The following is a 72089-nucleotide window of genomic DNA, read 5'->3' on the forward strand; positions in this document are numbered from 1 at the left end:
GCTGTCACACTGGAAGCAGCGGCGTGAGGCGGTTTTTGTTTTGCAGCTCGTAGTGCATGCACACAGAAAGACTTGTAGAGGGGGGTGAGAGAATATAACTTTTTGTATCATACACGCGATTCTGATTTGGAGGTAGAATACATTTCTCCTCGATATACTCTTGATAGAAAGCTGAATAGTGTTGTCACTGTGACGTCCATAACTTCCAATATCAACTACTGTAAACTCGGTAGTATGGATCAACGATCACCAGGAGAACTAGCGAAAAGAACTGTTTGTAACAGAAGACCTGGGATCCACTATCCTTCGTGCATTTTAACCTGATAGCCTTTCCGTCTATGCTTCCAAAGCAGTTCGGAAACCCCCAGTTCTATAAATCCTTCTTCAGATTTCTTCCACATCTCTGTTGTAGGAGTAGGAAAATACTTGGGCTGTAGAACAGTCCTTATTGGCTGGCACACTTGTTTCACAATATCTGAGACTGTTGAACGTCCTAACCGAAAAGAAAAAGCTATGGTCTGGTCACTGTCGCCTGTACTCAAGTATCTGGAAAAGATTAAAATCAATTATGCCGATAGAACGCATAGATAAGTTAAAGACCAAAGATATGTTTGTTTAAATTCAATGACAATGTTATGAATACAATGAAACAAAACAATCTAATAAGTAGAAAGTTCTCTCTAGCGGGACATACGGAACTAGATGTTACTATCGTTTGCTGTATTCGTAAACACTGCAGATAAATTTATCACTCCACTCGTAACTACGTTGTGGGATAGCACTTTCTTCCGCCGAACCTTTCATATGATACAGCAAAAAAGAAATGGAATAAATTATATGACTTCTGTTTGAAGCATAAAGAGGCCACAAACGGTAAAACGTACCTCAAACAAACGGCTTGTCTGTGCCTTGTATCAATTGGCTTTCCCCAGTTCGTTGTGCACTTCTCGGTGCTACCTTTTTATCAGGCGATGCATTTCCTCGAAACATTCTCGCGACATACGAAAATATTTGAAGAACCTATCTTCGTCAGACTCTAGATCAATAAACAGACGATGGTATTCTCCTAAGCTTTCTCTCTTGATATCAATGTCGTGCACCCAACATCTCTTCTTGGTGCCATTTCGTGGCATCGCCAGTGCAAGCTACTCATTTCTGCAATTAAAAAACAAAACAAAAAAAAAGAACTCGCACAAAGATAACGTGTCCCGCGTGAAGATTCCAAATCGCCTTAACGCAAGACAATCGAACTACGCATGCAAGCTTAATAATGGGTTTCGGCCCCTTCCACAGTGTAACAGCTGACGCATCAAGAGTCGCAGCGGCCGGCCGGCCGGCCGTTGCCTCTGTGGCGTCCGTGGCCGCTGACAGATCCGGCCCACCGCTGCGCCGTCCGTCGCAGCGGCAGGCCGGATTCTGTCTGGCCAGGCCTTTATTTTGAACTGTATAAAAAAAAAAGTGGTGAAACCGTTGCGGTGCTCTCCGACATTGTAGGTGTCATATGCAACAAGCTGTCGCTGCTCACCCGACGTTTTGGCTTGCTGGCCCGTAGAACGTTGAGACCAACTCTGCTTGGGTGTAAAGGGCGAATCCCCTGGACTCACGTGGATGTTTGCTGTGAACCCTCCGTTATTAAGTGTGCTTCTACTGCCCCTACCCCTCGTTTTATGCAACCCGAAACGTCTTCTGATACCATGCACAAGATTTTCACATTCTCTCGCTCACTACACGCAAACTATTAGTCCTGTAGAAAATTTAACAATATCCTTTTGTGCTCCGTCTTCAGGCCACGAGTGGCCTACTGGGACCATCCGACCGCCGTGTCATCTTCAAGGAGGATGCAGGTAGGAGGGGCGAGGGGTCAGTCCACCGCTCTCCCGATCGTTATAATGGTATTCTTGACCGAAGCCGCTACTATTCGGTCGAATAGCTCCTCAGTTGGCATCACGAGGCTGAGTGCACCCCGAAAAATGGCAACAACGCATGGTGGTCTGGATGGTCACCCATCCAAGTGCCTATCACGCCCGTCAGCGCTTGTAAACTTCGGTGATCTCACGGGAACCGGTGTATCCACTGCGGCAAGGCCGTTGCTGGATCCTTTTATAGGAAATTTAATATAGTTAAATTTTGTACTGGGATACATTTTTGCTAGTGACCATAGTTTTCGAATTATTCACAAAAAATGTACAAAGATGACCTCCGAAAGTGTTTTTTTCCCCTTTTTGTTTTGAATATCTCGAAAACTGTGGCCTACAGCGAAAACATAATGCCAACACAAAATTTAACGCATTAAATTTCGCTGTTAAGGGGAGACACGGGCAACCTTTGTTGACAAGCGGGCCTGATTCGCATCCTCTCTTAATCTCCTAGGCCACCTCATCAGCTGACGGTACAGCACCGCTCCTAGTGCATGAAGTCAAAACTGAAGCGTTAATGCTTATGGGGTAACCGTAGAGTATAAATATCTATGGAGTGAGCATTCGAGTGCGCAGAACGAGAATTATCTCCGCAACATCTGTTGCAGATTAAGTCACTTGATTTTGGGATGGCGCTTTTTAGCCTGTATAGCGCTTATCGTATTTTGAGTGTTATTACTTAGTTCCTACAGATAGATCGCCTTCAGAAGTACCTTCAAACTTGGTATACGTGTTTTACAGACAGCTTAAAAATTTGATACCAGTAACTGATGTTGGCTTAAAGATGTGGAAAGCAAAAGTATTCTCCTTTTTCTCCGTAGTATCACAGCTCAGATTATACTTTATTTACGTTTTTCCGGTATCGATAGAAGAAGTGATAACCAACAACATTCTTTTACGTTTTCTACTGCACTTATTCATATTGTAGAATCTCTGTTTTAATTAACTATGTGACAGTGACACTGTGGCCGGCGCCATGAAATTGTTACGGGAAATACAGTGATTTGCACCACCTGCTTCCCTATCATTTTTTTCATTTTTCCTTACTTATCCTTCTGCTTTTTATAAAGTAAAATAACTGTACCATTTTTGCGCCACCTCATGAGAAAAGTAAAACTGTACACAAAAAATGAAAAGTACGAGTTCAGTTTTTTTCTTTTTTTTCTATTGCAGTGGTTATATTGTTGAATCTGTTCTTTGCGCTACAACGACACTGTATTGGAAACTGTCTCATGCAGAAATACTTAAACACACACACGGATTTGAGAACCTGCATAAATCAGAGGAAGTTAATCAGAATGTCATGCATAAATTTTATGTCCATATGAACATAGCCCCAATATGTACACACTGACTGGCTGTTCACTCGAGCACACTTGCAAATTTATCTAGCACTTGTCTCGTAAACGCCGGCCGTTGTGGCCGAGCGGTTCTAGGCGCTTCAGCCCGGAACTGCGCTGCTGCTACGGTCGGAGGTTCGAATTCTGCCTCGGGCATGGATGTGTGATGTTCTTAGGTTAGTTAGGTTTATTTAGTTCTAAGTCTAGGGGACTGATGATCTCAGATGTTAAGTCCCATAGTGCTCACAAGGGAACCTCCCCATCGCACCCCCCTCAGATTTAGTTATAATTTGGCACAGTGGATAGGCCTTGAAAAACTGAACACAGATCGGTCGAGAAAACAGGAAGAAGTTGTGTGGAACTATGAAAAAATAAGCAAAATATACAAACTGAGTAGTCCTTGGGCAACATAGGCAACATCAAGGATAGTCTGGGCACAGCACCACCATGGTCTCGTGGATAGTGTGAGCAGCTGCGGAGCGAGAGGGCGTTGGTTCAAGTCTACCCTCGAGCGAAAAGTTTACTTACTTTATTTTTGCAAAGTTATGATCTATCCATTCGTTCATTGACGTCTCTGTTCACTGTAATAAGTTTAGTGTCTGTGTTTTGCGACCGCACCGCAAAATCGTGCGATTAGTTGACGAAAGGACGTGCCTCTCCAATGGGAACCGAAAATATTTGATCCAGGAAAACACGTCTGATATATTCTATACGACACTGGTGACGGCATGTCCGTCACATGACAGGAATATGTTGTCGACCCACCTAACTTGTACACTTGGCGATATTCTATACGACACTGGTGACGGCATGTCCGTCACATGACAGGAATATGTTGTCGACCCACCTAACTTGTACACTTGGCGAATGGGTAAAAAGATTCTTCTACCTTGCCCGATTTAGGTTTTCTTGTGGATGTGATAATCACTCCCAAAAAAGTGATGAAAACATAAGTGTGTGTCACATAAACTGCAACAAATGAATGCAAGAGTTTCACAGTCGCACAGTTTCCTCTGTTCTCTGTCAAAACATATGTTTTTAACGTTTTCAAATTTTTCCGTGTGTAGATCGTCAAATCCTGCATATGTCCAAGCAAATCTGCATATGTCCTGGAATTTTGGAGAGCGAAATTGATTATGTGTGAGCGCCTGAACTCTGATAATTGTCTGAAAATAACAATTTAAAATTTTTACTGTAGGGGAGACTTGAACCAAGGACCTCGTGGTCCACAGCTGCTCACGCTAACCACGGGACCACGGCGCTCCTGAGGCCAGAGCGTCCTTGATGTTGCCTATGTTGCCCATGGACAACTAAGTTTGTATATTTTGCTTATTTTTTCGTAGTTCCACACAACTTCTTCCTGTTTTCTCGATTGATCTGTGTTCAGTTTTTCAAGGCCTATCCACTGTGCCAAATCATAACTAAATCTGAGGGGGGTGCGATGGGGAGGTTCCCTTGTCAGAGCAATTTGAACAATTGTTTTGTCTGGTAAACACTTGCCATAAAATCGCAGAAATTACGTCTACAATAGAACACTTTATAATGCCATGTCTTGATATTTTTCAACATATGAAGGGCTTCATATCAATAAGACATTTAGAATTACACGTTTGTTGTACGTCCCTATGAAAAGTAACTGGTCCTCCTTTCACACACTTCCCTTTACATCCGTAACTGTTGTGTGATGTCCTTAGGTTAGTTAGGTTTAAGTAGTTCTAAGTTCTAGGGGACCGATGACCATACATGTTAAGTCCCATGGTGCTCAGAGCCATTTGAACCATTTTTTTGAACATCCGTAACAACAACAACGCTGCACCGTAGCTGTTACTTGAACTCAAATGTGCAGAAACGATATAAAACAAGGCGAAGACATGTAATATCCAAGCTACGCTATACAGCAAACAATAGACAAGCAGCGCCGTTCCAAAATCACGTGCCTAAGCCCGTTTTTATACTCTATGGGGGTAACGCACCGATACCAATGGCAGCCCTTCCCCGACACGCCACGCCAGTGAATTATTTCTAAAAAAACGAGTTTTTTGTACTAAATTCATTTTATGTTCACCCGTCCATCAAATGATTATATTTATTTACGCCTCGTGAACATTGTTTCTGCACTTACAACGTTTTACAATAACTATTTAAAAAAATGTTCATAGCAAAAATCTGCAACGCCGAGGTAAAGAAACAATGTTCACTACACGTAAACAACTGTAAACATCTAAAGATGGGATGTCAGGGACAGATAAACTCCCATAAAATCAACTGGTTGCAAATGATTCAGTAAACAAAATACGACAATGGGATAGGCAACCCCACTCAGGCCACAGGCAGGTCATTCGAGGGTTTTAAATTTAGTGTGTTAATATCTAATTTTGCATATTTGCCCAAAAGTACCTTTGATGTCTGATTGCGTAGACGTTGTTTCTGTAACACTAAATAAATTAACATTGGTTGGTGGCAAAGCCTGGTTAACCCATGACGAGGCGCGGGGTCAATTGCATTTAAAGAAACAAAGCTACCCTATTACATAAATGCAATAAATAGAAAATGAGTACCTCAAAAATTTCTTTTACTCGCTTTAGCCCTAGCGAATTCCTCTGTCAAATCCTGGAAGTCAAGAGAACTGGTTACCTGACGTTCAACTGATAGCAAGGTGAGGGTGGAAATGCTTTCTTCTTGCATGTAGCCTGTTATCTTTTCTTAATAAGAGCCAGTTTGGAAAATCCTCTCTTAGTTTCACAATTCGTAATTGGTGTTTAGAGGAAAATTCGGTGGGCCATCATTACATTTGGAAAAAATATCACCAAGATCATTTTCAACCGTTAATTCATATAATTCGACTGACGAAATGTTTATCAGCCTTTTCTTTAAGGGAACGCTTCAGATATTCGGTAAAATTAAGAAATTCACAATGAAAACTTTCTCCAACGAGATCACCCCGGTATTTTTCGCAAAGTTTCTACGTTTCTGTTTAGAGTTCTTGATAGCTCTTGCATTACTATATTATTTGTTAAAGGTAGGAAAACAGCGACTATTTCACAATACTTTTCTTCTCGCTTTTTCAGTTCCGCTTGTAGCTTATCAACTGTAACAAGTGCCACACGATATTTGTCACGTCCACTCAATCCTTCTGATTTTTCTCCGTCACAGAATCTTCTTATTTTTGCCTTTCCTTTCGTCGCTATATTCTTGATATACATGCTCACTTAGCCCTTAGCTTGGTTTTCATATTCATCAAAATTTTCCCTAACACGGCTGAAAAACGGAATCAATGATCACATCGCTGACATCCGCTAAGTCCCGTCCAGGCTTTTGCAAATATTTGTTAGTTTTGTCCATTGGAGACAACATGTCATCCCAGAAAACAACCAATATTGCTGTATTCAGTTTTTTTAGTTATTTCTGAAGCGATTCTGACTCATTGCTTGTCGCTGCCTTTTCTTCTTTGTTCTCGACAATTCCTTCAAGTGACTTGTAAACGGCTTCGAAATTACGTCAAACAGCTGTTATTGCTTCCTTGCGGCACGACCATCTAGTATCGGACAATGTATTAAGCCGCCCATTATTCTTCAAAAGAATGTGCCAACAATGATTAGAAGCTACAAATAAGTCATATAACCGGGAAAAAAGAAAAAAACTGATTCTAACGATTCTTCTGCACCGTTTTGGATGACAAGGCTTAACGAAGGCGTAGCACGGTGCATATAAGAAGTAAATGAGTTCAGTTCCTTTATCTTTGAGCTTAAACCTGAATAATTCCCGCTTCCTAAGACTTTCTCCCGTATGACTTTGTATGGGAACAAAATACAAAAATCTTTCGTGAACTCTTTCCTCGAGACTATACCGTACTATAACGGTTAGTTGATCTTCATATTCAGTGTCTACCGCTGAATCTACAACTAGTCCGTAGTGTTTTGCATAAACTGCAGTTCAGTCTCGGTACGTCCCTCGTTCTTCGACCGCAGAACACGCGCCACTGGATTTTTGCCATGATTAGCGCTGTTTTCGTGAGACTTCGATTTTTCTTCCAGCCAAAAAATCCACATATTGAAAATGGAATACGCATGTCGTCTGAGGCACCGCTGTCACTGAATAATTTACAGAAAATACAAAACACATTTCCAGTATATTCGGAATGCAACAGCCATTTTCTGTCATTTCTCTCTCCATTCAACAGTTTTTTAAGAACAAGTTTTTGGATGCGTACCTTTTTTTGTGATTTGTTGACGCTTTCAAATTTATTTAAATTATATAAATTAGTCTTAAAATAGTCCAAACGTTTCGCTAAACACAGAGCCACGAATTCGTTGTTCACTTTTTTCCGTTTCGCCGGATCTTTCTTCAGTGTTGAGCACTTCACTCATTCACAGTTAGTATTGTCATAGGTTTTGGTTCTATGGTCGCCTAACATTTGCATTCACTACCGACTAACTCACCAAATACTGCTCGACAACAATTTCAGATTCACCAGAACTTGTCAAACATTCTTTAGAAGAAGTAGGTACACATGCAGGAGGTTTTGGTTCAGCACAAACTTCACTAACGTTACCAATGAAGTGATCTTTCTTCGTAAAATACGAAGTCGCTTTTGGCCTATTTTTCACAAATTTAGCTGCTTCTTTCTGTGCTTTTGTTTTGCTGACACCAGTAGAGTCCGGAAAACCAGAAATGAATCTCAAATATGAGTTACTCACTAACTGATTACGATAAGCAATTTTACCCAACGTACCGACAACAACCCGTCCGCAAATTTACTGTACATTACAATGCTGTAAACAGTACTGCCACACGAATTAACAGTTCAGCTCTATAACAATAGACAAGCGATAAAAGCAGCGAACAAAAGAATGAAGGGGCGTGGGGTGAGTGTGTCTCACAGCACACATAAATTTAGAAATAACCAGCCCATTGCCTTGGTCAAAAATTCTGCCCGACTCCACGCGTACGGAGTTCATAAATAGTCGGAACTTCTTGAAATGAAAGGAATCCATCCAACTGTGCGACTACGCAGTGACTTAATTTTTCTCTGGATTGGAACTGGATCTTCTGTAACTACGTGAGACTGCAGAGAACGTGTTCAACGAGAAAATATGAATCACGGTTATCATGCACTATAGGGTGATTTTTTTCTACTGTTTACAAACTCTAGGGATTGGTCGATGAGAGGGTACGGAACAAAAAAGGTCTGATGAGTTTACGTCCGGAAATGCATGGTTTCCGTGCTAGAGACCATTTATTCAATCATACATTGTTACAGAGACTGCGATCTAATACGCGCTGTACCATGCAGCCATTGTTACAGTATGTGTTTAGAATAATTTCCATGTAAGTTTGATGATGTGGTAGGCGCATATTGATTACCGACACAAGTGCTGATGCCTGCTAATATCGGTTGGTGACGACTACCGTAAATTGTTCATTATCATCGACGACTTGTTCATGCGCGAAAATATTTTCCGTGACTGCAAACCAAATTTGTGGTTTGTTCTGTAATAAACGATAGTGTCCGTAACTGGAAACGTCGCGAGGAAGAACCGCATGAGGAACGGACGGTTGGTTCACTGCAAGTGAGTGCAGTCGCTACGCGGAAGAAATCACCGGAACAGTAATTTTCAAAGCTGGGTCATCGTCACCTCCAGGCGCAGCGGAAAGATAAAGCGCACGGTGGTGTGTAAAAGATATGCAACCGACGCGGGACTTTGCTCTGTTTTAGAGCTCTGTTCATTGCATTGCTTTGTTTCTCATTTGGCGTCGCACGAAGAGAGAGCTTCAAAACCTGGATTTCATGTCGAATTTCCTGAATCTCATCGTAGATGGCGTGTAGCTGACTGTGTCTTCCGTTGTCGCGATGTCGTGCTAACTGCCCACAAAATAAACAGTTCACACTTATTCTTGTTTCTTCGTTATCATGATCACAAATTACATGAGTAAGGCTTATGAACCATATAAAATAACGCACGCAGTATTTAAGTCTATAGCATTACTTTCTGTTTCTAACTAAACAAAAAAACCTTTGTCAACGGCATATGATAACCCGACGCTGAAAGTAAATTCGAAGATAGTACACTGGATTAGTGGATCAATTATTCCCACAAATATATCGGACATTGCCTGCCGTGTCTGTGCTCACTAGCAATAGTGTGGAAAAAAAAAACACTTTTTTGTTCTAAGGTTTCAGCGAAAAGCAGCGTCACGAATCGCTAAGATCCCGGTATTGCTGCGTATTCTGTCTGTCTGAGAGGAAGCGCTGAAGGACGCTTGCGAGATCAACTCGCATGCATGATTTCCCTGGTTACGCGTACACACTCGGTGAAACAGTACGCTGAGTCACTAGAAGCGGTGAGACACAGCACATTCCTTGGCGTGCAGATAACATCAAATGGTAGCTTTGGATGCGGAACGAACAAAACTTAATTGTGAGAGTGCCACAAGGATGTGAACCAAACGATCCGATTAATCGTTACCGGACCAAGTGTTAGTCACCCCATTAAAACAGTCACTGATCGCTTTGGAGCTCTTTAGATGGTATACAACTGGAACCAGACGATTATGTGGGCCCCGCTGTGATGTAACTCTCGACAGTGACGTGGTCCGTCCGTGCCTGGCGGTTGTGGGGAAACTTCGTCGTAGGATTTGGAGACAAAAATAGGATATCTTGTATGAGCATGTTGAGGGCTACATTGTGAATGAAAGCCCGGTTTGTTGGTTTTATCAACGCGGCCTGTGCAACGCGTTTACAAGGAGTAGTTTACATTCGCAGCCATGCAACACAGAATATGAACAGTGGTCGTAAAAACATTGTAACCGATAAGAATCTGACACTAGTGTCACGCCTTTTTTGTGACAGTTGGTTTGAAACTCAACAAGAATTGCTGCCCACTATGGCGTGTTAAACCCACAGTGTATGGGCGGTGTAGTTCAGACTGGAGACGGTTCTCTGGTGTTTTTGGAGAGTTTTTCGTACCAAGAATTGGGCCCAGTCATTGAGCTTACCGTCATCATGAATCAGGAAATCTGTATCAACATTCTCGATGACCAAGCGTTGCCTTTTATTGCAAATCTTCATCAAGAGTACACTGTGGACACCTCAGTCATCCAAGATGGCCCGGGTTCCCGGGTTCGATTCCCGGCGGGGTCAGGGATTTTCTCTGCCTCGTGATGACTGGGTGTTGTGTGCTGTCCTTAGGTTAGTTTGGTTCAAGTAGTTCTAAGTTCTAGGAGACTGTTGACCATAGATGTTAAGTCCCATAGTGCTCAGAGCCATTTGAACCAACCATCCAAGATGATAACCGTGTTTACAAGGCTGCACACGTACGTTTTTGGTTTATGAACACTCAGGCACCATTTCGCATCTGCACAGGCCTTCTAAATTACCCTCTCTTAATCCCACAGAAAAGATCTAGTACCTTTTGGAACAGCGAGTGGAACATAGCAATCAACATCTTTACCGTTTGGCAGCTGATATGTTGCTAGAGAAGGCCGAAATGCACGCTATAAGCTCACGCAGGCTGGCGTGAGGTCTGAAACAGGATACGTAATGAATGCTATAAAGAAAAGTACGTAGCTGCTGGAATACTTAACTTTAATCCACAATTGGTGAACATTGGTCTTGTTGATACAGTATTATCATCTCAATATAACTTGGTGATGGCGCCTTGCTAGGTCGTAGCAATTGACTTAGCTGAAGGCTATGCTAACTACCGTCTCGGCAAATGAGAGCGTAATTCGTAGTGAACCTTTCCTAGCAACGTCGGCTGTACAACTGGGGCGAGTGCTAGTAAGTCTCTCTAGACCTGCCGTGTGGCGGCGCTCGGTTTGCAATTACTGACAGTGGCGACACGCGGGTCCGTCGTATACTAGCGGACCGCGGCCGATTTAAAAGGCTACCACCTAGCAAGTGTGGTGTCTGGCGGTGACACAACAGCAGCTCTACGGGATGTAAACATTAATGAGAGGCTCAAGAAACTTGGGCTCTCATCCTCACCAGACCGACGTTTTTATCGAAGTACAGAAGAGGTATTGTCTACGTAGCTCCTGGGAGAGCTCAGTTTTTTGTCCGGTATGTTTAGTTTGACTATACGATCTGTTTATATCACTGGAAAAGGCGGCAACCGGTATACATCTGCCGGGAACTATCTAAATTTGAACGACCACGTGAACATAGCTGTGGGGAAAGGTAGGTGCCAGCCGGATATTAATAAAAAGAATTTCAAGTATATAGTATATCAGATCCTCACAAATGGGATCTATTACAAACTCCACGTCCGAGCGATTTTTAAATTACGCTCGACGCACTTCGACCGTCAAGTCAGATTAACAAAATGAACAGTTGGCCGCTCCATCAAGAGATCGTTTAATGAGCGTCTGAGTGCTTAACAAACTGCATTGGTACGCGCTACGACACCAGAGTTCTATGCCACGGAGAACCTTCCTCACAGAATTTCGATGGATACATCTCGTATACTCACCACGACGGTAGGAAAATTCTGGCTTTTGTGGGGTGATTTTGTTAAATTGGGATAAACTGCAGGAAACGATCCTGACAGAATACGAAACAAATATGGTCATATGAACATACGGCTAGAAATGCTTCCCAAGGGAGATAACCCACTGGAATGTGAAGATAAAGATCTTAGACAGAGATCAGCACCAGACAGGCAGATCAGTAGCGTGAGGTAAACCAGACAACCGTGTGGAACATTCTCCACGATAACCGCCACTATCCGTATCGCTTAAAACGCCTACAGGTGTTATTACCTACGGACTTGCCTCTGCAACGACGATTTTGTCGCTGGTTCTTCGCACAGGCCACCTCGGTGCTGGGATATCTGTCATCCATCGTCTTCACAGATGAGCCTACACTTATGACGAGCAGTATCTTTAAGCTTCGCAACACGCACCTGTGGAATTTGAGGAATTCTTATGGTCGGGCGGCAGCAAACCATCAGCACCGGTTCAGCCTCAATGTATGAGCGGAAAATGTTGGTGACAACCTCTTGTGACCAATCATACAACCATGGTTCCTCACAGGAGAGGCATATTTGCACCCCTTTTGGGTGACTCTGTCTCCCCTGTTGGAAGACGTGCCTTTAGTAGTACGAAAGGCAATCTGGCTACTACATGACGGGGCCACAGCTCACTGCCCTCTTGAATGTGGAGCGAAGACATTCCACGTGCTAGGTGTATCGTATGTGTTATCAGTCATTGAAACTTACAGTTTCAAATATCTAATATATCCAACTTCAAGTGGGTGTAACCTCCCTTAGGTCAAATTTCCAACCTTATATCCAGTTGATCTTTTCTGGTCCTTGTCGTCTCACGTATCGTTTCCTGCCGTTTGTCCCTCTTTAACAAAGTCACATTGTATAGCGGGGTAACGATGAGCTTGACTTCGCAGATGGGTTAAGTATGGGTGGAAATGATTTTAAACGTGCTAACAGTTAAAGTTCCGCAATGATGAAAAAAAAAACACCCAGCTTTAATACGCATTTTGTGGAACTTCTACAATGGCGTCATTTTTAAAAGAATTTGATATTTGAAAAGCAACGTGAAGAGGAAATCAGCTGCGAAAGAAACAGGCAACAATTTGATACATCTAAAACTCAAAAGATCCACTGCTCTGACACTTCCGGTCGGCCGAACCCTTCGCATCGCTTAAACAGGAGGAGGAGGAGATAAGTGTTTAATGTGCCGTCGACAACAAAGTCATTGGAGACTGAGCACAAGGTCGGATTAGGGAAGGATGGGGAAGGAAATTGGCCGTGCCCTTTCAAAGGAACTATCCCGTCATTTGCCGGAAGCGATTTTAGGGAAATCACGGAAAATCTAAATAAAGATGGCCGGACGCGGGTCCGCAGCTCGTGGTCGTGCGGTAGCGTTCTCGCTTCCCGCGCCCGGGTTCCCGGGTTCGATTCCCGGCGGGGTCATGGATTTTCTCTGCCTCGTGATGACTGGGTGTTGTGTGCTGTCCTTAGGTTAGTTAGGTTTAAGTAGTTCTAAGTTTTAGGGGACTGATGACCATAGATGTTAAGTCCCATAGTGCTCATAGCCAATTTTGAACCGGACGCGGGTTTGAACCGTCATCCCCCCGCATGCGAGTCCAGTGTGCTAACTACTGCGCCACCTCGATAGGTTGGCTCAAACAAACGTCTTCCTCGAATTACTTGTACCATTTCACTATGCTGTTGTAAACTCACAAGTTGCCACATTGTCGCGAATGAAACAGTGACACGAATATGGAATAAATTTCCTTTACTTTACGTGTATAGTCGCAAACTTTTTGTCAACAGATTACCGGTTTCGATCTATAATGACCATCTCCAGATCTGTTTTATAAAAACAATGTCCTAATGTACTGCGTCGTCAGTTCTAACATTTGGATGATGGTCATTATAGACCGAAACCGGCAATCTGTTGACAAAAAGTTGGTGACCAAGGAAATTTATTCTGTTGTAAACAGGTGGTGTCTTGTGAAACTTACCTCTGAAAGCACTTTGCACAATCACTGCCCATTGGCACCGGGCAGATTGTAGCACACAAAATGCTTTCTCTGCCTCGTTTGCCACGATTTTCAGCAACGACGATGATGGTGCCCCTGTCGTTGTTTTTCAAATTTAACTTGCGGGCACCACTTAAAAATTTTTTTCCAGAGTTTTTTTTCAAGAACTGAATCGTTTATTATGTTTACTCCTTTCCTTGTAAACCAGTTTTTTACTTGTATCATGTTTCATGGACTTTATAATGTCCCTGGACATCTTTGCCATCCCTCTTGACTGCTGAGATCGACTGTCGCATTATGTATCGTTTGCAAAATCTGACATTTTTGCTCGTGGGATGTGACGTCTGGGGACGTCAGTTCGCCATGTAAAGAGAATTAAATGGGACGTTGCTGAGCAGTTGTTCAAGCGGTGTTAAGAGATTCGGGCACATGACGCATCACGCGGGTAGTCTGCGTGGTATTTCATGGAGGTAATCCGTGGATATCCAGCTCAAACGTCGTGATGGCGACAAATGAAAAATATTTTCTTGTCTAATAGAGCCATGGCTAGCTCCATTGTCCATGAATTCGTGTCAGTTTATTTTTGAATTTACTTGAAAATCACGTCACTTCCTGGCACAATGGTTAATTTTGTGTTCGTGCGCTTCCACCTGCCAGCCAGAGTTACTCCGAGGCTTGCTGATTCAAGTAATTAACACAGTAATTTTTCGCAGAGTGAAAGATTCGTTTATTGGTATTCAGGGGTCAGTGTTCGAGTATTCAAATCCTGTGGTCACTCATTTAGTTTCGCTGCTGTGTTCCCACAATCAGTGATTTGAAATTTCTGTGACTTTTTTTGTTTCTATTCCACAAAATCAAGTAGACACATTAAAAATGTTGATATTTTCTTTTTATGCTAATTTGGGCAACTTTCTATTCGCCATCTCCGCCAAAAATTAAAACAAAAAATTTAAAGACCTAGCGGCCTGCAATTCTTTCGCACGGGTAGCACTAAGAGGAGAACACGGCAAATGCCATAACTCGATTACCCAAAAAACTTCGCTTCGTGGAAGAGGTGTCAAAATAAGCGATCACGTCTCACGACTTATCGTAGACACTCGACAATTTCTGAGGAAACGACAGTCAGAGTTTTCGTATGACTTTGTGTGCCTTTTAGCGAGTAAATGTTTCGCCGAAACAGTGGCTCGGTGGGTAGCAACGTGGCTTCAAAATTTTTTACCCCGAGTTCGAGACTCGATTTGCTTTTATTTACTTTACTTTACTTTCTGCTTTTCATTTTTCTATCCACGGCTGTAGAAGGTTACTACTCGAATGTTTCTTATCAAGTTACGGAATACAAAGGCGTTTTATTAATTGTAAAATTAGATCTGGACTTCACTACAAGTGACATATTTTTATTATATGATATGCATGTATATGGTATTTTCAAGAGTTATTATGTTTTAAATTCCAATATTCTTATATTTCATTCTTAAATCAATTATTGTAATAATCCTTCAGTTTTATTCTTATGTTTATTGCTCAGGAAGGTTTGGTGCATTTCCTTGGTTGGTACCGATAGTGGAAACATTCGAAACAGAGAAGTTTCGAAAACCACGAATGAAGGCATTTTTGGCACAGTGACATTTCTTTATATGAATCTTACTCGGGAAAGAAGCATCGCTAACATCGTTGCAGATCTCATGCGTTGGCAGTAATTTCGCGACAAACCACCCATAAGGGAACGCTTTTCCGAAAACTGGCGCTTGTGGTCGATTATGACTTAAGATACAAACAGAAATTTTACCAACAAGCTTCAAATAATTTTCTCGTCCATTTTTTTTTTTAAATTCATTCACAAGACAAACAATTACTAGACGAATAAGGACTATGTTGTTTCAGTATACACTGGACTAAATTCGAGTAGTGATCTTCCGCATACGTGGATAGATAAACGAAAATGATAATCGGGATTTCGAACATGGTCGCAAAAGTGTGAAGCCACAACACTACACACTGTGCCACTGCATTGGTCGAAACATTTACTCGCTAAATGACACATAAAGTCACTGAAAAGCGTTGACCGTCGTTTCCTCGCGACGTTTCTCGGAGATCAGGTTACGGCTCTTGCCGTGTTCTCCTCTTAAGTATCTACGGCCGGACGACTTCTCTGGCTTAGCGGTAACAGGAGTCCGGCGAAAGTGATAGAAAGAGAGAGCTGGACGAGCATGATACTAAAGGGACTAGAGAACCTACTGTGACTAAAGCACTGAGTTTGGTCTCGCTCAAACACCTGCGGTGCAAAAGTAGAGCACACTGCTTGACGAAAGAAAAACTCATGTGGAAGAAACGACAAAGACGCAGGCAGACTGAATGTAATGGAATGTATATACACTTTCATAATTGTTTGTATTGATATTTTTGCCATAAAATTTACTTTGACAAAATAGTTGTGGTTTTCAGTCCGAAGACTGGTTTGCTGAAGCTCACTACGTTAGACTGTCTTGGGCGACACTCTTCAAAACACCACTGCAACCCACATCCATCTGAACCTGCTTACTGTATTCATCCCTTGGTCTCCCTCTACAATTTTTACCGACCCAACCCCCCCCCCCTCCTCCTCCGGACATTCACACACTTACCTCCAACATCAAACTGGCAGTATTTTGATATCTCGGGACACATCCTGTCAAATGAGGCCTTTCTTAAATCAAGTTGTGCCATAAATTTCTTTTCTCCGTACGTCCTCATTAGTCAGTTCAGCTCGCTACCAATAAACATGTGTTTGTCAAACGTAACTTGAGCTGCGATTCACCCCCTCCACTGGCTGAGATGCGACTCTTATGTTGTATCAATGAAACTAAATGTTGTATTTATCCCTATATTTCCAGTACATAGTTCACTCAACATTGTCAGAACTTTCTCTAAATACACAAATGCTACAAATGTAGATTTGCCTTTCTTCTCCATATCTTCTAACACAACGTGTATGATCAGAATAGCCTCAAGTGTTCCTAGATTACTCTGGAACCCAAATTGAGCTCCCCCGAGATTGCCTTCTACCAGTTTTTCCACTCTTTCTAAATATTTCGTGTCAATGTTTTGTAATAGTAACTTGCTAAAATGATGGTTCTATGGTTTTCACGCCTGCCAGCACCTACCTTCTTTGCAAATGGAATTATATTCTTCTTGATCTTTTAAGGCATTTCCACTGTCTCGCGTACCTTACATATCAGGTGTGTTAGTTTTGTTGTGGCTGGCTCTCCCAAGGATCTCTATAATTCTGCGGGAAAGTCGTCTACTCCAGGAGCCTTGTTTCCACTTAGGTCTTTCAAAACTTTCCATTCTCTTTTTGTAATACTGTTCTCATATTCCTTACACCTTCAGCTTTCCCTTCTTCGCTTAGTACTAGCCTGTCACCTGCGCTCCTAACGTTCATACAGCTGCTTCTCTAATCTCCAAAGGCTTCTTTAATTTTCTTATAGGCGGCATGTGTCTTTCCCCTAGCCATGCATATATTTACAACCTCTACTTATTCCTGCTGAGTCCTTTTGCATTTCGTGTCAATATCATTTTTAGATGCCTGCAATTCCTTTCGCATGCTTCATTAACTGCATTTTTTTTTAGTTTCTCCTTCCATCATATAAATTAAATAGTCCTTTTTTTATCCAGGGATTTCTACTAGACCTTGTCTTTCCACGTGTGTGGTCCTCTGCTGCGTCTCTCAAAACCATCCATTCGTCTTCCATTGAATTCCTTCCCCCTGGTTCAGTAAAACGTTGCGTAACGCTCCATCTGAAACTCTCAACAACCTCTGGTTCCATCAATTTCTTCAGGTCTCATTACGGCGTATTCTCCCGTTCCCCAGGGTGTGGGCAATGCACGGCCATTAACTTTGAGCGTGGCTCGCTGACATCAAATACGGGGCGGCCGTGCACCGTTGCTCTTTAGCCCAACAACACAACATAATAATTTTAATGCCAAAGCCTTATATTAGCAGTGAGACATTAGCGACTTATTTAATAAAACATGTACTGAGGCTGGATCTGTTGGTCGAAATCCCGATGGAGAATAACATCGCTCTAAACAGATTAATTTTAAGTTTTATATAAATCCGTTTTAATTATTTTTTAGAGAAGCACAACGTATGCAAATGGTGGCCACAAACAAGTAACTCATCGAATAAAAAAACAGTGTCTATTACCAGTGAAAATTTTGGTATTACGTTGTGGAGACGTAACATTATACCCAGCGGTATACGCTAAATCACAATGTGCAAGTCCCGGTACACGAAAATAACATTGGCGGCATGCACACAGCCCATAGCACTGCCGGCTCCAGACAAAATACCTCACCAACCCTCCAGACGCAAGACGACGGGTGAAAGACCGCGAGTCCTGCTCCGCACGCTTGTTTAAAGGTTCGGTCACATGACCCTCATTGATTCATTGGAGATACTTCCGTGCTGATCACCATTCGTAATTTTCATAACGATTTCATATAATTACTTAGGATAAAACGTATGATAATCATTGCAGTCATTTTTCCAATCTCTTAACAAAGTCATTTTCTTTCTTTCTTTCACTGGTGCCATGTCCCGCGCTGCCGCAGAGTCGGCATTGTTAGGAACGGATTTGGCAAGGTTATTGGAAAGGGGTGGCCGGATGCCCTTCCTGCCGCTACCACGTACCCCCCGGAAGGAATTAATGACCCCAACTGTCGGCGAGTAATATAATCCGTGGAATAGTACGAAAGTGTTCAAATGTCTGCGAGTCGTGTAACGGAGGCGGAACTTGGGGACCAGCCTGGTATTCACCTAGCGGGATGAGGAAAACGGCCTAAAAACCACATCCAGGCTGGCCGGCACACCGACCGACGTCGGTAATCCGCCGGGCGGATTCGATCCGGGGCTGGTGCGCCTACGCGAGTCCAGAAAGCAGCGCATTAGCCCTCTCGGCTAACCTGGTGGGTCTAACAAATCATTTATACATTATTTTAACGATTTTAAACAAATCTCAAACACACAAATCGTAATATTGAGCACTGTAGCCAAAACACTAACTTGGCCTATTTTATGAATCACAACAACAACAACTCAATCAATACACGTCGAAAGTTATGGGAATAGTAAGGAAAGAAATTGATGCTGATAAGATCATTTGTGTCTCTGTGTAGGAGTTTATAGTTATGACATTATTTACACAAATAAACTATATCATTCATAACATTTTTAGTTGTTTGATTACAAAAATAATTGCTCATTATATTGCAGGGATTAACCTCTCGTCTGGTGTAACATGAGTGCCACTTTTGTGATGAATTCGGTTGCTACCATCTACTGTAAACAGTGATGGTAGTAATGCTTTTTAACTATTAAAGCTTCAAACATGGATTTATGTTCAATGAACTCTTCCCACCACTGCGGGTCCAAAACGGCCATTGGTTTTTCTGTAGCATGCTGGAAACGCTTTTCAATGTATTTTCTTTACAATCACGTTAGTGACGACATTTGAAGTCACAAGTCCCTTCGTATTAGCTCGTCCTGCGACCTTGTCGCCGAAACATGCCCCACTTCCTGCCTGGAACAACCCCGATGGCCTCTAGGCTTCGTTGACTACCCTTCTTCACTTCTGCTTAGCTCATCTTGCCTGTCAAGAGCCGCAACAAACATGCACACCGGCTCAAAGCCGACCTGTCAGATTCAGTCCGTCCTGCAGCAGTCAAACCAGCTGCTTGCAACGTCACGCCATCTCCTTACATTCCTGCATTTTTGCAATTTCTTCAATTTTAATATGCATTTCTTAACCAGTAAATTGCGCTCAGATTCCGCGTCTACCCCTGGAACCGTCTTACAGGTTAAAATATCTGTCTTACCATTAAATAATTGTTCTGAAATCATCCAGTTTCTCCAGGTCTCTCCCACGTATACAACCTTCTTTCCTGATTCTTAAACCAAGTGTTAGCGATTATTGAATTATGCTCTGCGCAAAATTCTGTAAGGCAGCACTCTTCTTTCATTCCTTTTCTCCCTCCATGTTCTACTACGTTTTCTTCTCTTCCTTACCCTACTATCTAATCCCAGTGACGCGTCATAATTTTTAGTCTCCCTTAACTACCTGAATAGTTTCCTTTATCTTATCATACATTCGTTCACCCTCTTCATCATCTGCGTAGTTACTTGACGTATAAACTTGTACTAGTGTAGTGGGTGTTGTCTTCGTATCTGTATTGGCTACGATAACGCGTTCACTACGGTGTTCATAGTAACTTACCCCTTTGACTTTGTAATGATAACCCTGTACTTACTTGATCAGAAGTTAGAAGTCCTTGCTGCCACCACACGTCACTAGTTCGCACTATATCAAACTTCGACCTATCCATTTCCCTTTCTAAATTCTCTAACCTACCTACGCAATTAAGAGATCGAACATTCCACTCTCCACCCCGTGGAATGTCAGCATTGCTTTTCCTGGTGACAGCATCATCATGAGATCTAAGTTAAATACGTCTTTTTTATCCAGGAATTTCTGCGTGGCCTTGTCTTTCTACATGTGTGTTCCTCTGCTGCCTCTCTAAGAGCCACTCATTCGTCTTCCATTAATTCATTTCCACTGTTTCAGTCCGGCGTTGCCTCTGAAACTCTCAACAACCTCTGGTTCCTTCAGTTTATCCAGATCCCATCTCTCTAAGTTGCTGCCTTTTTGCAATTTCTTCATCTTAAATGTGCGTTTCCGGAATATTTTACCCAAGAGAAGAGCTGTATGTTCTCGGAATATATAAAGATTGAAGTTTCGCCATGCTTTTTATCCTGCCTCAGTACTAACATAAGAAGGCCATGTTTGCTAATGTTACAAGGCCAGATCAGTGAATCATCCAAACTGTTGCCCCTCCAAACTGTTGCCCCTGCAACTACTGAAAAGGCTGATGTCTTTCTTAAGGGACCGCAGTTTAGTCTGTCCCCTCCATAGATATCCCTTCGTTATGCGACCATGAAAACAGATGATGGTGTTAGTCCTTGTCTGCATATTCACCCATCTATGCTACGCATTTTTCCCCAAGAAGGGTGACGTGAAGGCATACTTAGTTGTAGAAGTATGCATTTTGCCTGTTCAGGAAACGTTCCATCTCGAAGGTTACCTCGTCAGCTTACTGGAAGTCCCTGCCGCGCAATGGTTCCTTTTCCGAGCAAAGACGAGTTGGTTGGTTGATGTGGGGAGGGGACCAAACAGCGAGGTTAGGAAAATATGGGAAAGGGAGTTGGCCGTGCCCTTTCAAAGGAAACAACCTGGAATTTGCCTGAAGTGATTTAGGGAAATCACAGAAAACCGAAATGAGGATGACCGGACGTGGGTATGAACCGACGTCTTCCCGATTGCGAGTCTATTGTGCTAACCACTGCGCCACCTCGCTCGGTATGAAAGACCAAGAAGTCACTGAATGCCATGTCAGGAGAATAAGTTAATATTTCGGGGGGAGGGAATTTGTAGCGCAAGAAAGATGCCTGTGTGACTGTCATGTGCAGAATGAGCTATGCAGTGGAGTGGATCAAAAACACCCCCTAGGACAGCTTCCTGCGACGCAAGTAGTATGCTCTAGTGCAGGTTTGCTCCTTACGAACGTAATCTGTTAGCACCTCACAACGGCAATCCCAAAATAAACTCATCTTCACCATGCCCGATGACGGTGGGGTCTTTATCTACGGTGGTGAATCCACGAGTGTCCATTGCTTCCTTTGCTCCTTTACCTGGGGACCATTGTAATATACACAGCACTCGTCTATGGTGATTAGACGGATAAAGATTCATCTGCATTGGCCTGACAGTGCTGCAACTTTCCGATGTTGCCTCTGCTCAGCGAGCATTCCGAACGGGTGTGAGTCGTCACGGAACGCAGCGGCGCCGACCTTCGCCAAGATGCATGACTGACTTTCACTTTTTCCACTATAGTCTCAATAATGATACGCTGGTCGCAGAGCATCGGCGCCTTCACGCCTCTCCTGTGAACCCCGGTTCTTCGCACTTCGTTCTTCGTTATGCGTATTTCTTCGACCACACTGGAATCAGACATCTAGCCACTGTGTCATATGACTTCCACCTATTCAGCATGACTGTTGCAGCGTTGCTTCCCTTCAAACGCAAAAAACGAATTACCCTACTATTTTTTGCCAGCGGTTTGCGCCATATTGTTTTGGCTCGTCTTGCGGCATGCTGCGGTACGGGAGAGTGTTGTGTCTTAGTACACTCTTCAGACATTTGTCTCTAGCCAGCTCTGTAGTTTAAGTTTAATGTATTTTCTTATTCCGCTTTTAAAAAGTGGCATTCACTTTTTATGTGTTGCAGTCTTTTTGTGAGATTTTTCAAACGTAAAGACATGTTCTAAGGTACAATTTGGTCATGCACCTAGGAACAAAATTTCTATTGAAAATATAAAAATTTTGCAATCGAGAAAATCTTGTCAATACTGTGCTTGGTCATCTATCTATTACATTATAACTGTACTACAGACCAGTTATCAGTAAGCGAAATCAAATTACGGAAAACTGTTTTTAGTACCCAGATACAAGTTAAATACATTTTGAAACTAAAGCTGTTGGAAACCAACAGGAATTCCCAAATCAAGACAGGTAAAACTGTTAAGACCTTAACGAAATTCAACTAACGTGCAAATATATCATGCCCCTTGGTAAAAGACCCTCTCTTTCAAGGTTGAGTATGGCACACGGCTGAGTGAGTATGACTTAACTTCCGATGTCTTATACGAGGCATGGAACGTCAATACTGACAACTACTTATTTACAGCTCGTACAAAATAGATACGTGTTTTAAAGTTCTGCTGACATCCAGAGTAGTCACCAGCATTGTGTATAACGCGTTGCCAGCGATGTGGAAGTCGTAGGATACTCTTAGCAGTGCCAGTTGTGTTGACAGTTAGACCGGCGCGGTATATTGCCCGACGAATTGGTAGCAGTTCTGGTGCGAATGCCGTGAAGTGTTTCCTTCGGTTTAGAAATCGAGTTAACTCACGAGGGCTTAAGTCAGGGGAGTGCAGTAGGTGGTATAGCACTTAGCAGACCCATCAGTCAAACAAATCAGTAACAGCTTGTACTGTACATGCTTGAGCATTGTCCTAGAAAATGATGGTCAGCTCCTGCAGAAAGTGTCATCACTTCTGTCTCTACGCTGGTCGTAGGTTGTGTTCTAAAAGTGAACAGCATAGAGAGAGAAATTATGACACTTTCTGCAGGACCTGACCGTCATTTTGCGGGACAATGCTCAAGCACGTACAGTACAAGCTGTTACTGAATTGTTTGACTGATGGGATTGCTAAGTCATTCGCTTCATAACTGCTACAAATTCATCGGGCAATAGACTGCGCCGCCCGAACTGACAACACAACTGGCACTGCTAAGAGTATCCTGCGACTTGCATATCGCTGGCAACGGGTTATACTCAATGCTGGTGACTACTTTGAAGGTAAAAAAAAAAAAAACTGTTCAAATGGCTCTGAGCACTATGGGACTTAACTGCTGTAGTCATCAGTTCCCTAGAACTTAGAATTACTTAAACCTAACTAACCTGAGGACATCACACACATCCATGCCCGAGGCAGGATTCGAACGTGCGACCGTAGCGGTCGCGCGGTTCCAGACTGTAGCGCCTAGAACCGCTCGGCCACTCCGGCCGGCTTTCAAGGTAAGTGAGACTTTGAAACACGTATCTATTTTGTACGAGATGTAAATAAATAGTTCCCACTATTAAAGTTCCAACTCTTGTATAAACAGTTCTAAATATATGTAACATTTTACTTGCCATAAAATGCTGTTACCGAAGAATTAACAATATATTCTGAATGGCTTTTAATACGAGGCCTGTTCAGAAAGTAAGCTCCGATTGATTGCCAAATTGAAACCACAGTGAACATCAGAAATGTTTTACTTGCGCCAGTGCTTTCCGCCAATTCTCCACGCTGGCCTACACCTCGTTGTCTGTGTCAAAATGTTGTCTTCAAAGACAGCGGTTCATGTGACCAGAGATGAAACTCAGGGGGAGACAATTGCGGACTGTATTGTGGGTAATCTCACATTTCCATTTGAAAACGATGCAGGAGCATCTTCATTGCCCCTGCAGAATGCGGCTGAGAATTGTCTTGAAGAAGAAACAGCACGACAGTTATGTAATGTTAGCTGCATAGCTTCAGGCGAAATTTCTCACCAGGCCCTCGTACTTGGCGGCAGACACTATTTTCTAGACATCTTTACGCACTCACTGCGAGCTCAGAAATGAGAAGAGCGACGTGATGCTAACTGTGGTTATACTAGAGACACTACCCAACACATCTGTGCAAAGCTTTATCGGATTTTCATAGTCGTTTCCATTTCGCGACCGATCGGAGCTTACTTTCTGAACGCCCCTCGTATATTATACAGCACTTAAAAAATGGTTCAAACTGCTCTAAGCACTATGGGACTAAACATCTGAGGTCATCACCCCCTAGACTTAGAACTACTTAAACCTGACTAACCTAAGGACATCACACACATCCATGCCCGAGGCAGGATTCGAACCTGCGACAGTAGCAACAGCACGGTTCCGGACTTAAGCGCCTAGAACAGTTCGACCACAGCGGCCGGCTACAGCACTTAAAAATGTGTAACATCGAAATATTTACAAACGCTGTACAAAAACCGACATCATATATACTAACTACTAGAAAATGACAGAAACTGCTTGTGGCGGTCTGTAGTGCGCTTTCTTTCATGTGATTCTAAAATTAGCCACTAGACTGAAGTACCGATCAGAAAACGTCATGTGCTCCTAGGTACTCTGTCCTCTTTGTGAAACACTGCCGCCCCCTAAAATGTGGTGTAAGAATTTCAATGTGTACTGGTTTGGTGCTTAAGTTCGTAGCGTTTTTCTATAAATTTAATAAACACGACAGATACACATAACAGAGATTTTGTGTTTTCCTCAACTATTAACAGTAATCCTTCAATGTTGGTGTAACTTTTCGACTCCGCGAATGTAGAAATCACATGGTTTTGAAGCGAAGAACTCGTCTAGACCCGTTCGGAGCGCCTTTTCATATGGAAAGGAAGTTCCTCGAAGGTTGTTCGATAGAGAGCGGGAAAGGTGAAAATCTGAGAGCACAAGAGCAAGTGAATAAGGCGGGAGTGGAATGACTACACAACCCAACTCCCGTATAATGATTTTTGTCAATCCAGCAGAATGCTGACGGGCATCAACGTGTAGTAGCGTCACTTCACGCTTTCTTCCTGGTCGTTGTTCTTGGATTATGTTTATTACAAGACGCTGGCCGTTAGTGTCAGGAGTGGTGGTTACACTCAGGGAAACAATTAGTAGTACATCACACCGTCGCTCTTCCACCAGATGCATAACATTATCTTTTGCGGATGCGAAGAGGTCTTTGTACAGGGAGTTGCTGCTTTGTTTGGGCTCAACCATTTCTTTATTTTCCCTATGTTAGCCTAAAGATACCATTTCTCGTCAGCAGTAACGATACAGAATAGGAATGGTCGGTGTTGTTCGCGATCCAGTTGATGAAGAGCAAAGCAGAGATGCACGTATGACCCACCCGCTGATCTGTGCGAATTTGGCTTACAGCATACGGTATCAATACGAGGTGTGGCTAGAAAAAAACCGGACTAGTACTGGTGAAACAATAAAACGAATGCAATAAGGCTGAAAGTCGCGTGGCCTGTCACGTGACTCTCGCTCCGCCTACTGCTCGAGTTTCATCTGCCTCCTGCACTCAGTCTGCCCGTGGCGTCTGTTTTAAGTAGTTGACGTTTTGTCTGTGCGTCAGAAAATGTTGAGTGTACAGAAAGAACAGCGTGATAACATCAAATTTTGTTTCAAACTAGGAAAATCTGCAAGTGAAACGTTTGTAATGTTACAACAAGTGTACGGCGATGATTGTTTATCGCGAACACAAGTGTTCGAGTGGTTTAAACGATTTAAAGATGGCCGCGAAGACACCAGTGATGACACTCGCACTGGCAGACCATTGTCAGCAAAAACTGATGCAAACATTGAAAAAATCGGTAAACTTGTTCGACAAGATCGCCGTTTAACAATCAGAGCAGTGTCTGAGTTAACAGGAGTTGACAAGGAAAGTGTCGAACAAGTTTACCGATTTTTTCAATGTTTGCATCAGTTTTTGCTGACAATGGTCTGCCAGTGCGAGTGTCATCACTGGCGTCTTCGCGGCCATCTTTAAATCGTTTAAACCACTCAAACACTTGTGTTCGCGATAAACAATCATCGCCGTACACTTGTTGTAACATTACAAACGTTTCACTTGCAGATTTTCCTAGTTTGAAACAAAATTTGATGTTATCACGCTGTTCTTTCTGTACACTCAACATTTTCCGACGCACAGACAAAACGTCAACTACTTAAAACAGACGCCACGGGCAGGCTGAGTGCAGGAGGCAGATGAAATTCGAGCAGTAGGCGGAGCGAGAGTCACGTGACAGGCCACGTGACTTTCAGCCTTATTGCATTCGTTTTATTGTTTCAGCAGTACTAGTCCGTTTTTTTTTTCTAGCCACACCTCGTACACTCGATTTTTTAACCTTCCACATTGCAAGCAAATGTCACACGATGGTGGACTGCTCACAGTTCATCACATTTGACGCTCTCGAGTACAAAAATGGTTCAAATGGCTCTGAGCATTGTGGGACTTAACATCTGAGGTCATCAGTGCCCTAGAACTTCCAACTACTTAAACCTAACAAACCTAAGGACATCACACACATCCATGCCCGAGGCAGGATTCGAACCTGCAACCGCAGCGGTCGCGCGGTTGCAGACTGCAGCGCCTAGAACCGCTCGGCCAAACAGTCTCGAGTACACTGAGGTGATCAGTGTGGATTAATGCGTTTAAAGTTCTTCCGCAAATTCCGGAGGTCTTCCTGAACATGGAGAGTCTCTAATCTCAAAACTGTCCTCCTTAAAAAGAAAAAAACATTTTCTTGACGTGCTTTGTCCAATAGCATTATTCCCATACATGGCGCAGATATTTCTGGCTGCCTCCAATGCTGTCACCCCGCAACTGAACTCAAGCACAAGAATACTGTCGGAAACGCTCCAATTTGTCCACTTCGCACTCCATTTTCTAGCGTCTGTAACTTCACTCCCTCTCTGCAAATGACAGAATGACAACATGTAAACTGAAGTAGCAAAGAGTGAACTACAAATAAAAACGGCAATGAATAAATAAACTCTTAGTAGCTGGAATAAAAACATGCATAACAAAAACGCTACGAACTTATGCACTAACCTTATATAAGGACTGGCGACACGTACCTGCAAACAAATTACGTAACTAATCCCCCGGGTATACACGTTATCTTCTTCGTCATTTCACGATGGTTTTGTCGTAGCATCGTTAATATTGTGCATATGATCCACTCGTATTGGTCCACATACTGTTACACGTGTTCTGTCTATTTTTCTTGATACTACAGCAGGCGGTAATTATTTGAAAAACAGAGTTCAGCGTTTTATGGTTACAGCGATAAAATATTGCGAGATAATTATGTGTACATTGCCTGAAAAAACGAACTTTGCCACTTGTTTCACAGTCTCTGAGGCTTTACTGCCAATCGTTTCACAGTCTCTGAGGCTTTACTGCCAATCGCAGTCATAAACGTTTCTCTTCATCCACGTTGTAGTATTATTTAGTCCATTAAAATCACCATAATGGACGTCATAAATATTCTCGATTGTTTTGTTTCTTGCTCCTTCGCCATACGCACCGTACACACAAATTATCATCCATAAATGTTTTCAGCTGATGTTCGTTTCTTTCCTTTTTTTTACCGACGACTGCTAATTTTTCTTCGCCCATTAAAGTACCTACGTGATTTGAGTGGCCCTAAAAGGGCTATTTTTAATATACGTCCGCTACTCTTTCTCTCTTCGTTAACGTTGTGTGGTCAAGACAAATTGCTCCTTGGAAGGTAGTTAAGACTGTGTTTCCGAGTTGGACGTTAGAAAGCCGTTGACCACAAATTCGTCAGAAGATGATCCTCCAGATCAATCGTGTCCGTAAGAACGAAAGTAACTGCCTTCTGTGTGACTGGTGGTAATTTTAGTGAATATCTTTAATAGTACGATTAGCATACTAATAGGACTGTAATTTTTTACTTGTCTAATTCGCCTCTTGTAAAGTATTACAAACACGTCACTGATCTAGTTTTGGAGAACTGTCTTCTTTTGCAGACATTCTGTAAACATTTACTCAAGTTCCTTCTATATTATTTTGCCTTCAGCTTTCAATACTTCTACTGAACGAACGTCATCTCCATCAACATAATATTAAAGCGCACATTATCGTAAATAAAATAATATTACTGTAACTACGAGAAGATCCAGCTATAGGCCTACTGCGCCGCTAGGACATCCCTGTTTTATCTTTGCTCTTAAACGATGTAGTTCTAATCTACACGTTTATTCAGATTTTGTTCACTTGTCCCTCTGTCAGTGTGAGAAGGTCGTAGAACATATTCACGGAAAAGGTTTTTGAATATAGCTTAAATCTGTGCGCGCAACGTAAAAATCATTCCTTTGTCTTTTGTGCACTGTATAAAAGCCTATGAGAGCGACGAAAAAGCGAAGAGGCAACACACGCCGGCAAGAACTGTAACACAACTCAAAAATTCTACGCTTGAGAAAAATCGACGTAAATAATTCTATAAAAATCATCGTCAAATAGTGTAAGCGTCCTTTAAATTTCAGGTAAGTGTATTTGGCAGTAAATTCCATTACATTCTACACAACAGTAATCTGGACATGCAATTCTGTTCTCATCAAATGTGAGGTGTTCTGAGGCAGTTTTTAATTAGTTCTTTGATTGTGTCTCTTTTCTTGCTTTTCTGGAAACTTTATTTTTGTTATAATCCCCCCCTTTAATTTTTTCCACTTTTCCACGACAAATAATATGTTTTTACTTACTGCAATGTAATACGACACTCGACCCTCCATCAGGCAAATTAGCTCTTTAGTTAGAATAGAAAATGGAAAACAAGTTTAAATTGCTTATAAGAAAAAAACAAAATGCAGAATTTTAATTTATGAAAATTAATACAATTTAGTAAGAATATAAATTAGATACAAGTTCTGGAACGAAATTTACGAAAACACAGTGTCATAAATGGACTTATACATTGTACAGATACCCTTCACCGAGAATAGGCATTCAGTATGAACTTTTTTACCACAAATTTCCATTTTTTTCTTGTACGCTGCAACACATCAAGTTTCGTATGCATGCATGCATGTCTCTAGGACATTCTAATGTTCAATATACTCTATAAATGCAGACATTGTAACAATCAATGATATAAAAAATTACATCCAACTTATTATAGACATGAGAAGTGTCACAGCTCAGAGTTTAATGCTCTTCTTGAATTATCCAAGCATACCCGTCAGTAGAACGCTAAAGCGACACTGTTCTTGCCGTGGCGAATCGTGAAGTGGCCTACAACAAAACTGATAACCTCCCTGAACTGGACAAATTGCGAGATCAGTATGTGATGTTTTTCTGCATACTGGGGCACTTCGCACGTATTTTTGAGTGACTTAAACTAAAAATTGGCGTTCTTTGACATAAGCCACTTTTCTTGTGGGATGTGTTGGGCGACAGGATTTGTTTAGTGTGTAACACGTTTTGTATTATCGAGAAATAGGGGAGAAAGGATCACGGACATGATACAGGATTAATAATATCAAACTCCAGGATATAACCTGAAGGGAAAGTGTGCAATTTACGAACAGCTTATTGTGCACATACGCCACGCGTTAAATTGCGAATGTCTGTATGCATTACGGGAATAATACACCGCTATTAAAGGTTAACCTGTCGTAAGCCGAATGGGGACGAAGATCGGCGGCCACTTTAATATTTCTAAAGAGCGCTAGATTACGTCCCTCGCTTGCCTTTCTGTCAGTTCACTGTCATCCATAGCTGCTGAAACGCACAATATGACGTACCATATAGAGTACAAGCTGTCATCACAGTAGGGTCATCCATTTGACAACGATTCATTCGTCGTAGATGCAAACGACCTTTAGGTCAAAGGCATCTAACAGATATTTTGCTTGTACCTTTAAAGAACCCCCCCCCCATGAACCATGGACCTTGCCGTTGGTGGGGTGGCTTGTGTGCCTCAGCGATACAGATAGCCGTACCGTATGTGCAACCACAACGGAGGGGTATCTGTTGAGAGGCCAGACAAACGTGTGGTTCCTGAAGAGGGGCAGCAGCTTTTTCAGTAGTTGCAAGGGCAACATTCTGGATGATTGACTGATCTGGCCTTGTAACACTAACCAAAACGGCCTTGCTGTGCTGGTATTGCGAACGGCTGAAAGCAAGGGGAAACTACGGCCGTAATTTTTTTCCCGAGGGCATGCAGCTTTACTGTATGGTTAAATGATGATGGCGTCCTCTTGGGTAAAATGTTCCGGAGGTAAAATAGTCCCCCATTCGGATCTCCGGGCGGGGACTACTCAAGAGGATGTCGTTATCAGGAGAAAGAAAACTGGCGTTCTACGGATCGGAGCGTGGAATGTCAAATCCCTTAATCGGGCAGGTAGGTTAGAAAATTTAAAAATGGAAATGGATAGGTTAAAGTTAGATATAGTGGAAATTAGTGAAGTTCGGTGGAAGGAGGAACAAGGCTACTGGTCAGGTGACTACAGGGTTATAAACACAAAATCAAATAGGGGTAATGCAGGAGTAGGTTTAATAATGAACAGGAAATTAGGAATGCGGGTAAGCTACTACAAACAGCATAGTGAAAGCATTATAGTGGCCAAGATAGTTACAAAGCCCATGCCTACTACAGTAGTGCAAGTTTATATGCCAACTAGCTCTGCAGATGACGAAGAAATTGAAGAAATGTATGATGAAATAAAAGAAATTATTCAGATTGTGAAGGGAGACGAAAATTTAATAGTCATGGGTGAATGGAATACGGCAGTAGGAAAAGGGAGAGAAGGAAACGTAGTAGGTGAATATGGATTGGGAGTAAGAAATGAAAGAGGAAGCCGCCTGGTAGAATTTTGCACAGAGCACAACTTAATCATAGCTAACACTTGGTTCAAGCATCATGAAAGAAGGTTGTATACATGGAAGAACCCTGGAGATACTAAAAGGTATCAGATAGATTATATAATGGTAAGACAGAGATTTAGGAACCAGGTTTTAAATTGTAAGACATTTCCAGGGGCAGATGTGGATTCTGACCACAATTTATTAAAACTGAAGAAACTTCAAAAAGGAGATGGGACCTGGGTAAACTGACTAAACCAGAGGTTGTACAGAGTTTCAGGGAGAGCATAAGGGAACAGTTGACAGGAATGGAGAAAAGAAATACAGTAGAAGAAGAATGGATAGCTTTGAGGGATGAAATAGTGAAGGCAGCAGAGGATCAAGTAGGTAAAAAGACAGGGCTAGTAGAAATCCTTGGGTGACAGAAGAAATACTGAATTTAATTGATGAAAGGAGAAAATATAAAAATGCAGTAAATGAAGCAGGCAAAAAGGAATACAAACGTCTCAAAAATGAGATTGACAAGAAGTGCAAAATGGCTAAGCAGGGATGGCTAGAGGACAAATGTAAGGATGTAGAGGCTTGTCTCACTAGGGGTAAGATAGATACAGCCTACAGGAAAATTAAAGAGACCTTTGGAGAAAGGAGAACCACTTGCATGAATATCAAGAGCTCAGATGGAAACCCAGTCCTAAGCAAAGAAGGGAAAGCAGAAAGGTGGAAGGAGTATATAGAGGGTCTATACAAGGGCGATGTACTTGAGGACAATATTATGGAAATGGAAGAGGATGTAGATGAAGATGAAATGGGAGATATAATACTGCGTGAAGAGTTTGACAGAGCATTGAGAGACCTGAGTCGAAACAAGGCCCCGGGAGTAGACAACATTCCATTAGAACTACTGACAGCCTTAGGAGAGCGATTCCTGACAAAACTCTACCATCTGGTGAACAAGATGTATGAGACAGGCGAAACACCCTCAGACTTCAAGAAGAATATAATAATTCCAATCCCAAAGAAAGCAGGTGTTAACAAATGTGAAAATTACCGAACTATCAGTTTAATAAGTCACGGCTGCAAAATACTAACGCGGATTCTTTACAGACGAATGGAAAAACAAGTGGAAGCCTACCTCGGGGATGATCAGTCTGGATTCCTTAGAAATGTTGGGACACGTGAGGCAATACTGACCCTACAACTTATCTTAGAAGCTAGATTAAGGAAAGGCAAACCTACGTTTCTAGCATTTGTAGAGTTGGAGAAAGCTTTTGACAATGTTGACTGGAATACTCTCTTTCAAATTCTGAAGGTGGCAGAGGTAAAATACAGGGAGCGAAAGGCTATTTACAATTTGTACAGAAACCAGTTGGCAATTATAAGAGTGGAGGGGCATGAAAGGGAAGCAGTGGTTTGGAAGGGAGTGAGACAGGGTTGTAGTCTCTCCCCGATGTTATTCAATCTGTATATTGAGCAAGCAGTGAAGGAAACAAAAGAAAAATTCGGAGTAGGTACTAAAATCCATGGAGAAGAAATAAAAACTTTGAGGTTCGCCGATGACATTGTAGTTCCATCAGAGACAGCAAAGGACATGGAAGAGCAGTTGAATGGAATGGATAGTGTCTTGAAAGGAGGGTATAAGATGAACATCAACAAAGGCAAAACGAGGATAACGGAATGTAGTCGAATTAAGTCAGGTGATGCTGAGGGAATAAGATTAGGAAATGAGACACTTAAAGTAGTAAAGGAGTTTTGCTATTTGGGGAGCAAAATAACTGATGATGGTCGAAGTAGAGAGGATATAAAATGTAGACTGGCAATAGCAAGGAAAGCGTTTCTGAAGAAGAGAAATTTGTTAACATCGAGTATAGATTTAAGTGTCAGGAAGTCATTTTTGAAAGTACTTGTGTGGAGTGTAGCCATGTATGGAAGTGAAACATGGACGATAAATAGTTTGGACAAGAAGAGAATAGAAGCTTTTGAAATGTGGTGCTACAGAAGAATGCTGAAGATTAGATGGGTAGATCACATAACTAAAGAGGAAGTATTGAATAGGATTGGGGAGAAGAGAAGTTTGTGGCACAACTTGACTAGAAGAAGGGATCGGTTGGCAGGACATGTTCTGAGGGATCAAGGGATGACCAATTTAGTATTGGAGGGCAGCGTGGAGGGTAAAAATCGTAGAGGGAGACCAAGAGATCAATACACTAAGCAGATTCAGAAGGATGTAGGTTGCAGTAGGTACTGGGAGATGAAGAAGCTTGCACAGGATAGAGTAACATGGAGAGCTGCATCAAACCAGTCTCAGGAGTGAAGACCACAACAACAACCTTTAAGGAAACGTTTTGAATGTTTTAGTGTCAGGTGCCTTATATGTAAGTGACCTAATATTTGCCCGTATGCTTGTACTTTCTCACAGAGACAGTTATTGTTATGATTAGGTCAACCACCAGCGCTCATGTGCAAGTGTGTTCGTAAATATGTCGAGTTCTGTTCATTTGCTTTCGCGGGATGCTCTCGCTGATCGTACGGACGCCCTCCTACTCGCCACTGCGTCCAGCGACAAGCGCGGTATCTGGCCGCGGCTCTTAACGATGACAGATTCCATGCGAGTTGCACAATCGGCCGCTAGATGTCAGTGGAACTGACTCCGCGAAGTCTCTCATGCAGAAACGGAGAACAATAACAGACAGTTAAGTCTTCCAAAAATGTTTTCACCTTGTTCACTACCAGTAGAAATAAAATGTCACTTGTGTACTCCGTGATTGTGGTTGTTGTTTATCGGTCTACTTTATTAACATAAGTCTGTGAGCTGTGGTATTAATGGCGCCATATGACTCAAATAAAACGAAATTAACAGAAGGCTGAACCTATCATTCGTTTTGTTCCAAAATTCGCTAATCGATTCCCGACTGGTATTTGGATACTTTAAGAGTCTTAACGAGACTTAACCTTTATCACATTTAATACACGCAGGGATGTGAACCTCCCTGAGATTTGCTCAGCTAGGTGGCTGTAAAAATTTATGACATGTGATTAATAGAGCGGAAGACGGAAAATGAAAACGCACTTTTAGTTCAGAATTGCATCGGATATCATTAACATAGCAAACATTTAAACCAGTATACCTATATTCAGCTTATCAGCTACAATTTAGTAATATTTCTCCTTGCAGAAAATATTTATCATGGTTAGTACGATAGCTGGCTCTTACAATTTGAAGTATCGTGTGATTCATTATCAGTGCCTGTAACGCTTTACAGAACTCTGAGTACAAAATATTACTATTACTAACACTCGTACCTACTCAACATACAAACCTTCGTTGATCCTACAGACCTGCGTAGATCATAGATGTTTGTGTTTCACAGGCGCGATGACTCTTAGGACTGATTTTGCTTTATGTTCTGCTTATCTCAGTTCCATTGTTGTGCAGGTACTTGCGGGACAGCGGTGCTTAAGAACACGCCTGATTCTGGACTCCATCAAAGTAAAAAGCAGAAATATGGGAAGTATCAACTGACACACACAAATAATTATAACATCTACATGTGTATGAATACTCTTCAGATCACACTTAAAGAGCCTGGGAAAGGGTTCGCCAAACCTTCTCCACAATAATTCCAAATTATTCCACTCTCTAACTGCGCGCGGAAAAACAAAACCCATATCTTTCCACGCGAGCTCTGATTTCCCTTACTTTGTTGTGACGGTCGTTTCTCCCTATGTAGGTCGGCGTTAACAAAATATATTGGTGATTGAAATTTCATGAGAAGGTCCCACCGCAAGGAGAAACACCTTTGTTTTCATGATTTCCACCCCAAATCCTGTATCATGTCCGTGACCATTTCTCCCCTATTTCTCTATAGTACAAAACGTGCTGCTCTTCTTTGAACCTCCTCGATAAACTCCGTTAATGCTATCTGGTAAGGATTGCACACCGCGCAGCGGTACTCCGAAAGAGGACGAACAAGCATATTGTAGACAGTCTCTTTAGTAGATATTTTGGATCTTCTAAGTGTTCTGCCAATAAAACGCAGTCTTTGGTTCGCCTTTGCCACAACAGTTTCTATTTGTTCTTTCCAATTTAAGTTGTTCGTAATTTTAATCGCTAGGTATTTAGTTGAATTTACAACCTTTAGATCTGATTGATTTATCGTGCAACCGAAGTTTAACGGATTCCTTTTAGGACTTATGTGGATGACCTCACACTTTTCGTTATTTAGGGTCAATTGCCAATTTTTCCGGCATATAGATACCTTATCTAAATCAGTTTGCAATTTGTTTTGATCTTATGATGACTTTACTAGACGCAAAGAACCTAAGACGGCAGCTCAAATTGCCTCCTAAACCGTTTATATAGATAAGTAACATCAAAGGGCGTACAACACTACCTTGGGGAACGCCAGATATCACTTCTGTTTTACTCGATGACCTGTCAATTACTACGAACAGTGGCCTCTCTGACAGGAAATCATGAATGCAGTCACATAACTGAGACGATATTCCATAAGCACGCAATTTGATTATAAGCCGCTTGTGAGATACGGTGTTAAAAGCCTTCTGGAAATGTAGAAATGCGGAATCAATTTGAAATCCCCTGTCGATAGCACTGAACACTTCGTGCGAGTGAAGAACTAGTTGTGTTTAACAAGAACAAAGTTTTCTAAATTCGTGTTGACTGTATCGATAGACGTTCTCTTCGTGGTGATTTTTAATGTTCTGACACAATATATGTACCAAAATCCTGCTGCATATCAACGTTAATGATATGGGCGTGTAATTTAAATGATTACTCCTATTGTCTTTCTTAAATATTGGCGTGACCTGTGGAACTTTCCAGTCTTTCGTCACGGATCTTTCGTCGAGTTAGCGGTTATTTATGATTGTTAAGTATGGAGCTATTGTATCAGCATACTCTGAAAGGAACCTTATTGGTATCTAGTCTGGACCGGCAGACTGGCTTCTATTAAGTAATTTAAACTGCTTCACTACTCCGAGGATATCTACTTCATGTTACTCATGTAGCTGCTCTTGATTCAAATTCTGGAATATACCATCAAGTACATTTAAGTTAAATTAATAAGACTTACTACTGCCCTTGCTCTAATAAAGACAGTTTGTCATATTCTTCATACATTTCCTACGTTACAAGGTTCTCTCCTAATTAATGAATCGGATTTTCTTAAATTTTGAGCGTAACATTTCGGAAGTGTTAGAAAGTATCACGAGTAGTCATATATTGCATATTGTTTAAAGATTGTCATGTAGTTCGTTTATCAAATGCGCGTTAATTCACTATAATCTGGAATCATGTTAACATGCAACTCTTCTCAGTGTAATATGAGTGGTGTTGCATATTTGTCAATATATTCAAGAGGGACGTTCATGGATTCACTGATTTTGTACCGAAGATTACGTGAGTCGTCTATGAGACACAGGCAGTAGTTATACAGTGAGACAAAGATTCCAACAAAAGCCTTAAAGTAGCTTTGTAGTCGCTTTCTCTATTTACGTAAGTGACCTCTGTTGCTGTAAACGAGACGGAAGTGCTCAGACGGAAAGCCGGGAAGAAGGGCACTTCCCCATCGTTAGACGTTGCAGAAGCCAGCAACGCAACTCCGGCTTGGACACTGTTCGTTGTGGCCAACGTCGCGACACTCCGACGCAGTGGGTGACAGTAGTGACTTAAAACAATAATAATGATTATCGATAACACAGACAAACGAGCGAGGTGGCGCAGTGGTTACCAAACTCTAGACTCGCATTTGGGAGGACGGCAGTTCAATCCCGCGTCCGACCACCCAGATTTAGGTTTTCCGTAATTTCCCTAAATCGCTTCAGGCAAATGCCGGGATGGTTCCTTTGAAAGGGTACGGCCGACTTCCTTCCCCATTCTCTCCTAATCCGATGAGACCTATGACCTCGCAATTTGGTCTCCTCCCCCAAATCAACTCAATCAACACAGACAAACAAAAACGGGAAAACTGATACTGTCCTTTTAATCACAGAGTAATTATTATTGGATGTACACTGACCAGCCAGAACATTATGACCTACTTCCCAATAACCCGTATGTCCACCTTTGGGCCGGCCGGTGTGGCCGAGCACTTATAGACGCTTAAGTCTGGAACCGCGCTACCGCTGCGGTCGCAGTTTCGAATCTTGCCTCGTGCATGGATGTGTATGATGTCCTTAGGTTAGTTAGGTTTAAGTAGTTCTAACTTCTAGGGGACTGATGACCTAGGTACTGGATCTCAAGTATTAATATGCACTACTCTGAGAAACCAGTAATAAGGAACAGCATTTTAGAAAGCCTTCTTCAGCAATGGCCAACTGCTGCTTATGTGTATACAGATAGGTCCCAATACGATGACTCTGAGGGCTGTTCCCGTCTAAAAATTTATAAAAGTCATAAAAATGAATATACCCATGTATGAGGCGGGAGTGAAAAAGCAGTGTAGCCCACAACTTAAGACTACCCATACTTATCGATTATTTCAGAATGAGAGTGCTTAGTGGCTAGCGAGAGAATTTACACATAATTTCAAACCTTTGTAAAACTTTATCCTGCTGCCGACCCCCATGAAATTATTTAGGGAAAAAAGTTTATCGCTTACTACATTTTCACTGTTCACGCAGTAGAACTGCCCTATGAAGCACGATGTTTTAATGAATTACTTCTTTACTAACTATATTCGTGAAAAATTTTGCACACAATGTTCATACGAGGTGCATTCAAGTTCTAAGGCCTCCGATTTTTTTCTATTTAACTACTCACCCGAAATCGATGAAACTGGCGTTACTTCTCGACGTAATCGCCCTGCAGACGTACACATTTTTCACAACGTTGACGCCATGATTCCATGGCAGCGGCGAAGGCTTCTTTAGGAGTCTGTTTTGACCACTGGAAAATCGCTGAGGCAATAGCAGCACGGCTGGTGAATGTGCGGCCACGGAGAGTGTCTTTCATTGTTGGAAAAAGCCAAAAGTCACTAGGAGCCAGGCCAGGTGAGTAGGGAGCATGAGGAATCACTTCAAAGTTGTTATCACGAAGAAACTGTTGCGTAACGTTAGCTCGGTGTGCGGGTGCGTTGTCTTGGTGAAACAAAGTTGTTATCACGAAGAAACAGTTGCGTAACGTTAGCTCGGTGTGCGGGTGCGTTGTCTTGGTGAAACAGCACACGCGCAGCCCTTCCCGGACATATTTGTTGCAGTGCAGGAAGGAATTTGTTCTTCAAATCATTTTGGTAGGATGCACCTGTTACCGTAGTGCCCTTTGGAACGCAATGGGTAAGGATTACGCCCTCGCTGTCCCAGAACATGGACACCATAATTTTTTCAGCACTGGTGGTTACCCGAAATTTTTTTGGTGGCGGTGAATCTGTGTGCTTCCATTGAGCTGACTGGCGCTTTGTTTCTGGATTGAAAAATGGCATCCACGTCTCATCCATTGTCACAACCGACGAAAAGAAAGTCCCATGCATGCTGTCGTTGCGCGTCAACATTGCTTGGCAACATGCCACACGGGCAGCCATGTGGTCGTCCGTCAGCATTCGTGGCATTTTCAGGTCGTCATGCAGGATTGTGTGCACAGAACCCACAGAAATGCCAACTCTGGAGGCGATCTGTTCAACAGTCATTCGGCAATCACCCAAAACAATTCTCTCCACTTTCTCGATCATGTCGTCAGACCGGCTTGTGCGAGCCCGAGGTTGTTTCGGTTTGTTGTCACACGATGTTCTGCCTTCATTAAACTGTCGCACCCATGAACGCACTTTCGACACATCCATAACTCCATCACCACATGTCTCTTTCAACTGTCGATGAATTTCAATTGGTTTCACACCACACAAATTCAGAAAACGAATGATTGCACGCTGTTCAAGTAAGGAAAACGTCGCCATTGTAAGTATTTAAAACAGTTCTCATTCTCGCCGCTGGCGGTAAAATTCCATCTGCCGTACGGTGCTGCCATCTCTGGGACGTATTGACAATGAACGCGGCCTCATTTTAAAACAATGCGCATGTTTCTATCTCTTTCCAGTCCGGAGAAAAAAAATCGGAGGCCTTAGAACTTGAATGCACCTCGTATATACCTGTAAATATACCAGAAAAATGACATCATAAGCACTGACATGCGTGAAAAGTACCACATCATGCAAGACGTTTAAATTTGTCACTTCGTTGCTACTAGCTCTATTCGCAGAGAGTAGACACATATACCACTGGATGTACTTTTAAAATTATATCATTGTACACTATACAGTTCAGAAGATACGACGTGATAGAGATGGAGCTGCGTGAAAATGAAACTGCAGCGAGAAATTCGGTCCACATACGGGTAAATATGTGGACAAATACGCGTGAAATGTGTTAAATATGCGTGAAATATATTTCACATGTGCGTATACGGGTAAAACCGTGGGTAGAAAGCTCATCATAAACCCCTGGATGATTTCCATCAATTTTGATATGCGTATTAGTTACAATCTAGGAGGAAGTACTGGAGTAAAGGACCACCAGCCACCGGGAGAAGGTGGATAGAGAGAGGCAGTAGGAGGAGACAGATAGAGATAGGAGGAGAAGAAGATTGACGAATATAGGGGGAGGAGAAAATGATATCATTGGGGGGGGGGGGCAGAAGATGGACAGAGGGGGAAGGAGCAGATGGACATAATTGGAGGGGCACATTAATAGAGAGGGGGGGCAGGAGGAGATGGACAGAGAATGGGGACGGGGGGGGGGGGCTGAAGAAGATGACCAGAGAGACTGGGTGTGGAGATGGACAGAGGAGGGCGGGGGTTGGAGATGGACTAATAGAAGAATGGAATTAATATGTACCCGTGCAACGCCAAATACTTAGCTAATTAAAAATAAAAAGAGTGGACGGAGACGTCAATTACACGGCTGAACTACTACTCATTGACTGGGCACTGAGTTACTGCATGACCATCACAGCTCGCTGCATGGTATTAATTACAGAGTCAGAGACATGACCAAAAGCGAGTGTGTCAAGGCGTAGGAGACCAAAGATCTGCAAAAGGCCGCCTGGTGCAGAGAAGTTCACCTATATTTTCGGAAGGCCCAGTGGTAGTCTGTAAAGCTGGATACAAAATGTAACTCTTCTGTGAGAGGAAAAAAGGGATAGTTGGTAAGGACCAGTGCCAACTTGAAATTGAACGACGGCCGCTACCGTCAACACCTCGATTGAATCCGCGTGACACCATCGAGGATATCTACCACATCTTCTTTGGCTTTCCTAATACAGAAGACAATCAGACTGGCTACTTACGGAACTTATCGAAATGAATCAAGAACTAAATACTAATGACAACAATGAATACTTACGTTTATAAATTGCTTGAGGAATTCGTATTGAAACTTGTGATTAAATAGTAACCGTTTAATTTGGGTTCTGTGTGTGTGTGTGTGTGTTGTATTTAGATTTATTGAAAACGTGTCAGTTAATCCAAGAGGCCACTGCATTTAATAGTGCATTATGACCCACGTCAGTGAAATTTATGTTCAAACACTGCAGAAATTTTAGAAAAGAGAAACTGATGACTTCAAATTATAGACAGTACAGGAAGTTTCGAATGGCAGTATTAAAATACTCACAGGCCAATAAATAAATTTAAAACAGTTCATACAATCATCGTGCTATTTCAGATCAAAAGCGAAGTAGTATATCAGTGTACTACAATCCGGTTCAGATTAATAGATACTTGACACTTCGCGCGTTGCAGCTGCTCTTCTCCTGTCTGTTTCTTCACTTCCAATTTTTCTGACTTTCTTTCTTTATGTGTGCCGCGCTGGATTAGCCGTGCGGTCGGGGGCGCTGCAGGCATGGACTGTGCGGCTGGTCCCGGCGGAGGTTCGAGTCCAGCCTCGCGCATGGGTGTGTGTGTGTTTGTCCTTAGGATAATTTAGGTTAAATAGTGTGTAAGCTTAGGAACTGATGACCTTGGCAGTTAAGTCCCATAACATTTCACACACATTTCAACATTTTTTTCTTTATGTGTTTGAATCCTAAATCCAGGGTCTGGCCCTTTTACGTCGTATTTCATCAAGCACACGAGAAAACTATCCACCCGCCCACACACACACACACACACACACACACACACACATATATATATATATATATATATATATATATATATATATATATATACAACGGTAATAACGAAATAGACGCATTTCACACAGCTCCAACCAAACACTACTAGATCCTTCCGCACAAGATGCGATTCAGCGTGATTCATACAGTTATCATCACCACAGACAGCGGCTTACGTTAGATAAGTTTCGCACGACGTTGGGTGAGACCGAATTTTTGAAGGCTGTCAATTTATTAATCATAATGCGAAGGATAATTAAACAATTTAAAATCAAAGATGGTAAAATAGTCTATATTAAACTACGTGAATGTGCAAACCCGCAAAAGCTGTTTATTGTATTTTTCCCTGTGTGGCGACCGATTTTATACCCTGGAGATGTACCTTCGGGTCATATAAAACTAATACTTCATGTGGCATGACTTCGAAGGTGCAAGGCGCATAAAAACATTCAACCTTAAATTATTGTTATTTTGAAAAGTATCATTCTCTGTAAACGTTGTAGATAAAAGAAAACTGTAAAAAGATAAAAACGAAAATTGTAAGATGTACGACCTGTTTTAGACATTAGGTAACAGTTCTATAATTTGGAAATAAATAAAAATAAAAGCATGTCACTCCTCACTAAAACCATGGATGGACCGGCAGATGGGCATCCGAACCGAACCGTGCATGGTCAGTGAAACATCTCCAAAACTCTGTAAAAAGACGAGCTCTTTAGCTGTGGTTGCACTGCCTATAAGGTCATTTGTAGTAATTTATTAATCGTTGCTACTGGGACACCAGAGTCATAAATACGTTTTACAGCTAATGAAATAGCGTAGTTCAAATGGCACTGAGCACTATGGGACTTAACTTATTAGGTCATCAGTCCCCTAGAACTTAGAACTACATAAACCTAACTAACCTAAGGACATCACACACATCCATGTCCGAGGCAGGATTCGAACCTACGACCGTAGCAGCAGCGCGGTTCCGGACTTAAGCACCTAGAACCGCTTGGTCACAACGGTCCGCCATAGCGTACTATTTAGCGTATAAACGCGAGGCATAGAATGAAATTACAATGAAATCCAGATCATTAGCTGTCATTTCCGAAATAACAGATACCATTGGTGATCTTGCAGCTCTCGAAGAATGAAATTACAATGAAATCCAGACCATTTGCTGCTTACACGCGTTGATAAATATCAACCGGGACAGTTGAAAATGTGTGGAGTTCGAACCAGGGTTCTCCTGCTTACATGGCCGACGCTGTATCTCTTTTTTTCTGTACTATTCGTTGTATTTGTTTGGGGCGGACGTCCCACGACACCCGCTCAGGTTCTTCGTTAATCCGTGCTCTCAGTTCTTCTATTTCAGAGGGTAGCCAACCCTCTAACCGAACACGCTGGGCTACCGTGCCGGCAAAACTGCCCACACACTACATTTGTAGTGCCCCTGGCCACTATACTTATTACTCGAACAGATACGATCTTCATATAGATAAGGCTTACCGGCCGATGATCTTCTTCAGTGCGGATGCACCCACATTGCTCAAACTCTTACGGGAATCGGTAGATTGACTGCCACGAGTAACGAGTATAGTGGGCAGGACAACTACAAATATGGTGTGTGGATAGTAGGTTCGAAATGTGACTCTCACGGGGAGCATCCCACAGATAAGTCCCTGCAGTCGCACTATCCTCTGTGGTCTTGATGGCTCAGTCGGATAGGGCGACTGCCACGTAAGTAGGAGACTCCGGGTTCGAATCACGGTCGGGGAACACAATTTCAACCGTCCCCGTTGATATTTATCAACGCCTGTAAGCAGCTAATGGTCTGAATTTCATTATAATTTCATTCTTCGAGAGCTGCAACATCACCCATGGTATCTGTTCTTTCGGGCATATCGGAAAGAACAGAAACCATCTTCATATGAAGCGTAGATGGTCGAAGGTTGCCCGCACGCTAATTCAGTTTGGTTAGTTAGAGAGCTCTTATAATAAAAAGAAGAAAAGAATTGAGTGAATGGTTCAACGATGAACTTTACTGGGTGTCGTGCGAACGTCATCCACGACCAAATGCAACAGAAAAAATTTCGAATTTCATCAAGTGCAGTGAGTATTTTTATTTTTTTAAGTCTAATGAAAAGACTTTATCCTTTTTATTCAACTAATTTTTTAAATGTATTTTTTATTTGTGATACTTTGCTACGTCATTTTCACCATCGCTTTAACATTTCATTTGCTCTTATCTTTCTTCCTATCAGTCTTCTTTTGTTTGGAATGCGCTTATGTCGCCGTTAATCTGCAGCCAATTGCCAACCAGAGCTGCTTGTCGGTTGGTAACGCGGCATCACGTGTAGCCAGTTTTACGACAGTTTCAGATAGGCAATGACACCGACAAATTAGTTTTCTTTTTTTACCGCTAAAACAGAAATTTTGCTGCGGCAGATGGCTATGCAAACAAACATAGTATGAAATTTTTCTGTCTTGGTTTTGTTAGTAGCGGTTAGCTTTAATCGCCGTGAACAAAGGTGTCGTGATTTTAGTTCTGACGCAGACTGCTGATAGCCTTTTTCTCGCGTACGTTGCAGACTGTGGTTAGGTTAAGACATGAGTTTAAATTCAGGACTACAAAACCCGCCGTCTGCCTCAGTTCAGTGCTGGTTACCTGAAATTAGCTGTCGTCAGAGCATCTCGTATTTCCGTCATACCTCGCGGCGGCTGCTTCCAGCACTGGTCCGTCTTACACTCTGACGGCATTTGTGTACTGATCCGCCGTGTTTGTGTGTCGCCAGCAGCGGACGTGGCAGCACTGTAGTGGCAGCACTGTAGTGGCAAGTGACAGACGCCAACTATCAACTAATTTTGTTTGGAGTACAGTAACAATCAGCGCGCAAAATTCACCTTTTGGATACTTTCGTGTGAAGTTGAGTTGAGTGGTCTGTGTCCTGTGTGTACGACAGTGGTGTTTCTGTCCCTACCCCTACCCTGTTATACGAGTGGACAGACGGGAATGAAGTGTGACAGCTCGCCTGGCGACGGCGCGGCCGTCCGCTTGCGCAGCGGCGACCGAAATTGCGCCGGCCGCAGGTGTCTGCTCACTGCATTTCTCGGCCACGGCGCGGCGCGCGATTCGTCTGCGGGCGCGCTGTGGGCACGTGCGCACATTACTGGCCACCGCCGCTCGCCGCGTCCTTCTGCAGCCCAGCACTTACCTCCGCACGTGACCGAACAGGCGCACACCTCCTCCTCCCCCTTTGTCTCCAGCCATATCACTGGCACCTGCCAGCCGGGCTTAAGTCAGGTGCGGCCGCTACGACTGACAAGGGAAACTTCCTATCGCACTCCACTCACAAGGGGAGGCCACGACGTTTGGAACGCGGATTTACTGCAAACTTCGTACACTCGTAGAACTCCATGAGGACAACAAAACGTGTAAGCAGTAGCGCGTACTTCTCAAGCATTATTGAGAAAATCGAATGATAATTTCGGTCCTCCAATATATATACCTGCGAGTGGCCATTTTTACCAGGAAGCGGCGGCAGTCGAGTGACAGCCGGCACGGTAGCTCAGTGTGTTCGGTCAGAGGGTTACCTGCCCTCTGTAATAAAAAAAAACTGAGTTCACCGATCAACAACGAACTAAAACGGGTGTCTTACGACATCCGCCCCGAGCAGATAAAAAAAAATGGTTAGCGTTCAAGCACCGTAATTGCTGGCTCGATGGATCGAGTCCCGTTCGTCAGCTTCTTTTTTTAAATTTTCAACACAGTCATTTTCTTTACTATTTACATTACAATTGATATAATGGGAAAAATACGTGTAATCGGATGAACTTTTATTAAATTTACAATGTTATTTGGCTATCTACAAATTTTTATTATCACAAATAATATAATATTCATAATTATCGACTAGTAAACGACCAAACACATAAAATGATACTGAAAATGTATGCTTGTCCATGGTTTGAGAAATCCCTTATACCTGGAAGGAGCCCAAAACTACCTGTTACCTGCAAGTTTTGACCCGCACACAAGGCTTTCGAAACATGTACAATTAAGCGTCGCTTTCGACATTACGAGTACAAGTTGCAGGATGGAATTTTTCGTCAAAACATAGAAAACATAAAGTTATGACTATTATTTTATTTGTGATAATAAAAATTTGTAGACTGCCAAATAACATTGTAAATTTAATAAAAGTTCATCCGATTACATGTATTTTTCCCATTATAAATAGTTAAGAAAATGACTGTGTTGAAAATAAAACAAACTGATGATCGGGACTCGATGCAGCGATTAGGATGCTTCAACGCTAACCACTCGGCTGCCGCAGCTTTATGGTAAAAATAGCCGCTCGCAGATATATATTTGACAACCGAAATTATCTTGCGATTTTCTCAATAACGCTTGAGAAGTACGTGCTACTGCTTACACATTTTGTTGTCCTCACGAAGTACTACGAGTTTACGAAGTTTGCAGTAAATCCGCGTTCCAAACGTCGTGGCCTCCGCTGGTCAGATTTAGTGGTAAGAGAGGCCAGTGGACAACCAGTCAGAAACGGAACACATATCAAGCATAAAAAGAGGAAGAAGGTGTACTGAACTTTGACGAAAAAAAAGCGAGATAGAAACAGTGAACGGTCCAAGCTCATCAAGTGCAACACTGAACGAAAGGTTAGCTTGGACTGCTAAGCAGGCGGGCCGTGCTCAAAACTTCCTCACGCCTTCCTTTTATAATTTTTTTCCCTGTTGGCTGTATTCAAATTTGTGTTTGTATCGTTTGCAACAGCGAGGTGTAAGCAAGGTACCTGTAATGAAAGTTGATTCTGCACAACTACTGTATTAGCAACCGAAAGGAAGTGGCTTCCGAATGTGAACCGCAAAGCTTTGCTGCTTTGATGACAAGGCGACAAGCCAACCGAATTCTCCACCAGAAAACACGTCTGGCGTGTCATACACGGCATTGGCTACAATACGTGTGTGTGACCTAAATTGTACGCCTGGTGAGTGAGTGAGATATATGATAAGACCTAAATTATACGCCTGGTTGGGGTTGAGTTGATTTGGGGTAAGAGACCAAACAGCGAGGTCATCGGTTCATCGGATTAGGGAAGGATGGGGAAGGAAGTCGGCCAAGCCCTGTCAGAGGAGCCATCCCGGCATTTGCCTGAAGCGATTTAGGGAAATCACGGAAAACCTAAATAAAGGTGACCAATCGCGGGATTGAACCGTCGTCCTCCGGAACGCGAGTTCAGAATGCTACCCACTGCGTCGCCTCACTCGGTGAGTGAGTGAGATATGCCTCCTCGTCCGATTCAGGTTTTAGTATGAATGTGGTCACTCCCGAGGAAATGATGAGAACAAAATAGTTTGTCATATAAGCTGCAACAAATGAACTCAACAGTTTCAGAATCACACAGTTTCTGTGCTCTGTCGAAAGATTTGTTTTTATCGTTTTTGAACTTGTGTTCTGTTTTGGAAGTTTTGACTCCTGAATTCCTTTGTAGCAACGTAGTTCATATCCGTTTCTTTGTTGTTTTCGTTTCTGTGTGACGTTCATGTCGTATCTCGTCTCCTCTGACTATTGATCAGATTTACTTTCGAAGGTAATTTATTCTTTCCACGTGATTTATATTCTGTAACCAATGTATAGTATGACAGTTGCCAAGACTACAAAAAGTGAACAAACATTTCAGTGATCGGATGGACAGTTCATAAGTTGTGAAAGAAGATAAAAGGCACGATAGGGCTTAGAAGCCAGGTCGCCCGAAAGGCAGTTCAACAACATGATCGCTTTTTTTATCTCTCTTTGTTCTTTGCGCTTTCTTGGGGGAGGATGTCCCGTGACATCCGTTCACGTTCATCGTTGACCCGTTAACTCAGGTTTTTTTTTCTTTTTTTTTACAGAGGGCAGGTAATCCTCTGACCGAGCACGCTGAGTTACCATGCCGGCAATAACTACGACTCGATGGCTGTAGCACTTGACTCAGTTGTTGCACTTGTTACGCTTAGACCGTTCACTGTTTCTATTTTGCTTTTTTCTCATAGTTCAGTACACCATCACCCTCTTTTCGCGCTTGATCTGTCTTCAGTTTTTGTCGGGATATCCACTGGGCTATCTTACCACTAAATCTAAGGGGGATGCGAGGGGAGGTTCCCTTGAGAGAAACTGCCCCAGCTGTCACTACACTCGTGTCTGAAAGAACAGATACGCTCGACGACCCACAGGTGTACGAAACAATTCGAAATTAATTCACTGCCTGCGAATTGCTTCACATCAGCTGTATTAGGTATAGATGCACTACCCAATATTAACATATGAAAATTTGTTCAGGACTGGGACTCGAACCCAGGTCCCCCCCCCCCCCCCCCATATCGCGAGCGGCCCCTTAAACACCTCGGCTATCCGTGCACGCTCCCTGAACTGATCGAAACTTACATCCTTATACTGAAGAGGTCCGGGGAGCGAGCTTGGGTAGCCTGAGTGGTTAAGGCGACCGCCCACGATAAGGGGGAAATACAGGTTCGAGTCCCCATCCGGCACAAATTTTCATATGTCACTTTTGGATAGCAGATCTATACCTAACACACCTGCTGCCAAGCAATTCGCGAATTAGTTTCGGATCAGAACCGCAATTAGATGAACTATTGCCCAATCGTACTGTTGATCACTATTTGTAAGTTCCTAAAAAAATTTCTGTGCAATTGGATTAGTTCAGTTATCTTTCAGAATCTTCTCATTGAGCAAACTGGATTCTCACCAGGACGGACCTGTGCTGATCAGCATCCTGCAGACAGAGCGAGGATCTCGGTCATTTAAAGGTGCATTTCACAGTACTGCTACCAGTCTTATCTTTAACAATATTTATTGAAGCAGGATACCAAATGCAGCAGAAAACATAAGTTGCTTTCGTTGTTCTAAGTGCAGCATATGACACAGTTCGGAGGCATGGATTGCTTTATAAATTGTTACAACTTGTCCCGTGCAGGTCGACAACAAAACTGATTGACAACATGTTAGTTGGGATGACGTTACTGTAACTGCAGGAAAAGATACTAGCTGTCCAAAAGTATTAAATAATGGCCTACCACAGGGATCTATATTTGTTCCTCTCTTGTTTAATTTATATGTATCTGATATTCCTCCAACACAGTCCAGAAGGTTTGGCTACGCAAAACCCTGAGAAACAGCCGCGCAATACCAAACTTTTGAAAGAACTGAAAAAATCCTAACATCTGATCTAGACATCTTAAGGCAGTATTTCTATAAATGGAGGTTGCAACCAAACTCAAATAAAACAAAATTTCTGTGTGTTCAAGTGTCCGGTAGAATGACACACAGAGCCTGTGATATCTATTTTGAGGGTGACAAAACACCAGAGCATGCATCCAAAATACCTTGTAATCACAGGACACTGACTTTTAAGGGGCACTTGACACGAACATTTGCAACGCTCAAAAGCAGAAAGAACATTCTCCATAAACTCTGTGGCACTCGTTGGGGATAGTCAGCAGACACTCTTCGAGTATCAGCACTCGGATTGATATACTCAACAGCAGAGCGCTGTCTGGCTTAATAGCCCACATGTAAAACGAAGCCATGCGCAGTGTTAATGACTCACTGCCATCACCTGTCTTGAGGCACATACTTCCTCCTGATATCAGACGGAAGAGTTCGCTACTGCGTGAATACCAGGAAATTGTTGTAACACAGCTATTAAAATGTTGATTAATATTCCGTGTGGAGCGAGAAAGATTACGATCAACACATTCCAGTCTTATCAAAGCCAGGGCTCTCACGGAAATTGAATTCAATGCCATCGATGAATGGAAATGCTGCGGAAAAGGACCATGGAAGACGTGCAGATCCTCTCCGCAAGTGGGGCAGATTTTCCGTCAACTTCGTGTGACAGTGGTGTGGAAGGAAAGGCAGTTGCTCATGTATCAACATGTCCCCGTGCCTACAACGCTCCTTTCGAAGATTGCCTGAGAGCGACGAATGGTTGTGATAAAATACATAAAAGACCTTGATATACGAATATAGCTGCTGTCATTTGTGTTATTTTAAGCTGGAGAGCTGTGTTCAAATGTTGGCATGTATCAATTGTATAACTGTTGTGTATGTATTGCGATACGATAAGTAAAATAATAATACCTCATTAAATGGCGTAGTAAAAGCGGTGGCTCGTTTTATTTTACCTCTGTGTAGGGGCTGTAATTTTTGATATTTCTTTTTTTTAAACCATCAAGGTTAAACAGAGGCCACGTACTCACACTGAGCCGCGAACACTTCCCAGTTTATCAATGGGGTATAATTGAAAATTATTATTACTATTATCAAATGGTTCTGAGCACTATGGGACTTAACATCTGTGGTCATCAGTCCCCTAGAACTTAGAACTACATAAACCTAACTAACCTAAGGACATCACACACATCCATGCCCGAGGCAGGATTCGAACCTGCGACCGTAGCACTCGCGCGGTTCCGGACAGCGCACCTAGAACCGCCAGACCACCGCGGCCGGCATACTATTATCGGTGCCATGCGTGCAATGGTCGTGCCAGACGCGCGATATTGAATCTTGATCCTATCATTAATGGCGCGAGACCTGCACGACCTTGTAGCAACCGTTATAGTTCTTCATTATTCTACTGTGACAGAATGGTTTCACGCAATGAAAGGGAGAATGTACAGATTAAAGGACTCATTTATTAACAGTTGAATACTGAACAATTATACAATCAAATGGGGGTGGGGGAAGAAGTATTGAGTTCAGAAGCTTGCCCCAACGCTCGTTCATAATAAGCCACGATAGCAGGAGACAAGGAATTTTAGGGACGGTCGCCGTATTATCAAATGGGGTCCAATTTACTAAAGGAAGGGGTTGCAGGCATATCAACGACCACCACCATGAATCAGCCAAAGACTAAGATAGAAGCTACTGTGGGTGAATCGCTAGGTAGCCTCCTGTACTAAAGGAATACGACCAGCAAGACGCGAAACTATTGATATAACTTTGGCTCGCGGTCCGACTACGTAAACGAAACAGGAAGGGGCGCCAGAGACTCACCACGTGGCGTAGGACAAAGGGCACAAGTTTTCAAGCTAGGAAGACATAAATTCTGAGTCGAATTTTAAACAGGAGAACTGAAACTGCTACTGTCGGACGAAGCGGAAAAGTGAGCATGAATGTATGCACATTATGCCCGACTGTATAAGAAAAACCCTACAGTCTGATAACACGGAAAACATTGCATAAACCGTAATTCAAGGAGCGCACATCAGTACAATGACCTATAAGGTTCCCTCTGGGCCGCAGGGCGCGAATCTACACTGCACGTCGGCGCTCAGGCTTACCGAACTGCCTACTGCCCCTTTGTCCACTATCCATCCGCGGAGGGCGGTTGGCGCCCGCCCGCGAAAAACGGGCGCGCAATTGAACTGGCCAATCATAGGGCCAGAATTTCACTGGGAGGCGACCTGACCTCGCGACGTTAAAGTTGAGAAGAAATATCAGTTACAAGGTTGGTAAGGCAGGTTGGGGAACTGAGAGCAGGGAAACTTTGGCCACTATTGAACTTTCAAACGCCACCACGTTCTACCCTGGCGATCGGAAAAATGATAGGAAACGGGGAGCCATCGTGGCTGCTAGGAAGACTGCTGCCCTCGCCCATAAATAAAGAAAGTTCCTGGTGTCAAGCTCCTCTCACAGATCAGTGTGAGACAAGCTGTAAAAATCGTCAAATAAATCAGGCAACCCATAGAAATTATTAATATTACCTGAATTATTAGTTTACCGAATACCAGAATGCGTGGATTAGAAATATGAAATGCGAGCACTGAATGGTGAATGAAGGGCACGTCTTTCAGTAGTTTTATGACACAGAGGTGACGAATGTGTTGCCCGGTACAGATACCACGTTGATACGAGAGCCACATTTTACCTGTTTTTACAAATAATATGAAAGGCAAAAAATCGCTTTACTGTTCCTTAATTGAAGAACAAAAACAAGAAATAACATCGTCCAAAAGCTATGTGATATATAGTCTGGAGAGCATCGTCATCAACCACACTTTCGTCTGCTCTGAGCTGAACCTTGTCTTCTCAATCACTGAATATTGTGTCCCAGTTTGGCTAAACAGCCCACATGCACAAAAAATTAGACGTACAATTGAATAACACCATGAAAATGATTTCAGTTGTTATTAGATCAACACTTACGAAATGACTACCAATACTAACCCACATTCCACGCTCTCAATTGCGTTGCATAAATGTTTCCACGATCCAGTGCAAAAATATCGTGGGTAGTACGAGATCCCTCGAGATATTGATGATGAAAACCATAAAACACTCCGCTCTGGACAACCACAAACTAAGTCATCAAGCGTCGCTGATAAGTTCAACCTTACGAACCACTCAAAATGGACTAGGGAATTGAATAATAATATGCCATTTACCATAAAAAGCTTAAATTTGTTACACCGCCAGAGACCGTAGACCTTAGTGTTTAACATACATTTCATCTTTTTACCTCAACCCGTCTCTGAAAAAAAGAGATCTTAAGAGACAGAATGACAGGCGGGTAACAGAGTGATCCTATGAATGTTGTGTTTTTATTGATTGAGGTACGGAACCATAAATGACGCAAATGCTCTACATTTTCATTTATATCGTTTTATATTATATGTATTTATTATGCTCTACACGTATTTTTTTCATTGTGTAAAAAGCCATACCATAAATAAATAACTGCTTCTTAAAATGTCCACCTTAAAAACTTGGTTTAACTGGATATTAAGAGGACGAAAATCCCTTTTCCTCGCAGTTTTTTGTTTGACATAAGCGAACAAAAATGCGTCGTTAAGTCATGCATCGGAGGAATACGGCTAATGAGTCGTCAGTTCGCTGTTTTTTTTTTTCTCTGTCGAATAATCGATTGCTTGATGTTCTATGCAACATAGCTGGTCTTGTCACGAAGAGAAACTATTCGAAGTTCTTGATTGTTTTTCCTGGTTTTCGGGCTGACTTGTGGAAACAAACAGCTATACGATGATACTAAAATTTTTTTCGTACGTTTCGTTCCAAGTGAAGCCCACTGCGCAGTGAGGGTGGTGCATTGGCAGAAGAGAGTACACATTCTGGGTTTCCTGCAGACACAGTTATCCTGCCGTTCGGATAACGAGTGCATCGCTAGTATGACGGTTGATAAAATATCGATATATCGAAATTTCCTCCAAAGAGTATCAATATATATCGGCGATATTTTTATTTCATATACACAGTTTTCGATACATTCTTGACGTTGTTCTTTTGAAATTGTAGTAGAACATAATTTTTCTTTCATTGTGTGAAGGAGTCTTTCAACTTATTGAACTTTCAGCATGCCCAATCTTCCTCTTTGTCTGTGTGAAGCAGGATTAGGTTATGTGGCACAGAAGAAGTCCGATTGCACTGGGGGAGGGGGAGGGGGAGGGGGGGGGAGTTGGCAGTGTCAGTGGAATAACAAGATTTCCAATGTGGCGAAATAGCAATTTAACGTTGCTAGTGTGCTATTTCTTCACATTGGCATTCTTCAAAAACAGTTGCTGAGAATGATGAACAAAAATCTAAATGTCAAGTTTAGTCTTTCGGTGGGCGGAACATGTGAGGGAAAATGGTGACGTAATCGGCGCTTGGCGCTACCAACGGGAACTGCAACGTTTAGCTTCAGCACGCAGTTTTGCCAGTGCAACCGCTAGGTCGTGGGCGTTGGCAGATGTTGAATGGGGAAAAGCCACAGGAAAATCGATGTGAAGTGTTCCGGATAAATCCGATATGTGACGAAAGCGAACGACGCACCCATCGGACACCATTTATTGTGCAGGGTGTATACGACCCGGGACAACCGGGAAAAACCCGGGAATTTTTTCATCCGGGAGAAAACCGGGAAAAACCCGGGAATTTTTCATTGCTTTAGCTTTCAGTTAAATTTTTGTAATTTTGATTGCAGAATTATATCTTTAGCAAAGAATGTTATTGTATCCTGCTACTGCAGAATTATAATGCAGCAATAAAATATAAACGAGAGGGAAAAAAATAAAACTTAAATGGCAAAAGAAATGTGCAATTTACAACAAAAAACCGTGCACGCACAAGCGTCTGCAAATAGCAAAACATGTCAAAAGGCCGTAGGGCGCAGACTAATTCTTCGTAACAATAAACTGCTTGCTATGAGCATGACGTCACAATTGTTCACATTAGGTTCGTTTGACCAATTTCCAGCGGTCTGTTGCGCATGCGCATTCGATTCGCGTATAAGCAGTACCTTCTCCCGTTACTTGTTTGGCTGTTAGCTGTATCGGTAGTTGCAGCAAGCAGCCAGATACAAACGAGAAAAATTTTTCCTGCGCGCCCTAGCTGCCAGATTCACGCTTGCACAGAGTTGTCGTGGGGAGCGGGTTAACCTCCACGTGACCCGTGTTTACGTTACGTGATTTCGCTGCTTCTCTTCGTGTACAGCTCCCACGTCAAATGAAAACAAAACGGATTTCTGTGGCCGGAAGCCAGCAAGTGAATTAAAATACATTCACATAATTACGGAGGGCAAAAATATATTATTAATTTGAGTTTTCTGATTTTATTTTATTTCCAAGTTAGTAGCAGTCAAGCATTAATCGCCTTGCAGAACAGTGAAGTTATTTTTGCAAGTTTGCTAAAGAAATTTGGCTTTATTAATCTTTCCGCCGAGGCAATCATTTTATTTGAAACGAAGTGTTTCATTCTACAGTATTGGCTAGTTCCAACTGTTCCCTGAATTCCAAGTGCAAATTCAAGTGTACGTTATCATCTTCTGCCATATATGGCATTATGCGATACTAAAGAACCAAAAATGAGATCGTAGAGCACTGGTACTCCAAGAAAATTTACATCCCAAAAACCACACTGAAAAGCTTAGTATCAGATGGGACCTACTTCATTGTGAATCTGGAAAAAGCCAATTTGCACTTCAAGCCGAATTATGCATTTTAGTATGGTTTACGAAATTCCGATGCTCTTTGGAGTAACCTCTGATGCTCTGTTTCTTTTATGGTGTAATGTAAGCTCTCTTAGTGCTTTATACACACGAACATACGGGCTTCCTACACCACTGCAGTTGCACACGCACAGTAATGCCTGTTTTCTGGCGCTCTCTGGCAACTGGTAAATCGAACCTATTTCTAACAGTCTCCGGATAGTATTGCGAACGGTGGTTAGAAAAGCGTTACTTTCAAAGTAAATTTCTTTTTACGCAAGATGAATTATGTTACGTGTGAGAAAGTGGGATGGATATCTAAGTCACAGAGCGTTCGAGGCTGAACAGTTTGAGGAACAGCCACTTACAAGAATTTCGAGCCGAGACATTTATGTCATAATTTTAAATTTACTGGCACATTTGTGTGATGTGTCTTAAAGTATAACACACGCAAAGAAAGGTCAATATTACATGTGAAAGCTTAGCTTCTGTTGTAGCGTGTTAATCATAGAGACTAACATTATATGTGAAAGCTTAGCTTTTCTTGTAGATATACGGTACTGTGTACATTAATGTAAACCGTTAAGTTTTCCTCTTGCGTGTTCGCACTATGTAGCCAGTGATCTTGCTGTTGGCTGACTATAACACGTGTCCTATGCTCTGAATAGATGCTGTCATCGGCTGACGAGATCTCGTGGCTTGAGATATGACTCGCTTACAAAAGGACATCGCAAACTCGGTTTCAACGCTCCGGAAAGTAACGCGCTGTGTTTGGTGCAATTCGAATTTATACTTCTGTAATACGAAAATATGCAGCGTATATATTGCTGCAAATCAAAGGTCTTTCCAAAATAGTGTATTTTCGCCCGGGAAAAAGCATATTTTTTAAACGGGATATCCGGGAGTAATCCGGGAATTTTTTTTCCCTTGTCCCCGTATACACCCTGTCTTCTGTAATACGAAAATATGCAGCGTATATGTTGCTGCAAATCAAAGGTCTTTCCAAAATAGTGTATTTTCGCCCGGGAAAAAGCATATTTTTTAAACGGGATATCCGGGAATAATCCGGGAATTTTTTTCCCTTGTCCCCGTATACACCCTGTTATGGCACTTACCATTGCTAGCAAAGTGGTTATCGCCAAGCGTCGGTTTTCTTTCAATTCCTGCTCTCAGAGGGACAGGCAGGCTTCTAGTTTGTTGATGTGCAGAACATGTAATATTAAGTCAATACTTATTAGATATATAGCTCTACAACCGGCGGTATATTTACAATGTGAAGCCGATATTTTTATGGGCCGCTACGTTGATACTTTCTATGTCGATACATCGATACAGTTTCTCGATATACCGAGACTGTCGATGACACCTTTTTAAATACCGACATATCGGCCTCCCGATATTGTTAAAGATATCAACAGCCGTATACCACACTATGTGAGACAAATGTCTCGGCAATTGAAAACTTTCCACAGCGTTGAAGTACGCGGGACGCTAACGACTCTTGTGGGCAAAATTTTGGCAGTATATGGGACCAAATGCAATGTCGCGTCCAGCCGTAACGAAATAGTGCCAACAATCTGACCAAGGCCGCAGAGGTGTGGGAGATGCTGATCGGGAAGTAAGGCTATAGACGTCGGCCACAGAAGACGGTCCCCGCGCAGTCAAGGAAGTAATTCACAGTCATCGTAGAGTGACTGTCGCCGTCACTGCACAGCAGATGCTCATCTCAATTGGCAGTGCTACTTCCATCATACGAGACCGTCTGCAGTATCGGAAATTGTACTCACCCTAGGATTCGCGTCTACTGTGACATGCGCATAAACGCACAAGTTTCATGGCCTCTCTGGACTTCCTTGAGCGTTGCTCAGTGCAAAGCAGTGATTTCCTAAGTCGCACCATTTCGGCCCTTTTTTCTCACACCCGCAGCGAAGAGGAAATCTATGGAATGGAGATGCATCTCCTCGTCTCCGTGAAAGAAATGCAGAATTGCGCCTTCAGCAGGTACGGTCACGGCTACCGTGTTCTTCGACTGTGAAGGATTGTGTGCAAAGGGTTGACGACAAATGTCACAACCATTAATGCTCACTCGTTCTCCTCAACACTGACAATACTGCACAACGGCATAGAGAAAAAGAAGTGTGGAAAGTTAAGCGTTACAAGACCCCCCCCCCCCCCCGGTGTGCACAACACAGGCTTTGCTTCAACGTTTTCGATGGGAGGTTTGAAAGCATTCGCCATACAGTCCACATCCTGAACCGTGCGATTTTCATCTTTTCGGCAAGCTGAAAGAACAGCTGGAGAAAAGAAATTTTCCAACGTCGAGAACATTGACGTTGTTATCGAACGTCTCCGTGTCGAAATGGCGGATTTCTATCGTTGGGGAACTGAATGATTGGCAGAACGTTCTGACCGTTGTATACAGGGACTTGGTGATTATGTTGAGAAATACAGGGTGCCCATAAAGTCCCCTTACAACTTCAAAATTTTATTATAACGACAGTTGTTGAAATATTTTAACAACATTTCTTTAATTGTAATCAGTGTTTATAAAAGTTTTTTTACAGTGTTTAGTAGACCTCTATATGGGCGCCTTTAGTTGCACGAAGCACATCAAGACGGTAATCGATTTCTTGCCATGTTCGCTGTAGCATAGCGTCATCAGTGGTAGCCGAGGCATTATGAATCCTTTGCTTCAAGTCAGCAATCTCCCGTATCTGTGTTTGATACACAATATCATTTACGAGGCGTGTTTTTTAAGTAAGTACCGTTTTGAAATTTAAAAAAGTCGTGCTAAGATATCTCAATAATTTTATTTTTACATGAAAGCCTGTGCCTTAATCAACTTTTCTACATAATTTCCGTCAACATTGAGGCACTTTTAATAACGTTGTACCAGTTTTAGAATACCCTCCTCATAGAAGTCTGCCGCCTGACTTGTTAACCACTGCATCACCACTGTTCTGACTTCGTCATCGGCTTGAAGACGCTGACCGCCCAGGTGTTTCTTCTAGTGCCGGAACAGATGGTAGTCACTGGGCGCAAGATCGGGGCTGTACGGAGGATGATCTAAAGTTTCCCATCGGAAAGATGTGATGAGATCTTTGGTCTGATTCGCCACATGCGAACGGGCATTGTCTTGCAGCAAGACTATGCCCTTGCTCAACTTCCATGGACTGTTGGCTTGATTCTGGTGTGACGTAGCCACCCACGTTTCATCGCCCGCAACAATTTCGCTTAAGAAATCATCACCGTCGTTGTAGTCCCGCTCAAGGATAGTCAATGCAGTGTCTAAACGTTTGGTTTTGTGCACATCCGTCAACGTCTTCGGTACCCAACGTGCGCACAATTTTCGGTAATTCAAGTGCTCGGGCACAATGCCGTTCGAAACACTACGAGAAACATTAGGAAAGTCATCCCGCAAGGAGGAAATCGTAAAGCGTCTGTTTTCTCTCACCTTATTGTCCACTTCCTGCACCAAACTTTCATTAATGACCGAAGGACGCCCACTCCGTTGTTCATCATGCACACTTGTGCGGCCATCTTTAAATGCTCTCACCCACTTTCTTACCATTCCCTCACTCATAATGTTTTCTCCGTAAACTGCACAGATCTCCCGATGAATATCGATTGCTTTTAGGCCTTTAGCACTAAGAAATCTTATAACAGCCCTTACTTCACAGTTGTCGGGACTCACTCCTTATTATCGGAGGCATCTGAAACACTCAGTACACAACGTAAACAAGGGCGTCAGTGCGTAGATTAAGGTACAGGCTTTCTTTTAAAAATAAAATTATTGAGATATCTTAACACGTCTTTTTTTAATTTCAATACGGTACTTACTTAACAAACACGCCTCGTACATACCTATATAAAAAAGTCCAAGAGAGTAATATCTGACGAACGCAGTGGCCAAGAAATTGGCCCATCCCTCCCAATCCATCTGCCTGGAAATGTTTCATTGAGGAACCGACGAACATGCAGTCCCCAATATGGTGGTGCACCATCTTGCTGGAAAATGATAGTTCGCTGTAAGTCAATCAATTGTGGTGCTACATATTCGGTCAGAAGGTCGAGGTAAACATCTGCAGTAATTGTTAACTTGTTGAAGAAAAATGGATCAGTTATTCGGTTGCACATCATTCCACACCACACATTCACTTTTGGACTATCCCGGTGAAGCTCCCCAGTCACATGAGGGTGTTCAGATCCCCAGATACGTTGTGTCTGTTTAATGTCCCAGAAACATGAAAAGTTGCCTCGTCACCGAAACAAACTCGCTTGAGGAATGCTTCATCCTCCGAAAGGCGTTCCAGCACGTTGAGTGCAAATTCTGTCCGTTTTAGCTTATCATTTGGCTCCAGTGTCTGTAACAGTTGCACTTTGTAAGCGTACAATCGTAAGTTCTTGTGGAGGACGTTATGCACAGTTGTACGTGGTAGTTGCAACTGTCTGGCAGCAGTGCGGATGGACTTCGTAGGTGAACTAGTGAAGACGTTTAAAACGCGATCGATGTTTTCCTCTGATGTTCTTGGTCGCCCGCTCCTCCCTTTATCCGACACCGTCCCTGTCTCCATAAATTTTTTGTGTCAGGCACAGATTGAAGGGCGCGATGGTGCATCTCTTCCATATTCCGTTCTGAAGTTTCGTTGAGTCTGAACATCCGATTTTGTCGCAATAAACCAGGACACACATTGTGCCTTCTCTTGAGGAGTTGCCATTTTATAGAGATTCAGTTCCTTCCATCAACAGAGTATCTCAGACACAAAATTTTAGTATATATAAAAACTTTAGTAAACAGTGATTACAATAAAAGAATTTTGTTCAGATATTTCAACAACTGCAGTTGTAATAAAATTTTGAAGTTGTAAAGGGACTTTATGGGCACCCCGTACTGTCACGCATATGTGTCACTTCGAAGTATAATGCAGCATTCAATAAAATCACTTGGTTTGGCATGGTAATGTGTAACTTGCTCTTTGAAATTGCATTGTATGCCATTCGGTATTATCACTTCATCGGCCGACTAAAGCACTGCTACGACATGTCCATTGTAACCAAAGAAACAAGCGATTGTTTTCTTCGAAGTGTTTCGCGAGCGAATCGCATTTTTATTGTTACCGGTTCATCTTCGAACAGCTAAACGGTTGGTTTCCAGCTCTGACGAATATATCCACGTTGCGCCTCGTGTTACCATGTTGAACATGGATTCTACATTTTCTCGATCCAATTTTTGAGAGTTACCTTATCGTAATCGACAAAACCATATTTTTGAGTCTCAATCAAATTGTGTGGAATGCATCTGGAACAGTTAATAATTCGTGTCGCTCAAGGGACGGGTCCTAGATGTTCAATGGCGACTTGCGTATCCCTAACCTCCTCCAGTTATCCATCAGGATAAAGAGGACCTGCACATTTGCATCGAATCCGAACAATGGGTCGTTCCAGACGAGTCATCATATCTTTGAGAAGTGAAGGCTGGATTAAAGGGGAACTGAAAACATCCATTGTCGTACAGAGATTTTATCCCACGACCTCTCGGTTTCCAGGCAGCTAAATATACATGTAGAATCAAATGTATTGTATTCTTCAGTATGCCTAAGGAATTCCGTACGTCAAGGTAGGCCACATACCGGTCGTCTTTTAAAATGTTCCTGTTGTGAGTTCTTTGTCCAAATGGAATTAAACTGGAACGTTATTACGTCGTAAAATTCTTTGTTTTGTATAGCTCATCGTCAACTGAAATTCCTCCGATGATGGTGAGGATTTGTAAGGAGCCTGCCCCTTCGTTTTCGACGCTTTAGAAAGAGGCAACTGAATTCGAACGTGACTGTGCTACTCTTTTACGTTTATTCATATGACATACGTCCTACAACTGCAGTCACATACGAAAACAAGGAAGAAATGCGTGATATATTTTACGATCTGCGATTAAAAGGGTATGAAATAGCCGATAGCACAGGCATACCAGAAAAAATAGGACGGTACATGTTACTTGAATAATTAACTGTTCGGAAGCTGATGAATCTTCTCGAATTATCGGCCGATGTTATGTGGCTTGACTTCCTCGACTTGTTTTCTTTCTAAAGAAGACTGTCTTCCCTTGACACACCACTACTGCCTCACTAAAGTAGCGAAACGTCCTATGACTGTCTGGCTCTCTCCATATCGCTTTGATTCTTTATTAGGTTTTCCAGCTTCACTTGTTTTCTTTCTAAAGAAGACTGTCTTCCCTTGACACACCACGACTGCCTCACTAAAGTAGCGAAACGTCCTATGACTGTCTGGCTCTCTCCATATCGCTTTGATTCTTTATTAGGTTTTCCAGCTTCACTTTATCTTCAAAACCTCTTGAGACACGTTCTGTCAAGGTCCTAGACTTCACAGTCTCTCTGGCCACTTCATCCTCGAAGATCTGCGACTCTTTCGGTTAATCACAGTGTTCTAATATAGCTGTAAATTTTCTTCTTTTCTGCAAGACTTTGTAGACTGCATCCTTTGACTTCGCCCTGGACATACCGTTGTTTAGGTTCTTCCGACTGTGGGCTTTTTGCAGTGGCGGAAGAATTCACGTGCTACAATAATCGTCTTAGCCTTGTTGACCCTCGCCGTGTCGTGGTCCACCATTAAACGTATCCGAGTACGTCTACACAACAATTACGTCGCATAATTTATCTCGCGCGACGAACATCGCTAATTAGCTGGTTGAGTTTTGAGACTTCACAGCGTGAAATTTCACGTTCCGCAGCATTCAGTAGTGTGAAAGATTATATAAGACAAGTCAGATTTTTGCTTCGTGTACAAGAACATGGCCAGTGGGACGCAAGATCATCTTCTGCGCCACAAGGATAGTTGGGAGACGCCATACTGGATTTCGTCGTTTTCGGTTGAAGCCCATATTTCGTGGATTTTATATTAAAACTTACGTCCCATGAATACATGCTGTTCCAAAACACCAGTACACAGAAGATCTCTCCAAAACGCGACGTTATTTGTGCGATTTGTTTTAATTAAATGTCATTTAATGTGATATCGCCATTTCAAGCCTTCAGAGGCTCATAAGATAAAAGACTTGGTCATATGTTAGCAATAGTGTGGTGGACAGAGACGTGGAGATACGCAGTCGAAAGGAGTTTGTTCGCGTCCTGCTGTGTTCAAAATTTTCCTATTCACACTCGCGTTTTCTAGTAATGTAATAGAAGTATTTTCTGTAATATTCAGTGTTATATACATTTAACATCGCTTTCTCTTATTAGTGAGTTTCTTTGATTTTGTGAACATACCAGGGAATATGCACCAACGAAATGCAAGGTTGCTTTTCACGTCACTGCCTGCTTCAATTGCTCAAAAAAATTTCGAAGTTGTGCCGGAACACAATTCCTTTATAAATATTGCGTATGACTGTGCACGCACTCGCACACAGAGAAAGAGAGAGAGAGAGAGAGAGAGAGAGAGAGTTGCACGAGGTACTGAAAAATGTAACAGTAGTATTTATATATTTACTGGTTTTGTCTACGAGTGCAAGAGAGGTCTCACTGCTTGCAACAGAATATTTTACACTTCCTTGTTCAAAGTCTTTGTATTTCACGAGTTCTAAACATTCCGCTACTGAACAGAAGCAGTGATCTAGTACTATCTCATTTAAATGCTGATGTCTTTACTGACTGGAACTGGTATTTTCCTTTTGGCCTTACATCATCTTCGTGAATATTGTAGTTTTTATTTACGTATGCTACAGACAGCACAATATGGCCAGCATAAAAGGACAGTGTGCGTTTTCATAGAGATAACACAGCAATTTTTATGCGCTTCCATTTTCGTAAACATAGTTTGTGATTTTCGAGCCAGATGTAGTGGGCTACTGCCGTTTGAGAGCGCTGCTTCGGTCGTGGATTATGAGGAGGAGCACTTCACGTTCCGTGTGATGCACCAGTTCGATTCTAAGCGTGTACCAAACACAATGTAGGCCACGTCTGGCATGCTTAACACAGAGAAACGCTTCCCGTGTGAGAACGGCTTGGGAGTGCGTGGATCCTGGCCACGGCCGCGAATGGGATGTGGCGCGACGCTGGACGACTCAGAGAGCGAGGCAGAGAGGACGTTGCCAAGGCAGATGGTAGGTTAAGCTGGCAGATTTCTGTTGGTCAGTTGTGAGAGATACTGCACAGTCGGAATACGAGAGGCAAGTCAAGAGAAACGACAGTGAGACGGCAGCACTAATCAAAAACGGCTTAGTTACAACAGTCTTCTTTACGCATGGGTCCAAAGTAGGCCGACATTACTGGAGTTTCGTCTGTTATAGAGAAATTAACAGTGTGCGGTAACTGTCATGTATACGACTCTTAACTGTGAAGAGTTTCAGCCACCCGCCACCTCCAACGGAAGTTGTAGGTTAACACAAATGGCTACTCATTTGAAAAACTGGTCTCGCGAAGATATCTGTTCAGATATTCGATTTCTGTAGGCTAAACACGTAAGCGTGGCTGGAATTCACCGGCAGCTGTTACAGGATTACGGTGAGGCTGTAATGTCTCGAAGCATGACGCAGAATGGTGACGAAAGCGGCCGGTAGAGAAAAGGTCGCCGACGAGGATCTCAGTGGCCGACCGAGCACGGCATCAACAGATTTGAAGGAGCTGGTTTGGGACAACAGGAGGATCACTGTACGTAATATGGCGGTAGAAGTGGGACTGTCGTTGGGAAGCGATCACATTGTTCACAATGTTCTGCAGTACCGAAGGTTTGTTCCTGATGAGTTCCATGAGATCTGTCCAACCAAAAAAGGGGAAGCCCATGGGGGCAAGTCTGTAACTTTCACAATAGATCTACTCAAAAGGAAACGATTTTCTTTACCGCAGTGTCACGGGTGGCGAAACATGGGCCCATCAGTACACCTCCATCAGTGTAGTGAAAACACTCTCCTTACGAAGACGGAGATGTTCAAGGTGACGGCTACAATGTTTAGGGACAAGATGGGGGTGTCATACTTGTTGAGTTGTTGGAAAGAGAGAAGAGAGTGACTGCGCGATCTTGACACTACTGCGCGAAGCTATCCGGAGGAAGCGGCCAGGACTTCTCACCGAAGACGTCAAGAAGCTTCCCATCGACCACCCTTCCTACAGCCTGGGCCTTGTTCCAAGCGACTTTCACCTTTTTCCTCGCTTGAATGAGGGCGTAGGAGGCCAACGATTCTCTTCAGACGAGGAGGTGAAACCCTTAGCGACAATGTGGCTGAATGCGCAAGGACAGGATTTTTACCAGGAGAGTATGTTCATACTGATCCCACATTGTGACAGGTATTTAAACTGATACGGAGACTACGTCTAAAAATAATTTATGTATTACAATTTGTCTGCATTGACTGTATGGAATGAAATGTGCATATTTCAACGCAGGCTTTTTTAACTTAGTTTTTGCTCACCCTTCGTACTAATTTCTTATAATAAATCTTTTTCTTTATAGGCAGTTATTTTAATATGAAGTACACACTTTAATTTATTATGAAGCAAACACTTTATTTCATTATGAATAATTAGCTAGTTACTCTCCGGTATTTTAAAGCTATACTTATCCAAAAAATTTGTGTTGTAACATGATAAGGCCCAAAGCGGTTAAAATTAGCTACTCGCTAATGATGAAATAAAGTTTTTATTTCAAAATAAATCAGAAGCCTAGGCGTCATTTAGGTTCTGATTATGTTCCTGTTGTCAGCGATTCTCTGAATTGTGAATTGACCCTCGACTGCCCCAGGCGGATGACATCAGTATATGATGACCTCGACTTGTGACAATAAACAGGAAAACACGGTGGGTGAGAACGCGTGCTGCGCAGTAAAGCTGGATTTCTGCGCCTTCCCACACTGCTTCCTACACCGAGCATGACGCGTGACGTATCGATTGCAGATTAGAACCGGTAGAGATTAATGTGGCATTTAAATCAGTGCCTCCTTTTAAAAAGCTATAAGTCGGCGGATTTATGAGCTGGCAGTGTCAATAACAGCGCAAAAGGAAAGAGAAAGAGGGGTATTTGAATCGGTAATTGATGGCAAACGAGACATAAATGTGTGGCGTCCTTGGCGTATTAGTGCTTATGGACGGAAGTTGCTACCGCATAATTAATCATATAATTACAGTTTGCCAGTGACAGTCATAATTTCACAGTATCGGCAGGCGTGGCGTTCAGCAGACAGCGGCGGTGCACGTTTCATCGTGACTCCGAAGGCAGCTGCCACACCCCGTGCAGTACTATAGTTATTATTCTTCGCCCGAGATAGCGAAACTAATGTTGATCGCTTTCACATAATAGTCGGGTTGAGAGGTAATTGTGTGTACATACAGACCCCTTATCGTCTTCTGTTCATAAATACAAGCGAAAGGCCACGTCTTGACAAAAAATTAAAAGATGGGAGGACCTCATTTTAAGCTTTTACAAAAACATTTAAAAAAAGGAACTTTATTTTTTTGGTGCATATCACTTTTTTTGCTTCACTGGCGAAGCAGTTATTGTTTGATATAAGAGAATAAAAAGAAGTCAGTAGGCGGTAAATTAGCTGAATACGCACATGCTTTTCTCCTTCAAATTATCAGCAGCTTGACTTGCTGTTTGACAAATGACATTGTCATGATGAAGTAAGAAAGCGTCCTTCTTTCTTTTTTTATTTCTTTTTCCTAGCATACAAGGGCGATGTACTTGAGGACAATATTATGGCAATGGAAGAGGATTTAGATGAAGATGAAATGGGAGATAAGATACTGCGTGAAGAGTTTGACAGAGCACTGAAAGACCTGAGTCGAAACAAGGCCCCGGGAGTAGACAACATTCCATTAGAACTACTGATGGCCTTGGGAGAGCCAGTCATGACAAAACTCTACCATCTGGTGAGCAAGATGTATGAGACAGGCGAAATACCCTCAGACATCAGGAAGAATATAATAATTCCAATCCCAAAGAAATCAGGTGTTGACAAATGTGAAAATTACCGAACTATCAGTTTAATAAGTCACAGCTGCAAAATACTAACGCGAATTCTTTATAGACGAATGGAAAAACTGGTAGAAGCGGACCTCGGGGAAGATCAGTTTGGATTCCGTAGAAATGTTGGAACATGTGAGGCAATACTAACCTTACGACTTATCTTAGACGAAAGATTAAGAAAAGGCAAACCTACGTTTCTAGCATTTGTAGACTTAGAGAAAGCTTTTGACAACGTTAACTGGAATACTCTCTTTCAAATTCTGAAGGTGGCAGGGGTAAAATACAGGGAGCGAAAGGCTATTTACAATTTGTACAGAAACCAGATGGCAGTTATAAGAGTCGAGGGGCATGAAAGGGCAGCAGTGGTTGGGAAAGGAGTGAGACAGGGTTGTTGCCTCTCCCCAATGTTATTCAATCTGTATATTGAGCAAGCAGTAAAGGAAACAAAAGAAAAACTCGGAGTAGATATTAAAATTCATGGAGAAGAAGTAAAAACTTTGAGGTTCGCCGATGACATTGTAATTCTGTCAGAGACAGCAAAGGACTTGGAAGAACAGTTGAACGGAATGGACAGTGTCTTGAAAGGAGGGTATAAGATGAACATCAGCAAAAGCAAAACGAGGATAATGGAATGTAGTCAAATTAAATCGGGTGATGCTGAGGGGATTAGATTAGGAAATGAGACACTTAAAGTAGTAAAGGAGTTTTGCTATTTAGGGAGTAAAATAACTGATGATGGTCGAAGTAGAGAGAATATAAAATGTAGACTGGCAATGGCAAGGAAAGCGTTCTGAAGAAAAGGAATTTGGTAACATCGAGTATAGATTTAAGTGTCAGGAAGTCGTTTCTGAAGGTATTTGTATGGAGTGTAGCCATGTATGGAAGTGAAACATGGACGATAACCAGTTTGGACAAGAAGAGAATAGAAGCTTTCGAAATGTGGTGCTACAGAAGAATGCTGAAGATAAGGTGGGTAGATCACGTAACTAATGAGGAGGTATTGAATAGGATTGGGGAGAAGAGAAGTTTGTGGCACAACTTGACTAGAAGAAGGGATCGGTTGGTAGGACATGTTTTGAGGCATCAAGGGATCACAAATTTAGCATTGGAGGGCAGCGTGGAGGGTAAAAATCGTAGAGGGAGACCAAGAGATGAATACACTAAGCAGATTCAGAAGGATGTAGGTTGCAGTAGGTACTGGGAGATGAAGAAGCTTGCACAGGATAGAGTAGCATGGAGAGCTGCATCAAACCAGTCTCAGGACTGAAGACCACAACAACAACATTCCTAGTAAAATTGAGTACATAACTGGCATGGCCTCAGCGAAGATGCCGGAAAATATTCCTCTTTTTCATACAAAAAATTGACCCATGTAAGAAAAGTATCGCGATCTGACTGCTACTTGATTGATGTACTCAGAAGTAGGAAAGATGTTCGTAGAGCAACGTGCAATTTAAGAACAGTTTGAATATGAACTCCAGGGAATGCAACTTTATAATCAATACAGTGTAATCTCCTGATGTCATCTTCAAGTGTATTTGCACCCTTTCTTATAGAGAGGTTACCTTCAATGAGGTTGTAAATCCTCACTGTGTGTGGTCTAAAACTTATTCGTGAGGAACATGAAGTACAATGATAATCCTGAACATATTCAGGATCAGCATGAATTCTCGAAAATCTCAGCAGTACAAATCCACCTCATACATGTCGTTAGATGCATTCGAAGAATTTAAAAATATTTCTCCTGGTGGTAGCTAATTTCTAAAACGATTTTTCCGAATACTGATTGTGTCTAATGAGTTGTACACGCGTGATCTACCGATCTAAGTATGAATACATGTGCACATAGCGACATCCAAGGAAAATATGTTAATTTTCAGGAGTGACTGTGGGATCAAAATTATTGAAAACAAATTTACAGTAATAAACAAATGAGAAATTGTCTTAGGAAAGTTACATTTGTCCTTCAACAGCGCACGTACAGTACGATTGCACTAAGCATTTGAAGTAATACAAAAGGGAATCCTATTTCATCTTGAATGCGCGTAGTAATAATGAATAAGAAAGTTAGCAACGTGTGCAATGTGTTACATTCACGGATAATTAAATGAAGTACCAATGTTAGTCTCCGAACATGGAACAAGGTCTCTCGCTTTGAACAGTGGATTGAACCTTCGCCACAAAGATGTGACATCTATAAAGCTGAAAACTCTGAGAACGAAATATTATGCAAATGCACACGTGTATGCTACAACTCAACCGTCGAAATGAAATATCGGAGACAGGCAGAGTCGTCGTAATGCATCTAACTCCCAGAAACACAAGTCTACTTCGTGTGACCGTCTGCTCGGGTATGCTGCTCATAGGCTGCCGCGTTGATATCGGATTGGTCGCTTAGCTACTCCTCCAAAGTATAGCATACAGATGTACCTTCCCTGTGCAGCCAAAGACTGTGTCGACAGTAACAGGTGAACTGCGAAACTCGTGCATAGTGTGTTTTGCACTTGCCAGCAATTAATATCTTGCGTAAAGGTAAATGATTTGAAAGACGTTTTCTAATGGACAGTTTTCAAGAATGAAGAGACGTTTTCGGTTGTTTCTACTGATTTTATCCACGACTTTTGGCAAGCAAACTGCGTTAAAAGTTCTTCAATCTGCTAAATTCATGGCCACAAGAAACTATCGCCATTTTGTTGGAAATTCTTCGTGAGCGCGCCATTTCTGTTGGCTTCAGTTGATCTTGGAACTTCCACAGAGTTGATTTATTCTTAGTTTCCGGCTTGTAGGAGTTCAGACAAGTTTCATTTCCTGTTGCGGTGTTGTATACGGATTTTGCGTTTTCTCGATCGAATTTTTTTTAGCCATTTCCTCAGTCTAACTGACACAAGCTCGTTTTTGAGTCTTGCCCAAACTGTGTAGAATCGATACAGCTCAGATGTTTTCTCACTTGTAGGCTACGAGCAATTATTCGTGGAAAATAAAATGTACTGACATAGTAGATATGCCTAAGACTATCTCTATGTCGCAGTAAGTCATTTGGCGGTCCAATTCAGTCATGTATCGATATTATTTGGAACCAAAACCGAGTTGGGTCGACCTTGACGAAATACGCCGTCGGCAGTTGCACGACCACGTCTAAATTCAGCAAAAATAAAAAAAAAGAGGCAGTGTTTCCCGAAGGTTTTTAAAATTTTGTTTTTGTTGGGGACCACAGTCTCAACGTGTTTGGCCAAAGACTGTAATCTGTTTATCTTCCGTGCAATTAGCTAATTTCAACCGTGGATTATTTTCAAGCACCTGTAATACTTTCATAAGATGGCAACGTCGGTTTATACATTAACCAACTACAAGCTCTCGCGTATATATATGCTTCATAACTCAAGTTACATATTTTAAGCATCACGCTTCCTTGCAAATTTTACTATGTCGCTGGTACAGGTGGACAGGTAGACATGATATTTCTGTGCGTGTGTGGTTCAAAGGCAATACAATAATGTAGATGATTACAGCCATTAGCCTACACACACGGAAAGCAGTCATATCGTAGTAAGATCAGAGATGTTTACAATTCTATCTATGGATGCTCGATAACATTAAGTGAGCTACTGGTGAAATATTCACTGGCATATTACGTTCGTTATTCTCTGATGTGCTATCTTAATAAAAGTAGAGTATCATACATCATATGTCAAGCAACCGTTAGAAAGTCCGAGTTACAAATGATTATATCGAGCGTGTTAATGAAATGTGCCAGTCAGTCTATAAAATAAAACAGTGATTCAGTAAGAAATACGTCATATTGTACATTAGAACATATCGTAGAGTTCATGTTCTGAGCAGCTCGCATTTTTGTCGTTTGTCCATCGTTGATGCGGAATTCATTGAGTTATTTTTCTCGTTAATTTGAAATTGCGAAATGTGCAGGTGAGTAACTCAGATTTTGTTCTTTTTCAGCCTTCTTAACGAAGTTAGTAGTTCAGTTTTTCATGTTCATTTTCTGGGTTTTGATTTCTCCAATCGTAACATAGGACTAAAATTCTACGAAATTGTTAAATTTGAATAAAAGTGCAGTAATTTACTTTCTACAAATTCTCCCATGATTATGTAATGTTCCCACAGAAAATACCCTCTACCACGCACCAATTAATCATTGTCAATCAAACCATCCACATTCATTCACTTTGGAAAAGTATCTGATCTGATTTTCTCGTAACATATGCGGCGACAGCTCGACGACGCCAAAGTATTTTCTAGTGCGTTTATTGTTTGAAATAATAGAGATGCATATATGCATTCTCCATGGTTGTTAGAGAGGTAACTAGGACAGCTTCTGGAGTATCTGTTGAGGGATTGACGTGTTTCTGAGAGATACATATTCTGCTTTTCTTTTCGCTAAAGCGAGTCAATTAACATTTGTGCCGCTAGCGGTTTGTTTGAAGAGAAAGGGACTGTAAAAGGACAATAATTAAGACGTGGAATCACCGGAGATCTGGACATGTAATGGAGATGGATTTAATACACAATTTCCTTCATAAATAAGGTTTGTGACTTTTTGTTCTGGAGTGAATGAACTAATGAGTTTTTCCGAATCATTTGATGATCACGTTGGCCCTGTAATTAGTGGGGAAGTTTCAGCTGTGTCGAAGAGAGCCTGCAATCGCTGTTAAATCGTCCAAAAAAGGCTTCGTACACATCTGGAATTCGCAATCTTTCGTAAAAGGAACAAATTGTCCACACGATTGATTCTCCCGACTGAATACAGTGTTTAACAGTAATAATAGATGTAAAGATCTCTTACAGCAAGCCAGCCGCTGATTACCAAGACGAAGGACTCCACCAAAGATCCTATTTGGCTGATTTCACATAATGAAATATTATATTAAAAACTGTACATAGATAAAGGAGAGAAAGAGAGAGAGCAAATGAAAATAGAGATAATACTAATAATCCTCCATTAGTCTAACTTTTCGCCTGTCTTATCACGGATCAGCCAACAAACGGGAGGCCCTTACTTAACTGTATAGATTTACGTGTGATGGTGAAGGGATCTTAAAGGCAACAGATACACGTCTATACAGACAAGACATTACACAAAGTTAGCGGCTAGCTGCATTCATCATCTATTCTTAGATGAAGAGACGACAACTTATTATCCTTAACATTTTAAAAAAATGTTAAAATTAGCCGACCATTCTGTAAGAGATATACGTAGGAATACAGTAAGGTATTGTTTCTGTGTGGTGGTGTTTCTGTTGTGCGGAGTGGCCGAATTATTATTGGGATGTTACTTAACATGCAGATCTGTGAATTGTGGTGACAACTGGGTAGCACTCGCAGGAGCTCAAATTGATACCAATACAGATTACTTTCAGCTTTAAGAGAAACACAAAAAAATACGCAGGTAAATCTTCAAGTCGAATGTCTTATCTTTTACACAACACTGCTTCTTTAAACGCTCACTGAAAATAGTAATAGTAATAACAATAATAATTTACTGAGTCAGTTTCTGAGTTGCTATTGCTTCAACAGTAATAACTGACAAATTTTAAAGCATCTCATTAGCGCTATCTAAGGTCCATTTACAAAAACTTAGTAGGTGATCATCGTAGTTCCGGTGCGCAGAAGCCCACTTTGACATCGACAAACACAGTTCGAATACATTGATGTCTCTTGAATTAACCTCTTCCTTTAACAGATACATTTCCAAATGACGATAAATAAACAATAAATAAATTGTCATCTTTGTTGTGCAGCATGCACAAATCACACATTTTGTTTATAGATGGGCGGTTTAGCTTATAAACTGGCAACTGTTAGACACCTTTCACGCTGCGTTTACACGCGTGCGCGTCGATAGGTGCTTGTCTGCGTCAAACAATCTGCAGTCACTTATGTGCCTGCACAGTAGGCACGGGATACGAGAGATTGGACCGTGGATCAATGGAAATTCTGCACCTCGTCGCTTGAATCATGTTTCTTGCTACACCAGGTCGATGGGTCATGTACGGATATCCATGCGAACCGCGCCACGGACTTAGGCCGCTGGGGGCGCTATTATCCTATGAGGGACATTCACTGGTTGCTCTGATGTTCACTTAAATGTGGGATTGACGGCGGTGTGCTTTAGTCCCTTGTGGATCTGAGCGCCTCATTTGTATTACAGTCAAGTGACCATGTTAGTACACATTACTAACTTGAGTTTAATCATTTCCACAAACGGCACTTTGTGTTAGGAGTTGTTTGTTCACTGTGCGGGAGTCGACTTTCGTGGGCAGTGTAAACATGAACTATGTTGAATCTATTTTAGATGCTAACAGAAAACCCGTGCATGGGAAGCTCAGCCGGTAGGGCCGTTGCCTGCGAAAGGCGAAGGTCTTGAGTTCCAATCTCGGTCTGAAATACAGCTTTAATCAGGCCGGAAGTTTCATACCAGGGCACACTCCACTAAAGAGTGAAAATCTCATTCTGGGAACATAAAAGTAAATTTTCAGGAAAAGTTAGCCGCAAAGGAATCAGGGCCCACGAGAACAGATCCTTTGATTGAGAAAGTGACGAAATCAAATAAGTTTGACTACAAGCGAACATTCAACAAAAAATATACATTTAATACAAGTTGTTGTGTGGGTGCAGCTTAAGAATATCTTGCTTTTCAGCCCGGAAGTAAATTCTTGAACTAATACATCGGTTAGGGATCTCGTACATTTATTCGTAAAAATAGAAAAGCGCGAAAACTTCCAATTACACAAAAATGCGAAACGGAGAGTTGCGGAAGCTTACACATTATTTCGTTATTTCCCTAAATTACACTTAATTATGTACAAAACAAGAAAATTAAAAAAAAATTCTTTCTTTTGTCAGATAAGTTATGACCTTTATTATTACTGTTATTATTATTGGCAGTGGCTGTAGTTATATAAACTTGTTGAAAGCGTAACTGTTACAAGAGCAGACGCTATTAATTTCACACTCCTAGGTTTATCTGAATCTGAATATTAGTGAACCCACAGAATTTATACTAACGAGCTGCCACTGTGGTTAACTGTTATAACTCCAAGATCGTGTAGTGGTACGAGAAGCAGTCGACATTTAGTGTCGTCCTGTTATGTCTCGTGACTGAGGATAGAATTGGAGGGATTCGGGCTCACGCTTGAGGCTTAACGATTGTCTTGTACATCATTCGTGACAGCAGAAGTAAAG

Source organism: Schistocerca nitens, chromosome 6, assembly GCF_023898315.1.
Source record: "Schistocerca nitens isolate TAMUIC-IGC-003100 chromosome 6, iqSchNite1.1, whole genome shotgun sequence".
Lineage (NCBI taxonomy): Eukaryota > Metazoa > Arthropoda > Insecta > Orthoptera > Acrididae > Schistocerca > Schistocerca nitens.